Consider the following 70,050-nt stretch of genomic DNA (forward strand, 5'->3'; position numbering starts at 1 on the left):
TCACGGATGCTGTGTTAGCTAATTAAGAGTCAAGTGCGTTTCATATTTGCTTATATATAATATGAAAAATGACATAGTCAATATAAAATCATTAAAGATTGCCAACAGACCATTTAAGAGGGAATTATGAATATTGGAGTAATCAATGAAATAAACATTTTGATTATAAAAGAAATTAATCATTTAATCAAAATTTCTCGATATAATATTTTGGTTATAAAAGTATTTAAAGCTAAATGATTTATTTCAAATGTGTAATAAATATTATTATTAAATATAAAATATTATATTTAAATAAATCTGTGTGCTTTTTATTTTATTTCTGTTACGTAAGTTCTGCGTGAACAACTTTATTTAGGATATGACCTTAAGGGGGCGTTTGGTACTGAGATAATTTTTGCATCCCTGGGAAAGCAACATCCGGAACTTGAAATAGCAGTGTTTGGTACCAGAAAAATAGCAATTATCCCCGGCAAGAAGTTGTCCCGTATTTTGCATTTCACGTGTGATTTCATGTACGGCAATGGAAACATGTTGTCCATCTCAAATACGTCTTTCGTCGTTGCTCGGGGAAGTAAAATGTGAACTGCGAAGAGGATTACGAAAAAATACCTTTGCCATTCAACGAGGTCCTGTTCCACTTTTGCCACAGATACACCTTCCTTTTCACAGGTAATTCTGATGTTGTTAGATCTAAAACTGATATAGAACCTTGTGTCGAACTCCGGGCACCTTCTCCACTCAACTCCAACGGAGGACAAACTCTTGAATGCTTGTGTGCAGATCTCCGTCTCCGTCAACGAAGCCCACCACAATGTCTTCACAACGCCCATATATGCAGAACCAGTCTTTGAAAGGGTGTGAACACAGAGCTGTGTACTGTTGATTTGAGTAACTCTCAAATATGAATGAAGTACCTCACACGACACCCACACGCGGATGTTATTTAATTATTAAATTTGAACAAAAAACTAAAAGTGGGGTTATTTTTGTAAAATAACCCCACTTTCATATTACTATTTCACACTCAACCAAACATTAACTCAATAAATTTATCCAAATATTTCTGGAAAAATTTTGATCAGCCAAACATATTTTTAAAACTTATCTGGGATAAATTGTTTCCAACCACATTCCAGCAAAATCAGTTCTCCGGTAAAAAAAATATTTCTCTCGTACCAAACGCCCCCTAATAGTAAAAATACATTATAATGATACTAGAATATAATCGGTGTAGGTGTGACCAGCCAATAGAAGCGTGTCATGTTAGTTACCTTTAAACTGAAGAGAGAAAAAAAAATTTATAATCACATTCTATACTACTGATAATATATAGTGTAAATTACAAAAGTTGCATTCAATTAGGTACGACCGTAGTACTGAAAGTGCGCTCCGTAGACAAGGTTTAGTAGTTTTTTTTTTTAATATTCAACGTATATCACCAAATTACTTATAGTGTTAGATTTTTTAACACTGCTTTAAATTTTAAAAGATGCCTAAATATCACAATTCAAATAAATTCAAACTTTTGTTAATCCACTTGTTGTTTAAATAATTATTTGTATTATTATAGTCGAAATACATATAGAAAATAGTTCCAAAGGGAAAGGGAAAAAAGAAAGAGAGAAGAGCAATGAATTTTTATATCACACAATGATCGATGATGATGATGATTGTTAAATAACGAGAGAGAAGAGAGAACATTTGAAATAATACTGTGTGTATTGACTGATGAAGGCTGTACAATATATAAACAGACTAATGGGCGAAGCCCAAACCTAATGTAATCTGACCTAATACAATATAAGGAAACCCTAATTACAAAATAAGGAAACCCTAATTACAATATATTTCTAATACTCCCCCTCAAGCTAGAGCGTATAGGTCATATGCATCAAGCTTGTTACATATAAACTCTATTCGAGGGCCCCTCAAAAATTTTGTAAACACATCTGCTAATTGCTCATTAGAGGGTGCAAAGCTAGTTTTAATTTCACCAGCAAGAACCTTTTCTCGAACAAAGTGGCAATCTATTTCTATATGCTTGGTTCTTTCATGAAACACTGGATTTGATGAAATATGTAGAGCTACTTGATTATCACAAATGAGAGTTGCCTGTCCAGTGTCTCCAAACTTAAGTTCTCTGAGAAGCTGTTTAAGCCAGATGAGCTTCGCAAGTAGTAGTCGCCATGGAGCGGTATGCTGCTTCAGCACTTGATCTGGCAACTACGCTTTGTTTCTTACTTTTCCAAGAAATCAAGTTGCCTCCAACAAAGACACAATACCCAGAAGTAGATCTCCTATCAGTTGGACAACCAGCCCAATCAACATCACAATACCCAACCACTTTACCATGACCTTTATCTTCATATTCAAGGCCTTTTTCTGGAGATGCCTTGATATACTTAAGAATACGAATGACTGCATTCCAATGTTCTTGACATGGAGAATTGAGAAATTGACTGACAACACTAACTGCAAAGGAAATATCAGGCCGAGTGACTGTGAGGTAGTTCAATTTTCCAACCAATCTTCTATACTGCTCAGGATCTGAAAAGGGCTCCCCCTGATTTGGTAGAAGCTTGATACTTGGATCCATAGGAGTATCAACAGACTTTGAATTTAACAGAGCAGTTTCTTCAAGAATATCCAGAGCATATTTCCTCTGAGATATCACAACACCAGCTTTAGATTGGGCCACCTCGATTCCTAAGAAGTATCGAAGTTTCCCAAGATCCTTAGTCTGAAAATGATGACATAAGTGTTGTTTCAATCGAGTGATCCCATGCTGATCACTGCCTGTGATGACAATATCATCCACATATACCACCAGATAAATAGATCCAGAAGCAGAATGACGATAAAAGAGAGAATGATCAGCTACACTCTGAGTCATGCCAAATTGTTGAACAACACTTCTAAATTTACCAAACCAAGCTCTTGGAGATTGTTTGAGGCCATAGAGAGACTTACGAAGACGAAAAACAAGACCTGACTCCCCCTGAGCAACAAATCCAGGAGGTTGCTCCATATAAATTTCTTCCTCAAGATCACCATGAAGAAAAGCATTCTTGATATCCGGTTGGTAGAGAGGCCAATGGCTAATAGCAGCCATAGCAATAAAAAGGCGAACAGTAGACATTTTCGCCACAGGAGAAAAAATATAAATAAAATCCAAGCCAAAGACCTAAGTGAAACCCTTCGCCACCAAGCGAGCTTTAAGACGATCCACTTGACCATCAGGTCCAACCTTAACAGCATAAATCCATCTGCAACCAACCACAGATTTTCCAGAAGGAAGAGGCACCAGGTCCCATGTGCCATTATGATGAAGAGCACTCATTTCATCTTTCATAGCTTGTCTCCATCCCGAATGTGAAAGTGCATCACATGTGGTCTCAGGAACAGATACAGAGGACAAAGAGGAAAGACAAGCAAAATATGATGGAGAAAGACGATGATAACTAATATTGACTGTATACCTGGCCGGAGGGAGAGTATCACGAGTACCCTTACGAAGAGCAATGGGAAGGTCACTATCCGAAGGTGGGACCGAAGCCGTGGGAGGAGATGCAGTTGAATGTGAGTCCACAGATACATCTGACGAACTATGCTCGATCTCATCAGCATAAGAGGTGATAGAAGGAGAGTCAGAAACATGGACGGGTAAAGACGGAAGGTAAAGAAGGTCACCTGGGAAGGACGACTGTACATAATCAGTATCCACAGGAGTAGTAGAGGATCCAAAAAAGGGAACTGATTCAAAAAAGGAGACATCCGCCGAGATAAAGTATCGACATAAAGTGGAAAAGTAGCAACGGTAACCCTTCTGAGACCGAGGATAACCCAGAAAAACACATTTATGAGACTTGGGAGCTAATTTATCCAAACCTGGACCAAGATGATGAACAAAACACGTAGAACCAAACACATGTGGAGTTAAAGGATATAAAGCTTAATGGGGAAATAAAATAGAGTGAGGTACCTTGTGATTGAGAACAGATGATGGCATGCGATTAATGAGATAACATGCAGTAAGTATAGCATCACCCCAGAATGTGTATGGAACATTACCATCAATTAACAAGGCACGAGTGGTTTCAACCAGATGGCGATTCTTGCGCTCGGCTACACCATTTTGTTGAGGTGTATGAGGGCAAGATGTTTGATGAAGAATGCCATGAGATGAAAATAATTGTTGAAATTGATGAGATAAGTACTCACATGCATTATCACTACGAATAGGAATACCAAATTGAGTTTTTATTTCATTATAAAATAACTGAAAAATAGAAAACAACTCAGACCGCTTTTTCATTAAAAATAACCAAGTACATCTGGAATAATCATCAATAAAAGTAACAAAGTACTTAAAACCCAAAGTAGAAGAATGACGACTTGGTCCCCAAACATCAGAGTGGACCACAGAAAAAGGAGAAATAGCTTGACGACTAAGACGACTCGAAAACGTACTACGAGTATGTTTCCCAAACTGACAAGACTCACAATTTAAAGTAGAAAGAGACGATAAATGGGGAACCATCTTCTGAAGCTTTGCAAGACTAGGATGGCCCAGACGAGCATGGATAGTAAGAGGAGAATCCACAGTGGAGCAGGCTGAAGAAGAGGAAACTAGTTGATAGAGGCCCACAAACTCACATCCTTTGGTAATTTCCTTCCCCGAACTCCGATCCTGAAAAATGACAGAGGTTTTAGTAAAAGAAACAACACAGTCAATGTATTTGGTCAACCGACTAAAAGAAAGTAAGTTAAAAGGAGAATCGGGAACATATAGAACATGATCCAGAGATAAATTAGGTAAAAGAAGAATCGTGCCAATCCCCCTTGATTGGACCAGAGACCCATTGGCCATAATAATAGTGGAAAAAGAACCAGTAGTACAAAGGGAGGTAAATAAGAACTTATTACCAGAAATGTGATCAGAAGCCCCAGAATCTAGAGTCCAAGGGCCAATAGAGTGCAACTGAGATATGCCAGCAAAAGAATTACCAGAATTACCAGTGGGACAATGGATGCAGTAGGACCTGATGTTTGCTTCTCAGACCACCAAGTCACAAATTCGTTCAGAAGAGTAGTTGGAGGTTGTGCATTGGAAGGTAACTCTGGAGTAGTGGTACTAGAGAAAGCCTGAGCAACATGAGCATTCCGAGAAGGTGGAGGTGGCCTTCCATGAAGCTTCCAACATCGGTCAACAGTATGATTGGTCAGATGACAATGAGTGCATAACAGCTTTCCTTTAGAGAATCGACATCCACGTCCATACCCTTGAGCAGCAAGAGCAGAAAAGTCAATATAATCTTCTCTACGTCCACGACCATACCCTTGAGCAGCAAGAGCAGAAGAGTCAACAGAATCCACTGGAGTTATAGGCATCGTAGGAGGTGCTGATGACGTAGAGGGCTTAGAGGGAATTCTAAGCAAGGTAGACATTACGGAATCCAGTGTAGGAACTGTAGCAGATCCCAAAATTTGATCCCGATTGGCAGACAAATGGTCCGGCAAACCATATAAAATGAACAACATAAACAATGTATTACACTGTTCTTGTTCCTTAGTAACATCACCAGTGAGAGGCAGAAGTTCATTAAGATCATGAAGTAGACTCTGAGCTTTCCCCAAATATTCAGTTATAGGACAATTGAAGTCCCGAGGAGCAAAGGTAGTCATCAATTTCTGACACACACCATAGAGTCTCTGGGTATCATTGATGTACAGTGCTTTTGCCTGACTCCAAATAGCTTCACAAGTAACAACAGGTCGAAAAATCTGCTTGATAGACGGATGAAGAGTAGCTTTAATGAGACTACACAACTGAGCATCAATCATCTTCCACCGTGTGCGCTCTTTTTCTGCCACAGATTCAACCTTAGTGGTGAGATGGGATGTATAATTCTGCCCATCCAACCAAAGTCGCAGATCGGAAGACCAAGTGTCATAGTTGGACCCATCCAATTTATCCACACTCAACGGAGCAAAGATATAATTGGAAAAAATAGTAGACTCCGACTTTTGTCCAGCCGGAGTCCCAGAACCAGGAACATTGGAGACATGAGGGTCCATAATCAAAAAGAAATCAGAAAGAACAAATCACAGAACTAACCGGTAGAAGAGGGATCTGTGCGTCAACGCAAAAAGATGTTGAAACAGAAAAACAAGACCGGATCCAGAATCGTCTCAGCAAGACGAAAAAAAATCGCAACCAGTCGCGGCCGGAACGGAGGCTCCACGCGCCGCCGGTTGGAAGAGGGTGTTGAAACTTGCACGCGCGCGTGAGAGCGCGTGGGTGGTCTTCTGAGGGAGCGGCCGGTGCCGGTGTGACCGCGTTGTCAAGACGATCACGGTGGTAGGCTGCGTGCCTGAAAATTTCACTGGACGGTGGTGGTTGACGGTACAGAAGCGTGAAGCGGAAGAAAATCGTTCGGAAATTGACAACGAGACAGTTCCGGGAATTTTTTTTGTAAAATACGGTGAACAGTGGGTTCACTGGAAAAAAAAATTCAAAAGTTTCTTAGGCTCTTGATACCATGTTAAATAACGAGAAAGAAGAGAGAACATTTGAAATAATACTGTGTGTATTGACTGATGAAGGTTGTACAATATATAAACAGACTAATGGGCTAAGTCAAACCTAATGTAATCTGACCTAATACAAGAAAACCCTAATTACAAAATAAAGAAACCATAATTACAATATATTTCTAACAATGATGATGGAAACAGACACACAAAAAAAGAAAAGTTAAAGAATTGCTTTCTTTTTTGTCTCCTCATTCCTCAAATCTGGGTGTGCCGTGATAACTTCTTTACTTTTCCATTACCTAATCTAGGTGTGCCCTAGTATCATCTCAAATCTAATCCATATTTAGTCAAAGAACAGTTTTCATTTTTTTTTTTCTTTCTCAGTAGGAAATTAAAATAAATTGAACGAATGGGACAATAAAGTTGATAAAGAATTATTAAGTTTTTGGTCATTCACTCACATATTTCCATTTATACTTACGACTCATTTGGTGATTATGATAAAGATATTAGGATAAAATAGATTATTATATCAAATTCTTATGTGAGCCAAAATACTATATAAGTTTATATTAATTGTTCATTTTATTCTGGCCACGGTATATAAGCTATCGTAAGAGAAACTTAGATAGAAATTAGGATTCAACGGAATAGGTAGTATATATCACATCCTTTGGACCCAAATTTAGTCATATCCTTGTCTTAGAGCTTCGCTAGTAACATAAGAGTCAACCTCCCATGCATATCTTAGGTGCTACAAGAATAGAAATTCCTTTACTAAAAATAGGATTTAAAACTAGAAAAAAATATTTATCTTTTTAAAGAATATAACTTTGTGTCATTTTAAATTTTAATTATTGATTTTCGTCAATCAATAATTATAATTTATTGTGAATTATTAACTAATTAATAAGTTTGACCTAATAAATTATAATTGTTGCTGTGAATTTGCAAATTTTTAGTTATTTAGATCAGAGTGTGAGTTATTAATTGATAAAATGAATAAAAACTTTTTTGATGAAAATCAAATATTAAGATCTAAAATGACACAAAGTTATATCCTTTAAAAGGACAGATATTTTTCTCTTAAAACCATTAGGCATCATCATCATTGGCCACCACAACCCTCAACCATTAAACACCAATCATTGGCTAACCCTATCAACTATGATTAGACTGGTCATTCAGTCACTAGCTCGTTAAGAATTAATTTAAAATTTAATTTTTATTTGATATGAATATAATTTTTTATTTTAAATTTTTTTTGCTCTTTAATGTTTTTTATTTAAAATTAAGACTTTTATATTTTTTTATTAATTTAAAATAAGAAATTATACGTATATCAGTCAAAAGGATAAAAAGCAGTTTAAAATAAATTTAAAAAATTATATGAAATTATATTATAAATAATATTTTTTATTTATTTATATCATATTCTACTATTATTAGGATTCGCCTTAAACATCGATAAGGAAACATTATTCTCTTATATAGTGCATATTCAACGCATAATATGATATGAAATTATCGTACCGGTATCATTTCCTATTATGATTGTCCTCCTCTATTTATATTCATTCTTATTCAATCATGTTCATCAAATGATGAAATGAGTTCTTAGTGTATATATTTGATATGAATTTATAAATAAATCAATGTTAAAATAAATAGAGATATGATTGTAGCAATTCCTTTTCTTTTTTTAAAAAACTCTGTCTAATTTATAAAAAAAAACTTCTGTATCCTTTAACGAATCTATATAATTTTTTATCGTTTCATGATTCTTTTTTTTGTAATTTAACATATCAAGGCAATTTTGTGTATATAATTCAAACAAAACTCTTTAGAAATATAATTCATCTGATATATATATATATATATATATATATATATATATATATATATATATATATACTTACAATTTATTTTCGGTTATAAATTCTTACAATCATATATTACCTGTTGATTTTCATCAATCAACGATTATTATTATCATAAATCATGTTCATTAATTAATTATTAATTCACAATAAATGATAATTATTAATTGACTGAAATCAACAATTAAGATATGATTATAAAAAATTATAAATAAAATAAATTATAAATATAATCTTTATATATATATATTGCGTCACAGTAATCTAAACTTTATAACAATATAATTTAAATTTTGATAAAATTCGAGAATAATTATTTAATGCATTAAATTGATAATCATATTTTTCATCTAAGAATATCTTCTCGGAGCAGTGACCTAGCCAGACCAGCAGTATGTTTGATTAAACAGTACAGTCAAAGTGTCAACACAAGGACAAAATTGGCTGTTATCATTCAGCAACAGGGACCAAAATTCCAGGATCATCATTTTCTTTTAAAAAAATGCTAATTACACGTATAATAAAACATAATTTCTCACATTTGAATGAAATGTGACAGAATTAGAACACAGATATACATAGAGAGAATTAAAATTAATCATGATTAAATGATAAAAAATTATATAAATTGTAAAATAATATATGTATATACTCATTAAATAATTAAAGAGAAACTTTGGTCATGAAAAATGTTAGAATTGATGGTAATCACATGGGAGTTAGGTAAGGAACTAAAAACCAAAAGGGTCCAAATGGTTCACATGCACACACGTGAACCTGACTCGCACCACGTGGCCGGTTGTCATCTTCGGGCGCATCTTACTATTCTAAGTTCTCTTCCAAGTTCCAACTACGAACACCTCTCACCTATGCACCTATGCACCTATTCTATTTTGGAAAAGACCTCTATCATTATCATGTGTGCAACAAATGGGGAGACACAACATTCAATTATTTTAACCCCTTTTTTATTAAAAAAAAATTTTAGTTGGTGAAAAAATTTATTATATATAGATACAAGAATCAAAATGCTAAGTTTTGACATTGTAATTATCGAAATATTATGTTTTAGAAATAAAATATTAAAATGTCACATTTCATACCCTTATAATTTTTAGAGGTGTTCCGTAGTGATATACTGAACAGTATGCGTTCAGAGATATTTAATAGTCACGTATCTTGGATGGCTTATAGCAAATCTCCAAATCACTACGCACAAACAATATGTTTATGGCCAAGACGTGGAGTGTGTGCAGTAATAAGTAAATGAGTTCAGAATGTGTACCTGTGAGTTTAAGTCTTGTATTTATAAGGGTTACCTCTTGGGCTATGTAGATCTCCCAGTTGATGTAAGATTTAATTACTTATTATTAGGGATGAGGGTTCTATCATCTGTATCTTTACTGTTCCATGCTGTTAGGATAATTGAGTCGTTATCCATTCAGTGATTCTTGGGTAGGTAGTTAGAATATGAATATATTCCATAACAGATTGGAGAAAGAATTTGCTGTCAGAAATAACGGGTTCAGTAGATTCTTGTCGATAAACTGGATCCATTAAAACTGATAACAAATCTAAAACGTGACATTTTGGCATTTTATTTTTGAATTGTTGTATTTTTAAAATTAAAATGTCAAAAAGGTGATATTTTGGTTTTTTGTCCCTCATTCAATCTAAAATAACACGAGCTAGTTAGGTAAGTTCTAATGATGGTGACTACATACATGGTTATCCCATATGTTTAGCCCCACAATAATTGAACTCTGAATTCTGAAATGTATGCAAATCCAACGATAAGGAGATATTCTGACTTGGATTCGGTTTAAAGACTAACTTGGATTGGAAAGAATGAGATTGACAGCATCCCTAGGTCCCTACAGCTTTGACACGTGTAATAATTAGGTGGGGTCACCAATCACCAAAACATGTTTCAACAATCATTTTCATTAAACACTGTAAGCTATCATATTCTTTGCATATTCATTCATGATAAAAGTAGAGTAGTGGTAGCATTTATATGGGTTAAAGGTTACAGTTTGTTAGTTCAAGGAAGCATCTATAAATTAATGAGGTTATAAAAGAGAGATTTGATTTGAATGTCGTGTTAATTATTGCCAACATACAAGACAAGATTATGAATAAAACAGGTCTACTAATAAGGCATCACAGGCTGTTGTGTTGACCGAAAAGGGTACCAACTGTTTTTGCCACTCTGCTTAACATGAATGCTTGGGGTCATATGTGAAAAGGGGTCTGGCATTCTTGCCGGTGCTGCACGTGAGAACTAGTAGCAGCCTCAAATGCACACTCCTACATTATGGAAAACCAAATATGAATTTTAATGATTTTATTTTATTTTGTTTTTCTACCAGTTCATGCACAACTTGACTAATTCGATTCGATTTTTATTAGGAGTATATCTTTGAGTTTTTTTTAAGGTATTTTTCAACCGACAGCTGAAGACTAATTATTTCGAGATGTAGAGATTATTGAACTAAGTTTTGCTTAAGGGACTCAATCATCTACTAACTGTATCAGACTTTGTTGATTTGAGAATATATCTTTTTGTATTGGGAGAATACATACTCCTTTAATAAAAATAAGAAAAAACCCCAAATTCATAGATGAATCTACACTAAACTTTTGTGCTTTCTGAATCTACACTGATTGTTGCATGTTTCCAATATGCGCAGTTTTGAACATTGATTCAATTGGGCAACACTTTTGTACTGATGAATCTACACTAAACTTTTGTGCTTTTTGAATCGAGCAAACCTTTAGTACAACGGAAATAGGTACATTTTTATTATAAAAAAAATGAATACAAAAGAAAATAACCATAAAAATAAAAGTAGTGTAAATATAGGGGTTTATACTTCTCATGTAACATAAGAAGAGTCTTCTCATGCTACATTTACATCGTTTTACGTGCCATTATTTTTAATTTTTTTATTTACTTTTTTTCAGTGAAGCCCATCTAAGTATGTGTGTGCTGCAATAAATCTCATCTTTCTTTTTTTTTGATAACATATAAATAAATATCATCTTATGTTACCTAAGAAGTATAAATCCTTAAATATATTAGTGTTCTATACGTCCATAATACTGAAAATATTTTCTTATGAGCCATAAAGACAAATGACAATCACATCACAGCTGGTTAACATAACACCATGCTTCAATTGCATTTCTCATATGGATCTATCTGCCACACCCCCAGTAACGTTTGTCCTTGAAAATGAGAAACAATAAATGCAAAGGAAAGCAATCACAACCATATTCCTCAAACGTACAAAACTATTTAAGCTAAAATTTCATTCTTCATTTACTTTTTTGTGTAATTTGAGATCAAACACGTGCATTGTCTTCAATTACATATATGCCTATCTGCCTCTTTGATCACTCATTTCTATGTTCTCATATAGCTAAATAGTTTGCAACTGTATTCATTTTTGTCATGGTGTTCTCGGGAACTTCATAATTTTTCTTTCTGTTATACCTTATTACTCTATTCAGTCTTCTCTTGTCGATTCAAAGATGTTTTATTGAGGCAAAGGTATTCTTTATAAAGAAACCTAGCAGTAGCATCAATGTTCAAAACTGAAACTTTCGAATTCTTTTCAAATTAGAGTGACAAGTGGAACCCATTTTTTCTTCAATTTTAACTAGAGGATGGTAATAACCCAAACATCTAGAAGCAAATTCGAGATCTTTTATTTGATTGATAGTAGAGGTGTAAATGGGCTAGGATAGCCTACAGAGACTTACGGTATAGTCTATATTAGACCAAAGTTGGCCTGTTATAAACAGTAAAATAGAGCATGTCTAAGCTTTTAAGAAAATCTATTTAAAAAACAGGTCATAGACTTTTTTGTACATGTCGGGTCTATAAGTCTATAGGTCGGTCTATATCATATTATTTACTTTAAATAAAATAAATAAAATTATTATTTTAATAATTTTGAATAATAAAGTAATATTATTTTAGTTATTCTTTTAATGTTGAATGTTTAATAGGTTTAAACAGACTAACAGGCCAAGGACAAGACTTTTATTTCGTAAATATAGATAAGGCCAGACTTGTAATTTAGGGTCTACATAGACTAACAGGCCAGATCAGATCCAATATTTTTTTTACACAAGCCTAATCTATTTAAATCAAAACCTAACCTATTTACACTGCGAAACAATTTGGGATTAGTAGCAAAATGCTCTACTCCATTTGGATTAGCCTTATCTAAATGGATAGGACACCCAAGAAAAAAAAAACATCTAGAAGCAAATGCAAATGAAATTCGGAGCTCTCGTCTCTAACAAATGCCTTATTTTATTTAATCCAAGCCTTTTAAATTGTTAAAACTTACATTATCTAATTGAAATGCCCACATTCAAACACAAACTCTCCTTCTGGTATTCAATTAGCTTGATTTAAATTCTAGTTAAGATTAAAATCACTTCCCATTAAATTCGAATACCAGCTCACCCCCTTAAATTTTAATTGAGATTATTTTACTAAAAGAATTTATATTGAAAATTTTGATTTAAAAGAATTTTATTTCACCTGATAATATTCACCAGGCACCAAACATATTAACCACTGAAAAAGATTATAGCAAACATTCGTAGTTCTAGAAAAACGGTGAGTCTTGAGCATTATTAGGAACCAAGGTAATCGCTGCTAAACTTCTAAAAGATAAACGAGTTCATACTTACTTTGATAAAATAACATATCAGTTTGAAGGAGTCATTCATCAAATTAAATAAACAAAAAAGCAGAAGTAACAAACGTTACAACAAGTAATAACGAACAAGATTGAGAATACAACCATCTGCACAATTTGCAGCTCTTACATCATTCATAAAACAGACTTCAACAGGGGTCAAAAAAAAAGAAAAATTGTTTGGACTTCTAAAGCTGAAAAACGATGTTATGACAAATGAAAGTATCCTTAACAATTCTTTTTAAAAAAAATGAGAATATGTAACCTACTGAAGAAGCAAACACAAACTACAAACTTGCTTTGATGCTAGATATATCAGTCCTAGACTAAAAATGCTTGGTTTACAAGCTTCTATCTTCCATAAGGATGATATCGACCAGCAGCACCATATCCTCCTCTGCTGCCATAGAAGGAGCCTCCACTAGCCCCTCCATATCCACCCCCAAGACTGGCATCATAGCCACTTTGATAGGCACCAGCACCACCAGAAGAACCCCCACCACCAGCACCACCACTATATGCTCCATAACTCTCACTAGGTCCACCATACCCACCTAGATCATAGCCTCTGCTAAAGCTTCCACCATAACGACCTGCATACCCAAGGGAAGGATCTCCCCTATAGGGTCCCATTGCACCAGCATATCCTCCATACCCACCAAATTCACTTCCATAGCCACCATAAGCACCACCCCTACCATAGACACCAGCAGACCTGTAACCACCAGCACCAAAGCTGCCACCAAACCCATCATAAGCATCTCCGTATCCACCACCACTGTATGAAGACCTTGAGTCATTATAGCGCTTGGATGATGGAGGTGGTGGGTTTGGCTTCTTTGGTTCAGCTTTCTTGATTTCCACCTAGAAAGGAAAGATAAAGCAGTTCCTTTATTGATAAAAAAATTGCATTTAATGAAAATAGACTGAATAGACAAAACAATTCAAGAAGTTTTTTGCTCAGTCAAATCATAGAAATAAATTAAGTACAATGTCAACAATGTTTGTGATTCATAAAGCACCAATCCACAACTGTAGTTCAAACAATTAGACTTAGAACTAAGAAATACCTCTCCTCAAGGTTGATAGATCAGGCCAATGTACTACTCAAGGAAACAAACTCTTGCAGATGGGACAATGTATCAGGAAACACTAAACCTAATCCCCCACCCCGAAGATAAATAAACAAATAAACAAAAGGTGATTTCCCAATTCTAAGGAAGAAAGAAATATGTTTGAACTTCCTTGCCATACACTTTTTCATTCTACAGTAAAAGTTTCCCATCAAAGAAAAAGTGAAGCTCACTAATTCTATCCAAAAACCAATGCCCCCTTATTGGGCCCCAAAGAAAATCCACTCTACCACTGAAAGCAGTAATTACTAACAAAAAAATAAAGATGCATAAGATGTTACAGAACTATGCAATTCATATTTTTTGTGTGAAGTACATTGCAACTGGTATATTGAATTCAATAGGAAAATCGGAAATCATGGCTCCTTTATTATTGACAGTAAAGTATTGGTTAAAGTTAATAATGATTCATGGAAACTATTTTGTGGACATGAACACCAAAGCCATTAATGAGCCTCCACTTAAAAGCTTAAACTATTAGAAGAGTTGGGATTCCACAAAAACAAATACCAAAAAAAATCCAATCAGGGTACTGAGCAAACCAAGAAGCAGAAATTATACTGTTTTCTTGCCATTTTAACATAAACTCTCATCCAAGACAATTTCAAACTTAAAATTAACCCTCAAGATTTGGTAGTCAATGACTACAGTCAGAGCCCTTTACTACCTTGTATCCTATATCCCAAAGGTACAATGATGAAATGCAGGTACTAGTTTTGAACAAAAGATTCCTCACCTGAGTTCCAGCAAACTCAATCTTATTCCCCATAGATAGAAGATCATCAACAGCTTCCTCAGAGTCAAAGGTGACAAACCCAAAGCCACGAGATCGATTGGTGGAGTGGTCCCGCATTATTTGGTTATCTTTGACTTCTCCATAGCGTGTAAAGAAGTCTCTAAATTCATCTGCACAAGTGCATCTCTGAGTAAAAACAATATCAACTGAAGCAAGGTGCCATTTGCTGCAGGCTGCAGCTATTTCATAACTAACAAGTCACTTTCCAAATCAATAATCGCTATTTAGTGAATTATTTTTAACTGAGCTTTAAAGGGAGCAAGGGAAATCAAAATGAAAATAGTTAATTTACTTACACATCACCCACCATATACACATGACACATCATTCACATCTGCACAGATGTGACTTATGTGTGTGCAAGTGGGTTCATAAGAAGACTATCTAAATGAAGAAAGCTTGAACATATCTGGTACACTACAATATGGGATCTCTGTCTGCGTACAATATCAGAGCAAACCTCTGACAGATCCTAAACAGTACTCTCATATAAAAAAAAACATTGAATTATAGAATTTGAAACTTAAACAATTTTTTAAGTCCATACTGTCCAAATATTTTGGAGTTTACTCTCTCAAGGTGTTGTAATGTGTCCCCCTTGTTGATACCTCACGGTCAAGCAGCAAAAATCAGCTAACTAAAGAGACAACCTACCTTCAGTCACATTTGAAGGAATCCCACCTACAAAAATTTTCTTTGTCCTAAAATCCTTAGAGCCAACAGCTCCCCTTGGTATGGTCCGCTTAATTTCAACCTATATATGATCCCAAAACCGTAAGAGCCAGTAAAGTATCCATTCACTAATCACTATAATCAAAACAAAACATGTAAAATCCTAAGCAAAGACATTATCAAATGCAAGACATACTTGTTTGCCATTGATAATATGAGTATCCTCAATGACTTTATCAACCACAGAGGGATCAGCATACGTTATAAACCCGAATCCACGAGGCTGACCAGTTTTCCTGTCCTTCATGATGACAGAATCCGTAATCTCACCATAGTTACCAAAGTGCTTGATAAATTGAGCTGCAATATGAAGCACAACCCAAAGGTGTAAGAAACCAAAGCACAAAGCTCTAAAAATCTACATAACATAGAGAAGGGATTTACAACCCCAATAACTATAATTATAAATAAAGACAAAGCAAGCACTAACCAATGGTCGTTTCTCTCGCTAAACCACCTATAAATATCTTTCTGCAAATTATGGGGTCGAGTGAAATTAGAACCAAATCTAACAATATTGACATCTAATCTATAAAAACAAATGCAACAAAAATACCCTTTTGCAAGAAAATACGAAAAAAAGATTCTTTTTAAGTTGGGGTTTCTCAAGGTTCCAATTTTAAAATTTTCTCGGAAACCAGACATAATTGAGAAAGAAAAGAAAAGAAAAGGAGAGGGGAGAGAGAGAAAGTTACCCAGGACTGGCACCATCGCCGGTAAGAGGTTGGGAATTGTGGTGTTGTTCTTGTTCTTGTTCATGTTCTTGTCTGTGGGAAAAGGGTCTAACGACGTCGTTGGGTTCTCCACCACTCAGGACATGGTCGTTACCGGGCGATTCCATGGCTTACGAATTCAGAAGAGAAAACGAAAGAAAGAGAGTTTCTTTTGGTTTTGGGAGCAGAGAAGAGAAGAGAAGAGTAACCCTAGATGTTAGATATAATATCCTCTATATGTGTTTTATGCGTTTCTAAAACCCTCAAAAAAAAAAAAAAAAAAAAACCCTATTTTGTTTTGACTGCGATGTTTATGTTTATGTTTATGTAGATGTAGGTCAAGCTTAAGGTTAAGGTTAAGGTTGTGTATTAGATTAGAATTTAAAAAAAAAAAAAAATTTAGATAAAAAATGTAATAGATTTTAAAATATTATTTTGAATGGGAGGAATTTCAAAGACTTTTTCAAAAGATACTTTTTACCGTCAAGAATTCATAAGATTGAATTTTAAAGGATTTTAATAGAACTTATAAAATTTGAAAAGAAATATGGATTTATAAGATTTTAAAAAATTATATGAATTTTTAACAAACATTCAAAATTACAAGAGTCAATAAAAAAATAACAAAGAAATGCAATGATATTAATAAAAAAAGTAAAACCTAATATAATTTTATTAATTAGTAAAATTCATGATAAAATTTCATTTGAAATTTTTTGCAATTGATCTTGTAAACCTTGGAGTTTTTATTCTACGTAATGAGAGTTTTCTAATCATATATCATATGCATGTTTTCATTGCGTATTCCAAGAAAATTTTGAACTCTGAATTTATGAGTTTTATTACATGAAAGTTTAGAAAATTTCTCAAATTATTTTCAATTGATACATTGAAACCTTAATTGCGTTGGGACTTTTGAAAAATAGGTTTTTAGTGATCTATTGACACAAAAATTGTTTGAAATCGTTTCTTATAGCGGAGGAATTTTGTTCATGAATGTATTGTTATTAAACAAAAGGTTCATATTATACAAGTTTCAATATTTCTTTACATCGATATTGTTCCATTGATTTAAAACGAAAAATAGTTTGAGAGTTTTTGTTCCTTTATTGATTTCCCATTGTCTTATGTTATTTTTAATACAAAAATTATACATTTTTTTGACAAGAAAAATCGTGATCAATAGTTTGAAAAATTATTTTTTAAACTTTCAAAAATTGTTTTTGAGATGGATTAGATGAAAATCTTGTTGGGTTGTTGTTTTGTGATGAAAATCGCTCAAAAATCTACTGCTTTTGAGCTTTGATTAATCTTCTATGGCAAGCAAGTCGACTCGCCAAAGAAAGAATAAGACACTGCAATAGAGAAATCTCAAGAAATCTAATGGGTTAAGGTGAGATTGTGAAACTATTTATATTTCTCACTAGAAAGTCTCACGAAATCCACACTAATAGAAAATCCATTAAAATCATTAGATTTTTGAATACCAAATGATTGTTTTTCCTTTGTTTAAAATTCTCATTGAATACTAACGGATTTGGACAGATTCTAAAATAATCTTTTAAAATCCTAATCAGATACCACATGACTTTTTTTTAATCATTTAAAATCCTAATTAAATACCAATAGATTTTTGTTCAAAAATAATCTATTAAAATCCTTTAAAATATCAATTCAATATACTCTCTGATGTTAAGGTTAATGTTAATGGCTTAAGAGACAAGACAATGTGGTTTCATGGGCCACACATATTGGGATACACCATGGGCCTCTTAGTGCTCATCCATTCATTTCATTGGAGTTTGTATAACATTTACAAAAATAAAAATATAAAACTGTCTATGTATCATGACTTTGTAAAGTTATTTTGTTTTTGGATTTAAAATTATTTGAAGTAATGTTTAAACAAAAATATATTTTTATACATAATATTATTAAAAAGTCATGTAAATTTTTTTTCCCATATAGCGCTGAAATAAAAAAATACTTATAAATTTAATAATATCATAATCAAACTGATATTATAATTTTTTATTTGTTGATATCTTGAAATTATTTAGCTAAATATATTTTATAAAATTATTTATTTATTTATTTTATACAGTGATATTAATTAAAAAAAATAGAAAATAAACAATACCTAGAAATTAAAATTCATAATCACTAATAACCAATCATTTTAAAAAAAAAAAGGAAAAAGTAGACATTATTGTTAATAAACTAGTAATTATAATATTATTATAATGTTAAAATATAATAATACATTTTCAATTGGATAATAATATAATTTTTTTCATATATTTATAGGAATTAAAATTGAATTCTTTAATAATATAAAAATACATAATTACATTATATAATAATTTAAGAAGAATGAGAAAATTAAAGTCAAGAAAAATTTAAAATATCAGTTAATTGTGGGGCGATGGCACTTGAGTTGCATTTATAAATTTAAATCAAAAAATCATGTTTCCATGCCACACATGACTTCACTTTCACGCCAAACTCAATTTTTTTTTAAGATATAATTATGAATAATTAGATAATATAATAATTTTGATCATTTGGAGAGCGTAAACATGCAAAACGAATTAATACAATTTGTATAAGTATGTAGATTATTTCTACTTTTTTTCATTATCTTTAACCAACAAAATTAATATATTAGTGTAATCATCTCTCAAACTACTCAAAAGACAAAATATAAGACTCATTCTTAAGATTAATCAAACATGACTTATACATTAAATTTGAAAAAATAAATAAAAAATTGATATGAGTTATTATCTATATTTTAATAAGCTGAGCAAGGTTGGCCTTTCAATTCATTCTCATTATCAGCTGAGCCAGGAGTTTCTGAGAGAGACAAATTGATTCTTTGCCCCAGTTACACCTCCACATGTTTTGCACACTCCATTGCAAGTTGACTTGGTTTCCAAAATTTTATGGGACAAAAATGGGAGATCCAATGTTGGGAAACGTCTTCTTAGCTTCACATAGTGTTGGACTTTCTACTACTAAGCATAGTTTCACACTTTTGATGAATGATATTATAATGTAGAGTATCAAAAGGGTGTAAATATGATAGGATTAATTTCATTTGATCAATTTATGTGCGCAACCACTTGGAAATATTAAACTTCTGATTTACCATGGTCAATTTTTGGGCAAATTATTTAATGAGACTATGTTTTAATTATGACGTGTCAATCAGTAGGACATATGTCACTCAATATAAATAGCATGTAGCAATTGAACAGCATGGGCGTACACACTTGCATGTAGGAGTTGGTTGAAGTGCTTCCAACTCATCCCACAAAATCTTAAGTCGAGTGAAATAGTCAGATATTGAACTATCTCCCTGATGCAATCGATAAATGTCATCCTGTAGATCTGATATTCTGAAAATATCAGATTGTGAGAACCTCTCTCTGAGATCTCTCCACACATCATAGGCTTTATCCATCCACAAAATTGAGTAACATATGTCCTACTGATTGACACGTCATAATTAAAACATAGTCTCATTATTATTGTTGCAATTTCAACTTGTAGATCACAAGAAAGTAAACAAATAGGATGGCAAAACGGGTCGACACGAATACAAAACTGCTCAACTTGTACACGACATGTTTTCATTGACAGGTTAAAAACTCGAACCCTGACATAACCCGCTGCGGGTAGCGGGTCGACACGACATAATATGAAAAAAATTAAGAATTTATTTAATAAAAAATACCAATTCTTTTTTGAAATTGACATGCATACACATGGGTTGACGCGATACGACATGAATTGAATTTTTTAATGTGAATTATCAAACATATCTGCAATACAAGTTGACACACAGGTCACGCGCGTTAACCTGTGACACAACATTAATTCGTGTCAAAAACCCGAACCCATATATTATCCATTTGAACCTGCGGGTCGACACAACACACATTTTGGCTTGTCGAGTCACTGGTCGACCCTCGGGTCACGATGTATTTTGCCAACCCTAATGGATATGCAATAAGCTAGCAGTTTGTTACTATTGAGATTTTGTTACAAAGATGTTATTATTGGTTCTCAAATGCTTGCTTTTACATGCAGGCTGCAGCTGTATAGCTATGTTTCAAAGTCTTGTGCAAAAGAACGAGGAAAGGAATGAATTGTATAGTTTTCAGCTTTTGTAGAATTATTAATTATCGATCCTCCATGGCACTCCGCAAAATTCTAGTCATCTAACAAACATTTATCTCAGATCATTTTGTTTGCTTTAATGTACTGTTTGCATTTATTTTTCTAAGAGTAAAATTTGCAGTTTTAATTGAGCTTATTGTTTGTTTATGTGTGGTCTGCATTGCTTCATTTGGAGTAATGCATATGTTTCTCTTACAATGCTACAACCACAAGAACCTTTGCTGAGTTCAGTCTTTTAAGTTTTATCCCATCATATTCTTAGTCTTTGTTCTATTGTTCTCTTTTGTGTACACACTTGTGACCCCTTCGAGACTCTCGCTTTTTCTTTAGTTAAGGTTTTAAACTATGTGATAGTTTTATGGTAACCTAAACTCATTGATGTCTCTCCCCAAAAAACAAATAAAAAAAAAAAAAAGATTTTCATATTTTACTTGATTTCCATAGTTTTTATGTCCAATTACAACATTTGCAAATGCAATAAGCCCTGTTTCTGATAACAAAAGATATGCTGGAAACTTGACAGAACGTGTCATCGAAGATGTGGATTCCAATTTAAGTCAACGTTGATTTTTCTGATAGAATAAGAGGATTGAATCTGGAAAACCATATCACAACATTGCTAACCACAGTTAAAATACAACACAAAACCATAAGTGGCTTAAATAGTTTGGACGAGCATAGAAGTTCAAATATGTATGAAAAGCTATGAAACTAAATTTAAAGTATTGTTAAAATAAACTAAAATGACTGACTAGAATTGGAACATAAAAAAGTAGATTGTTTCAAATGTTATTGAGAGTAATAAGTCCCATAAAATCTCTTTGATTGCTTAGTTGATCAAAATGAAATTTTTTCTTTGCAAAACACAATCATGAGATCAGAATTAGACATTAAAGGGCCTGAAAAATAGTTTTTTGTTTTTAAAAACAAAAAAATAAAAAACTTGTTTGGTAACGGGTGTTCTGAAAAATGCTTCCCAAAACAATGACTCTTTTTAAGTTTTAAAAACCAGAAAACCAAAACATCCTTCTAATGTTCTCCGGCGCTATTTTTTGTTTTTTGCATTTAGGCAGTGGCAAAATCGTAAATACCAGAATTCATTAATGGCAATTTCGTAAAATTAGAACCAAAACAATTACTTTATGATGGCATTTTTGTAATTCTAAAAGTTCATTAATGGCATTTTTGTAAATAGTTACAACTTCTTTATAACTTTAATTTAACTACACTCAAACAAGTTTTTTTGTTTTTTTACTCTCAAAATCAATTTTTAAAATTCATATTTAAAACTGTTTTGAAAAACAAAAAAACTAAAACACTTTCAAACACACCCTAAGTTTTGCTGAACGCTAATAAGGAATTCCGCTTCATGTTTTACCTCACAAGTCACAATTATCCTAGTTTTTCCTATATTTTTTGTGTCATGCATTTTTTGCAAATTGTCTTTAAGGGCAGCCATCACATGATGATGATGAACAAAACCATCACAAACCAAACCTTGGTATCAAACTTTTCAAACAAACCCATAAAGATCACAACCTTAGAAAATCTTTTGCTGGTCTAGAAACAGCAAAGAGTAGAGGAAGACTATGAGGGAAATTCATCTGCTGCTATGTATGATCTATTCCCTAGCAATTGGAATTCTGACCCATCAACACCAACATTTGCCATCTTTGTTGAGTGTATAACCGAAAAAGAACATGTAGCCTCCCATACAAGTTTAGAGTAACTATAGCAATTGTCACATGTTTTACCTTATCATTTAGGAAATGTTCAACATATCTAAACCCAAAGTCTTTTACAGATCCAATTACCTTGGTGTGAAATAAGAAAAACATCAAACCTCAGAGAAATAAATAAATAAAAGGTAAAAGATTAAAACAAAAAATCAAACTAGCAACAATACAGTTCCAAAAACTAGGAGTAAATTCATATTCAATGTTTATATTTAGAAGTCTTGAGAAACTATCCTAGTGAGAATCTAAGAGTAAAATATAGTACTGCATTTGAGGATGGGTTCATGTCCATCATCTTTCAACTTCCGCCTTCAAGGTGATTCATCCTCTTGGCCTCACACTTCAAAGCAAATTAAACAACAAAACATTAATATTAGTACACCAAATAAATATAAAACTATAAGAAAAATACACAAAACATTGGTAGAGTACATGAAACAGCGACATTGCTTTCTTTGTCAAGTAAAACCAAGCTCTCTGAAAAGTCCCTCTGCTGCTGACATGTTGAACATCTTTCAACTTGCTGTTTGGCCCCCAACACTTGCACCTTGCAGACGATTCATTATCTCTCACTACAAGGGTTATATATATATTGTTAGAGTATAATATAAACCATTAAAAAGGTCATCACCCAACAGGTTTAAATTGATTCTTTACATATATAAACAACAAAACATTAATATCAGTTCCCCCAAATAAACATAAAACTATAGCACATAAAACATTAGTAAAAGTACCCGAATGAGCATCATAGCTATCTTTGTCTAGTAAAACCAAGCTTGCCTTGAAATCACTAGAACATACATTTGTTGCTTTAAATTTGATCCCAATATCCCTAATCTCTTGGCTCTTGAGATCAAAGGAACACAGTCCATATGTTTTTGATGGGAACACTAAAATCTCACTCCTTGTGCTCACTCCCCATAGCGTCTGAAACCTTTCCTTTAAGCAAAAAGTGTGAATCTTACTCCAAGACTCATGAGTCCTCATCCATATGTTAATGACATTGCTATTAGATAAAGGAAATGAGTACTGTATAAGAGAGAAACAACCATCAATAACAGTAATGTTGTACAATATTCTAGAAGGCATAGCATTCATAGTATTATTCAGCTGCTCCGGAAGCTCCATAGTGTTGAACTTCTCCTCCACCATATCAAACATCAATATGCAATCATTACGCGGAAGAGGATCAAGCGCAGGCCGGCGCGTGGCAAGCCAATGCACATTCCCATTGAGAAATGTGTGTTGATTAAATTCTTTGACAGTTAATTTGATGTGTGAGGCATTAATGTCCCTCCATGCACCTTCATTGAGGGAATATAACTCAACCTTAGGAGGATAAATGAATCTTCCTTTGGGATAATAGAGTCTCACAACCTTAAAATCATTGTTCTTGGAATCAAATCCAAATCCGTAAGAGAACATTAAACTATCATAATGTGGTGTTTCAGGTGGCTTTGGGAGTTGGAGGTGTTTACGTATGACAGGGTTCCATAGGATGATATTATAGTAAATGTTGGACAGACAAACGAGGCCGTTGGAGGAGCCTATGAAGGAAACATGTTTGTTACTATCAGGAACAAAGGATAAGATTACTCTATTGATTTTTGGGGAGTAAAGAGAATAATGCACCGTCCAAAGATCTGAGAGGGACAAATCAGAGACAAGGAAGAGAGGAAGGGAGGGTCTAGAGAGGTGTGAGAATATAAAGGAATGGCTTTTTATCATAATATTCCATGATTTGCACACTGACATGCATTTACCAATGCTTTTGAGTGGTAAACGATGGAGGATTTCCTCCACTAACTCTTGTGGAAGACACTCAAACATTGTTTAAGAATGATCAACAACTATGCATCCTCATGCTCATTAATACTGATAGAAAGCAGATAATCCTGAACAGCTTTGTTAGGATCATATGGGGGGTGTTAAAGTTACGAGTTTGAATTCAAAATTCTGTTTAATATATTCTTGTTGGAATGTTGAAGGATAACTCATGATTGTTGCAAATAGGATTTTTAGGAGATACTTTAATTAGTTGTTATTTTACTTCCACAGCTCTCGCTGATTTGTTGATTGAATTCTTTTATTATATTCTGCATGTCTCTAATTTATGACATGGCATTACAACCTTCTTAAAAGTCCCACATTGTATTTGCCCACTATTTTTTCATCCCACGCAATAACCCGATCGACCAATACCGTTTTCCGCTATTATCACTTTGTTCAAATCAATTCGTGCTCATCATTGAAAATTTTAATTTTTGAAATTCGTATAAATTCAAAAATATTAAATTTATTATTGATAATTATTGATTTGTTTTCCTTTTAACCAAAAAATTCAATTCCTTTGAAAAAAAAAAATCAAATAAGGAAAGACAAAGAAAAATCAATAATTATATTATTATTTTTAAATTAGCAGGAATTTTAAAATATGGTTTACACTTATTTCGTTATAAAGTGATATTTCAAATCCCTACAAATTTAAAAATATTAAATTCTTTATTATTTATGATAATTTAATAATTGGTTTTTTTTCCTGTTTGTTTAAAGAAATATTTCTTTTTAGTACATCAGAAGCTATTTTAACAAGAAGTCCTGATGTAGTTTCAAAGTATATGGTGAAATCTATTGATTTTGTTTCCTTGTTTCTCCAACAAATTTAATCCACTCGATTCTTTATTTTTCTGCAAATAAAAAGAAAACAAATGAATACTTGATTTTTTATTCCGGCAAATAAGAATTAATCCACTCAATACACGAATCTTGAAGCGCCCTCAGCACATCAGCTAACTGAGCCTCTACACAGTAGATTCCCTCTTCGGTTCCTCCCAATTCTTGCTTCCATCAATTCAACTGTGATCTATGTTTCTCGTCAACACCATTCAATGCGCCCACAAAAAGTGTTTTGATACCAATTTATAACAACCAAACCAAATTGTGTGTGCGCGTGTGTGTGTGATATGTGATAAAGATTGAATCAAATAGTTAGACAAAATGTTGCAAGTTGTGATGTATAAAATTGTTTTAAGTTATTTGGAGAAGTAATAAGGTAATGCAATTACAGACACAGGTGCATGGTAATTTAACTACTACACCAACCTAACAAGAAGACAAATACAACTACATGTACTTACAAAATTGTCAGTTTAAAAATTATACAACAGCAGGGAGTGCACGGGGGCACCTATATGTGTCATCCTCTGATGTGAGTAGTGGTAGGTATATCAATGTATGATCGATAGTCCACGAGTTTAAAACGTATTCTGTGGATTAACCCTTCTCCTCCCTTCCCGCTTGTAGTATGGAGTTTCGTCGATCGTTCTCCTTACATATTCTACGAATGGTTGAGGTGTCCGAGGAGACATTTCATTTGTAATAGCTGGGCTGCTTCTATCAGGAGTTGATGGTGCTGCAATGCTTGCAGTGACCCGAGCACTTGTTTGTTGATGAGATCTATCTGGTTTGTCCAAGAAACGTATGAAGATAGCAATTGACAAAATCAACAGCAGAAGACACCCCAGAATGCTTGCCCAGAGGGCTTTATTTATGGATGGTGCTGTTTCTTCAGGTTCATGGTTTATATCTATTTCCACTCTCTGGCCTGTAAAACAGATAAAAAAAAGATTAAACTTGTGGCCTCCAACATACACAATCCTCTCCATTTTTAATAAAATTTTCTAAACTGCTGATGAAAATCAAGTCATATTGAACTTCAGGAATAGGTAACCATTAGCTGGGAGTGTGATGATGATTTTATCTTTGAATCCCTTGGCTTTCAGCAGTTTGACCTGGAAACATGGACAAGAAAAATAAATACGGAAGTGTATATTTTAAATATAAAATCAGAAACATTTATTGGATGTTTCTAGTAATGGATCAGTTCTGGTTAGTTGCGAACTTTTCAGGTGACATTTTAGCATTGGGTTGCAGCACAAAGAAAAGAAACAAAAGGCTCATGGAGAATGCATCGTCTATCTAGGGGGAAAATTTTGGCTACCCTACAATAATTTCAAATTCAGATTTGAGCAATGATGAAATGCAGTAAGAGCCCTCACCTCAATTTATCAAAAAAAAAAAAAGCACTCACCTCATACCGTGCAAACCCTCCAACGCCAAAATCCTCTTTATGGATGGGACTGATCATAATCAAATCTCGGTGATGCCAGCGAATTTCAACATCTATAATCACACAGCCTAGTTTAACATTACATATGGTAGAAGACAGTGACTAAACATTTGTAGCACCTATAATCTCAACAATAAGTGAAGATGATAGCTATTGTCTTGAGGAAAATCTCCATGGGACCCGACAGAATGATTCATATCACCCATCAAATCACATCAAACTTTTTTTTCCTTATTTTTTCAGAAAGAAATAAAGGGGAACTTCTGACGAAAATATGGATAATAGGAAACAAAATGTGGTAATTCCAGAGAAAAAGATTCCTTCATAATGAAAAATTTGCAATAACACTCAGCTCATCTAATTAAAAGATGTACCGTGGTATGCCATCTTACCAGTATTTCCTAAGACGGTTATGCAAGTTTTGTTAGAGCCTGGTGTCAGATTCAGCTGCATTGAATTCTGAGGGGCAAACAAAAAAAGAAAAGTTTTAACATCATAAATCAAATTTTTGTACTTCGTTTCACAATCAGATTTCGAGGGGTTCTACTGAATTTTCAATTCAGCACATCACAGGCATAAAGGAGGGCAAATTGATCAAGACTAGATCAAGAGACCGTACCAACCAAATGGCAGGCATTCAACCTAATAAATCAAACATTTGTGTCATGCAGATATGCACTTTCAGGAGACGGAAATGAATCAAGGGATCCAATTTTGCTTTGTTACAACGACATACCTGACCCATCTCCAAGATAGAAAATCCTCCAATAAAAAGCGCTGATGCAGATCCTGAAACATGTTTACGTTCTTTAAGAGAAGCATATATTGATAGAGATATGTCTGGTCTCATGCCTTCTAACTTGGGTACTGAGTGAACCAAATGCTCCGGTGAGTAAGGGAAAAATAGGCAATATGAATTGTCAGTGTCCAAATCAAGCCATGGCTTCACGTACCTACAGTTAATGCATGTAGAAGATTTATCTAAGAATGAAATCATTATTTAAATGGTCATACCAGATAAATATGAGTAATGATAGAGATACCCCACATATGGCGGATCAACTCCACAATCGAATGAAATTCTCTTGTTTCCTCCAGGTGCACCAAGGCTTTCACCGTACGTATTGCTATTCATTCGTTAAGTCAAAAAAAGTAGTTAAAAGTGACGTTATTCAAACCATGTAAACGTCTGTAAATGTCTAGAGTTATAATTTGCAAACCTGAACTTCACGGAGAAGTTGTATCCTTTTGAAGGGTATGGAACATTAGTTAACATTTCTTTTGGAGCATCCACAAAAATATTATCTCCTTTCAATACTGTAACTGTTGTTTGCAGTTTTGATCTTGCATACTGGAAAGATACTGTTCATAATAACATATTTCAACTAGGGAGTGGTATAATTGTTTACTAAGAAAAAACACCAGACAATGACAACTACAAAGTGCATTTTCTGTACTCAAATATTACTATTCAGCACCTTGGGCTGAACCTTCCCCAATAGCTTCAGCCACCCCGGATAACTTGTCAACTGATATTACACTTCCATTTGAGGTAAACCACTGACCAGAAACATCATCACTCAGACCTAAAACATGAAGATAGAAAGACATTATCCTTCCTGAAGAAATAGTAAAAGGAAAAGAATATTAAAGTGCCAAACTCAAATTCATTCAAGCAATTGAAAATAACCGTCTGCCAGGTTTACTAAGCAAGCAAATATAAAAAGTATGTTTCCATCAGGATCCCCACAGGGTACAACATGACATGGATATGGGATGAGGAAAATTCTAAAAAATATAGGGTATATGTTTAAGTAAATATATTTTCAATAAATTATTTGTGTTAGTGCAATAAGTTTATGTGTGGTCTGATATAGTGATATGTAAGGAATGGTTTGTTGTAAGAGAGAGAGGATACTGTTACTACCAGTTTGTTTCACCGTTAGATCAATTATGTTGATCCAACGGTTATATTTATTTCCACCTTTGTATGATTATGACTTTCCATATTTAATGTGAAAATATTAAATATAGGGAGAAAAAAGAAGGCTTTTACAGAGTTAAATCAGAATCGTTGGATCAAAACATAATTGATCTAACGGTGAAACAAACTAGTAGTGACATTGGTAGTAACACTAATTGGTATTAACAATATCCTATCTCATATATATATATATATATATATAGGGTCAGGATCATTTTACACCAGTGTAAGTTACACTTTTAATCTTGCCCGTTAATCCCACTTATATCTAAGGGCTCAAATTTTTTAGTAATGTGAGCCATTGGTTACAAGTGGATCAATGGTCAAAATTGAGTGTACGATTTCTAACTCTTACACCGGTGTAAGAATATCCTGCCTCATATATATATATATATATATATATATATATATATATATATATAATAAGTAATTACCTAGAATTAAGTTAGTTATTCCCTTATTTTGGTGATATAACACAAATCCATTCCTCTGTCTTCATCTAACATTTAAGCTTTTAGAAGAGTTGTTTCGTGACATGATATCAGAACTTCTATGACTAAATGGTCTAAAGTTCGATCTTTGCTGCCTCCATTCTTCTAATAACAAAATTGAATTTTCGTGCACTGTCCACACTTCAAGCCCAAATGGCTCTTTTGGAGGGGATGTGTTAAAGATATAATATAAATCCATTTATGTGTTTTCACCTAACTGCTTAAGCTTTGGGAGAATTGATTCATGACACATTATACAACTCTACCTTCTCTTTCTTATTTGCTAGTTGCTACAATTTTCTTTTACAATTATATTCAATGAAAAATTACAGATAATATTACAAAGATCTGTCTTCTATTTTTTTCTCCCTATTTCATTGTAATTATTTAGAAATTGTTAAAAAAATTTAATGATTTTGTTTAATAGAGCTAAGTGAATGATAAATTTAGTAATTGCATTCCCAATGACAACCGATTAGTTCACAAAGGCCATTAACCCCAGCCTAAAAAGCATTTACACTGTCAGCTGCAACACGGACCCATAACTAAAAGCCATGCCAAGGTCACTGATGCATTTCTTATCCTTCTCATGAGTCCAACCCGTTGGCCAATGTTTCTAGTCTTTGATAAATCAACTTCATTCACCAGAACATGGGACTTGGTTGTTAAACCAAAAACTCCATCATCCACATGGTCTGCCTTGGACCCTGATTTTCCTCCTTTGCCTTTGATTCTAACCCTACCTCTTCCAAATTAATTCCTTGTTATACTTTCTGAGGATTGTGGAGACAGAACAGGAACATTTTCTGCTGTAGCCATGTCTAAGCTTCAAGCCGTATCTCCCATCACTAAGCCATGTCTCAGTTGTATGAGCCGAATTCAAAGTTGTAAAATAAAAAAATAAAAAATATTAATAAATAACAATAACAACAACACCTTTATCCCAAATTAATTGGGGTTAATGGTAGATGAACCCAAATGAAAGATACGAAAAGTTTGAGAAAAAGACAAAAATAAAATTTAAGTTTATATATAAAGCAGTAGACAATTAAAAGAAAAAAATAAATAAAAAAAAAAGATATTTGGGAGGACAAAAAAGAATAAGAAAGTAGGAAATAAAAAAATTAATAAAAAATAAAAGGAATATAGGGAAAAAAAGAAAAACACATAAATAAATAAATAAGAGAAAAAAGATTGAAAGGAAGAATGAAATAAAAGAAAAGAAGGAAAAAAAGAAAGAAAGAGTGGGAGATAAAGAGGAAAAGAATTTGAAAGGGACCATCTGGAACATAGGAATAAAAACGGATCTAATCCTCCACGATGCTTATTGCTTTTCTCCAGTCCATCTTAAGACACATCGTCCGTCAATCTATATCTCATTCAATTAAGTCTTGTTTTTATACCTTTCCTCAAGTATGTTTCGGTCTACCTCCACTTCTCTTTGTATCAAGCTCTTGATAACAAACTTTTGTTCTTACGGGAGCATCGAAGGGTCTTCTCATTACGTGCCAAAACCACCTCAATCTATGTTCTCTCATCTTTTCAGCCACCGGTACTACTCTTACCTTTCGCTGAATATCTTCATTTCTTATCTTATCCATCATCGTATAACTACACATCCACCTTAACATCCTCATTTCTGCTACTCCCATTTTACGTTCATGTTGCCTATGTGCTGGCCAACATTTAGCTCCATATAACATTGCAGGCCTTACTGCTGTTATCTAGAATTTTCCTTTTAGCCTAAGGGAAATTTTGCGATCACACAAGAACCCAGATGCACCACGCCATTTCATCCACTCTGCTCTGATTCTATGATTTACATCCTCATCAATCTCTCCACCTTCTTGCAAAATTGATCCCAGATATCTAAAAACATCTTTCTTAAGTACTCTTGTCCAAGCAGATGTACTGGATCTTGATCTCTATCTCTTGCTAGAGAAAACTCACACTGCATATATTCAGTCTTGCTCCGGCTTAACATAAATCCTTTAAACTCCAACATGCTTCTCCACAATTCTAGTTTTCTATTAACACCAGCCTTGGGCTCATTAATAAGCACAATATCATCTGCAAAAAGCATACACCATGGCACTTCCTCTTGAATATATTTTTTGAATATTAATAAATACAAGTTTAAAATATGCATCAACCCTGTATGCCCATCCAATACATATCTGACACCAATATGTTGCCTTTTCGATAATGTCATGAACTAACTATCCCAAAAGCTTATGCTATTAGGTAAAGACACGAGAATGGTTTTATATTACAATTCTAGCACACCTCCTCAAGCATGGGCAATGAATAGGTCCCCTACCTTAGGGCTGAAATTCAACTTTTTATTAAAGAATGGGGATGACAAGGATAGAACTCTAGACCACTTGGTCATAAAGGCTTTGATACCATGTCATAAACCAACTCTCCCCAAAGCTTAAGTTATTAGGTGAAGACACATGAATGATTTTATATCCCTAACAGATACCATGCAATAAACCAACACCCCCAAAAGCTTATGTTGTTAGGAGAAGACAATTGAATGGTTTTATTACATCACTAACAAATACAGTTTTTATAAAAATAGAAAAAAATTCATAAGAGAAGACATTATAATAATGTCGTAATCATAAATCCGATTCACTTCTTATTTGTTTCCCTAAACATGTGATAGATTGTACATCTTATTTGTTTCCATAGAAGTAATTGTTCACATTAGCCTATATATTGTAAACAGTTGTACACGAACATTCTGAATCTAAATATTATTTAGATTCAGAATTCCATCAACTAAGAATAAATTAACAGCAACCATTCACAATAGCCACACCTTTGATGCTTAAGTTAAGAGGACTTCCTATGTTAACGACTTGATTTTGAGGATATATATGGGCACCAACTCTAATCTGCAAAAAAAATTATAACAAAAGAAATTCCTGATTCAGATAGTGCAAGAGGGCAGAGGCAGAGGGGAGGCAAGATAAATACAAGGCAGAATAGTGAAGCAAAGGAGTATAACTTGCAGATAAGGATATTTTTCAAGTAGCAATGAGAAATAAAAAAAATGGTAATTGCTAGAGAAATTTAATATAGAATATAAAACCAGTAATGTGGCATTCACTGAATAGCTTAAGCTTTTGAGTTGAATTAGTACTTGATATGCTATCAGAACCTGTTTAACCAAGTGGTCTAGAGTTTGATCCTCACTGCCCTATTCTTTTAACAAATAATTAAATAATGTGAAGTTTCTTAGCATAAATAGGTGAGTCTATGCATTGTCCACACCCTTCAAACCCAATGGCTACTTGTCCAACACAGGCTTCCTTTCCCAATTAGGTCAAAAGTCAAATTGAAACTAGTTTTTCTATCATTCATTCTAATATAAGGGGCCCAAGTCGGGTCTCCATACCGTCAGTTTTAAGTATTTTGTTACCTTCGTTGATGACTATTCAAGTCTTTCTATACTGAAATTCAGAACCAGTTTGGTGGTAAGTTCATTAAGGTTTTACTTAGTGATATTGCCAAGGAATGTTTTTCCACTGTTTTTTCAACATTTTCATGGTATTTTACATCAATCTTCATGTCCACACACACCCAACAAAATGGAGTTACGCAAAGGAAAAATTGTCATCTCACTGAAACTGCTTGTACAGTGCAGAAGCCAAGTATAAAGCTATGACAATGGTCTCTTGTGAACTTAGGTGAAACAATTACTTTGGGAACATTGATCATATGATGCTATATTATGATTATCAATATGCTTTACACATTACGTCAAATCCAGTCTTTAATGAGAGGACCAAGCATATAGAAATTTATTGTCATTTCACCAGGGAGTAAGTTCTTTCCAAGTAAATCATAGCTAGCTGATATCCTCACAAAGTAATTGTTGGGTCCTCAAATACATTTCATTTTTGACAGCCTTCGTGCATATGATTTACATGCTCCAGCTCGAGGAAGTGTTGAATAGTATCTTTTAATTAAGGAAACAGATCTCATGTTTATTTGATTGTATATTTTGTAATTAATTACGTATTGATTTGATTTAATTAGATTAGATTTGGGGATGTGAGGAATTCTCAAGCCATTCACAAAAATCTTTTTGAACAACTCTAATATGCTGAAAACTAGGAATCTATATATGGTAAGAAAAATAAAATAAAATAACACCAGAAAATACTCCAGCTGAACATTTCCTATATACATATTATCAACATATGCCTAATAATTAACAATAATATAGCTATAAACTAATAAATGTGATAGAAATAAACATTAGCAGTCACAGCCGGTCCTAGACTTTAGCTGGCATAGCTGGCATTAATATAGGTCATAAGAGATCAAGGTATGTATGTAGAGCAGTAATCTACTTTTCTGAAGTGCAGGTTTTGGGCAAAAAGCAAATACTTACCAGAATGTAGTCTGATTTTTGCAGAGCTTCAGTAATTGCTATACGCACAAGAGCCTTACCATGCCGAATTGCCTTCAACATGAGTCAGTCAGAACAAGAATTCCATTAATTTACAAAATTGAGCAAAGCAATCCAGCAGATAGTAAATCGAAGTACCAGACATCACAAAATATATCTAGACTCTAAACAAATATATTTTGTTCTAATGCCATGCACTCAGGTATAGGCTCTCTGAGTTGAATCACAAGGATGATTAAAGTGAGCTAAGCCTGATCTATATAACACTACGTAGGCTTGACTTCATTTGAGACAAAAATCACATGATACACTTTACAAACAAACAAACAAAAAGATGCAAAAACAATTGTTCCAAAAATCTATGAATGTGTAAGCTGCAGGTTCTTGTGCTGCTTTATGCTCAAAATTCAAAGAACATAAACAAGCAAGAAAAATGATTTCTAGTAAAAACCCTCATCAAACCTTGATATGGACATTCCCTTTTCCATCAGCTGTTTTGTTTATGTAGAGAACATCAGGGTAGTTAGTTTCAGCATAAAAAGGCACTGCATTGTATGCTTCATAGAAAGGATTTCCTGTTGAACCACAGTAAGACACATTGAAAGATGAGTACTTTCAGTCTGAAAGATTCTTAATGTGATTTATCATCAAGGGGCCATTGATACCTAGAGCATCATAAAAGCTTGTAGGAAGATCAAGTTCTGCACCAACAGCAAGGTCAACTACATTGAGCAGAACCTCCTTACTGGCTATTCTAATTTGACTCACCTGATCATAATATAGAAATTTATGATGTGAATTACAATTTCCAAACAAATAAACATATGCCCGGAATGCAAATTACATGTTCGATAAAATAGATGTACTTATTCTGATGATACAGAAGGGCACGCAGATGTAGAAGTGGCAAATGGATGGACTGGGTGGATTTTGAATTGTACCATACCGGATGGATAAGAAACAACTATTAATCCATCTGTGATCCGTTAAAAAAACCAATCCATCCATGATCCATTTAATAAATAAAAATCCAACCCATCCATTTCAAATTACATTATATTAAAAGTTTATTTTGATATTTTTCTCTCATTGAATACTTACCTCTCTCTCTCTCTCTCTCTCTCTCTCTGATTCACACACACACTAAAATTCCTCAAAACCAATGTCTTTTTACTTTGGAGTATATATATAACCAAAACCTGAGCATATAAATACTCACATTTCATCTTCAATTGGATTTTTGTAAGTCTAATCGATTGGTTAAAAATTAAATATCCAATGGAAATCATCTACGAAAAAAATCAACGCATATCATTGTATATTTGGTTGGTTCATTAACCATCCAGTAACTTAAAATGATCCAATCCGTCCAATCCATTACATTTTCTTATTTTAATTTAATGGATTTAGATATGGATGGACCATATGGATGATGTATTAATGGACCTCTTTGCCACCCTTACCCAGAAGTGAAACACAAAGGATATGAACAACAATTCTCACCACAATAAGGCTATGGCCCACTAGCATGTAAAAAATTAAATGTAACATAGAGCAGCCCTTTCTTATCTCAATGAAAACTATGTACAAATTGGGGAATACAGGTTTAATAATCTAAATATCCATTGTGCAAAGTTAAAAGTTAACACCTATAAAAGACAGCTTGCTCTAGCAGAAACCAACCTGCCCCAAGGCTGGAAAGATGTACTCTCATAGGATTGCCAACAAGTGGCCCAAATAAACAGTAAGTGACAGATAAAATTACATACCTCAGCAACCCTGACACAAGAAGCAATCTCTGTTCTTCTGGTGGTACAATCTTTAGCTTGAATGCATGCAACACTATTACTAGCTGTTGTTTTAATTCTATCCCCATCAATGAATATGGCATCTTTCTGCAGTGCTTCATTTTTCTCCAAACTTCTCAATAAAGAATAGTTGATGGTTCCTTTGCGATTCTGACTATCAAATTGTGTACAAGACTCTGAGAATGAAGGCAAAAGGTTTGTAGTTGTATAATAGGGAGGAAGAATCCAGGTAATTGGGACTCCCAAAGCCAGGGGAAGATCAGGAACCACTGTTACTGATAAAGACGAACTGTAAAACCTTGACTGTGTCTTTGACCCAGAAGTTGAAAGCTCACAGGAGAACGACAGAGCAACATTGGTCTTGCCTGCAGATCTGGAAAAAAATAGTATTTTATTATATGATCCTCTATTCTATGTTTCAAATTGTTTATGTTGAGATATATAGTCCCACATTGGTTGTATGAGCAACTAATGTGGAGTTTATAAGGCCTTGGGCACTCCCACCCTTCGAGCTAGCTTTTGGGGTAGTGTATCCCAAGGTTCTTTACATGGTATCAGAGCCTCGTGTCCCGGGTTCAAACCTCGCCGTCTCCCACTTTCTCTTGTGGAATTTCTTAGCACAAGTAGGCTGGGCATGTTGCATCATCCACTCTTCAAGCCCAATGGGCTCTCGTGTGAGGGGGCGTGTTGAGATATATAGTCTCACATTGGTTATATGAGCAACTAATGTGGAGTTTATAAGGCCTTGGGCACTCCCACCCTTCGAGCTAGCTTTTGGGGTGGTGTATCCCAAGGTTCTTTACAGTTTATAATAATTTATAAATTGGTCATGCACACTTCTATGTTGCCTCTTACAAGGAATTTATTTCAGCAACATCAAGAAAAAAATGAAACTACAGAAAACTAACATAAAGATTGAAAAGACTCTGTGCCAATTACATGTGACTACTGAAAGCATAATAGGCAGTTGAACGGAAAAAATACTAAATATTATTCCTAGAATATTCATGAACAAATGTTTACAATATTTAGACTAATGTGAATAATTGTTTTCCTAATAAAAAGCTGATTTTAGGGAAATAAATACAAAGCAAATCATACCTATAATCAGTCACATATCTTTCCTATGATCTGTTTAATAAAAGGGAAAAATGAATATATAATTTGTACTGGGAGGTCGGAGCAATTATTGAAATTCAAAAGACGTAAGTGTGATTACGCATATTACATATTTATCCCATGCTATTATTCTTAATAAAAATGTTGCATAAATTCATACCTTCCATACAAGACGTTAATAAAGCCAAGGTCATTCTCATCCAAATAACCACTAACGTGACTTTCTTCTGAATCAGTAAAGTGGATCCCATATTTTTCAACATGGAAGCTCTCAGCCACCTTAAAACTCAATACCTAAAGAAACAAAGCAAAGCCAAAATTCTTTAGACTATCTTACACCTTTGAGCATGATTTTTTTATGGAAAAAATCGATTGGCTGAAAATATATGGAGCAAGGAGAGATAGATTATCTCTTGTTTTAAGCTCGGGGGAGGGGATGGTAGGAGCTTGGAAGCTCATGCTCATGCTCATGCAGTTTATTTTCTTAAGGTTACGAAAAGGTTCATAGTATCTTTTTGGCATGATTTCTGGTGTGTCGAAGTTAAAGTTTCTGCAAAGTTTGTTAACTATGGTAGCAGGTATACCATCTTTGGTAGGTGTTTTACTCAAGGTTGCGAATGGAACTGTGCATTGGAAGGATCTGTTGATAACTGTTGAAATAAGGAATTAATTGTGGTGCCTTGGCGTTATATGCAAGGGATGGTGAGACAGATGATAATTAGCAGTTCCAATACTAGCACCACAAAAAGGGTGTGGCATTTGAGAACTATTATGTTGCTGGAGATGCAATTCAAGTGCTACAAAGGGTCAGTGCCCATAGAGAACACTTCCCGCCTTTGTTGTGTGGTCTATACATAATTTGATGGGAAAACTCAGATCTAACAGAAAAGACAAGCTTCAGGAGGAGTTTTAAGAGCTTTATTTTCAATTAGTTGTTTATTTAGACCATAACACACTTTCCTTCTGATTCCAGTGTGTCTTAATTGTTTTACTTAAATTGTTAAACTTTTGTGCAGTGTGTACTTGAGTTGCACACAGGTTGTGCTTCTTAATGCATTTATTACCTATATAGAAAGGGCAAAACCTGGTATGGATATGAAAAGATAGATTTGAAGATAAAGCCAAACCTTTTCATCTTCAATAGTCCACTGGTAATTTTTACACAGCTCATAGAAAGAAAATAAGTTTCCCTGACAATACCGAAAAGATTGTCAATATTAAGATTGAAATACACAAATGAATGGAAACATTTCTTTTTTTTATTTAATTTATCACCTCAGGAAATAACGGATAAATTGGCAATTTACGGCCAACCCCAAGTTGTTCACTCTGCACATACAATGTGACAGTAGATGGAACTCCCACCCTTAAAATGCTCCGTGCTTTACAAATCACAATATTTCCATGGGCAAAGATGCTGGCAAGAATTGTCTGTCAATAGTAATGATGTCTTGGATTAGAATAATATCTTCCACAAACCAGATATTTTTTAATGTAAAATGAATAATGCACTAACTGTTAAAGAAATAAATATGACATGGTTTATTGAAGCAAACAATTGGACTAATTAGCATGTGTTGCATCTTTTATTTTTATTTTTCTTTTTTTTGAAAAAAGAAAAATTTAATAAAAGAAGGAAAGGAAAGAGTACATGTGCAGAAGATATGATATACACTCGCAAATCAGAAAAAAGGCTATGGATGGCAATGCTCAACTCTAATGTTAGAACAACTTTAAATCGACAGTTGATACTAAAAAAAGGGGTTTAGATATGGCAAAAATGAGGTTGGACAAAAACAGGTCAACCCAACAGACATGAATCATAAACATGCTGAGTAAAAGGTTGAACCATGCAACCGGAAATTGACCCTTTTGTTTAAATTGGTATGGCAAAAGGCCAAATCTCCTAAAAGCTTAAGTTATTAGGTGAAGACCTAAGAATGGTTTATACATCTCCATCACATGAGCCTTGGGCTTGAAGTACGGATAGATATCTTATAATATTATGATTATATCTTAAAATAGTTTAGAGTATCCTAGATGGTCTCTTAGGATTGATTTCCATATTTCCTTATATTTCATGATTTCTTTCCTTATTAATTTTATTATTCTAATTATTTGTTTTCCTCCCTTTATACATAAATCTCTATAATTTCAAATGAGACGAACCAATTTAAGGATTCTGGAGAAGATAGAGATAATGAGAAAAGCCCACTAACTAAAGAGTGAAACAGCACTGACAATAGTGAGGTGGACAGATAGAGAACCGGTGCCTAATCTGAAGGAAGATATTTTGGATGTATAAAAGCAGGTAGTTTGTGCCAGACAATCAGCTAAACTATGCATAAAAATTGAATGGCTACGTTACATAACAAATTATAAATAAACATAGGTAAACAAAATAAGGAACAATAATAAGTCTGAGCAGGATTTCACATCTTACAGTGTTCCCAACAGAAATTGCTGAGAGCCGTCCAGAATATCTATCAATACTTGCAATTTTATCATTTTCAATTGAATATTCCACATGAACACCGAGAGTTGGGCCTCCTTTCATGGTAAGCTAAGAAAATAAAAAAATAAAAATGGTGTCATCATAAAACCAAAAAAATGAGAGAAAACAATAGTGTAAACTAAGTCACACTAGCCCAAGATCACACGACCAAAGTGTGAAGATAAACATCAAAAAAGAAAGCACTAAAAGATGTAGACAAGAGAAAAGTGTAGAAAAAGGACTTATTAACAAAAAACTGAATTACTTCACTCGGCTTGACTTGCTCAAGAACAAGGTATATATTTATAGGCTCCTAAGATAATTCTAGACCTGACACAACAAAGCTAACCTTGAAACTAAAGACAAATAAATTCTAGGTGACTTATTGGAGGTACAAAGGTATGATGAACTTATTAGATATGTGAACCATAAAGCTAGAAGTAAACAAATGAACCTTGAAATATTAAATTAATTTTGGAGAACTTATTTGTCCAAAAAAAAAAAATCAACTTTTCCATTTCCAACGGAAAAATAAAACACAAATCAAAGAGAAGAATGTTAGTGTATGTATTTCTTTCGAAGTTCACATTAGCAGTCAAACTTGTACTAAAGAAACAACACTTGCGCAGTGGAACATACCATATACGACGCACCAGGAAGCAGGAAAATATCAAGAGGGTTTATTCTTGGGGCTGCATAAACTTCCACTTTAATAGCTTGACTTTGTATTACATGTCCCAAATGTTGCGTAGCACTGACCTGGTTTCAATAAAAAAATATTAAGCTATGAGTTTTCGAAAGTCTATAAAAAACTTTGAAAGAAATTAAGGTCAAGATTATAGAGGTTGACAATTGACTTACATAAAGGGTTGTAAATCCAAGATGTCTCCCCTTAATTTTAAAACTTGGTGCATTAACATGTCCACCAACAAGACTTGAGAAGTTGTCGGTATCCACCAGCTCAATTATACTATCCTCAACATGTACATGAAGATTCATGTAAAGAAACTGCATTAAAGTTTCCAATCATTAAATTGCAACTCAAAATAAAAAACCTCACTATGACACGTTCCTATAGGTGAATATTGGGAAGATAATATCCAGAAAGACATAAAAAAATGTATAAGATAAAAGTCTTATTGACCATATTCAAGGCAGTATGGTTACATCTATGTCTCACAAGATCAAATTAAAGCAGGCCAAGCACAAGAAACTGGAGTGCAGCTCCTAAAATTAAATAGCGAAAACAATGCAAACCTGAGAAGCGTGAAAAGTGCTTCCGTCATTAGTACCAGCCAATAAGTCAATAGTTTGCAAACTTCCTTCCTGTAAAGATCAGAATAGCATATCATGAAGAAAAAATACTAGGTTGGACATATATCCACTTATCACATTTAAAAAAGACAAAAAAAGATCAAAAAGCAGCATGCCAGCTCATTAAATACACACTGGAGCAGCTAAAAAAACTTTGGGGTTTAAAGCATGGCTTATTCAGCTACAATTAGTGCCCAAACTCAACCGTTTTGTAACACCAATCGGCACAACCATCTTCCTCTTTGTTACAGACTAGTTATTTATATATGTACTTAATAGGTTATTCTGTATTATTGGGCTGAGATTGTCTTTCTTGTACTGATCTTTGATAAACCTTTGGTTTACCATGTTTTTAGGCTAAATTATATGAGAAATATATCATAGATTGCATGGAATTCAAGGTTTTAAGACATTTAAGTCATAAGATAGGAAATTGAGCTGACCTTTGGATAATATTAGCATTTTGAAGGTAAAACCACAAGAATTGGTGCTAAAAGTGCTAAAGAAATCATGACAAGGAAGTATATGGACCAAGGAAAGCAAAAATGATACAAGTCAAGGGCCAGAAGAGCACGCTCAAGCGCGCTAAGGCAGGAAGAACAACCAAACTGGACAAGTTAGGGCGCTCAAGCGCCCTAAGATGACAAGATTTCACTCTCGAGGAGCACGCTCGAGCGCTCCAAGACAGACAGCAATATCAAATTGCAGTAGATTGGCACGCTCAAGCGCCCTGTAGCGCGCTTGAGCGCCCAAGCACGTTCCAGACAGCAAAGATTCATCAAGATTTGCTAAGATTTAATGAAGATTTGTCCAAGTAGGATATGGAACTAAAGCGGAAACATATCAAAGTTGATTCCTGAGAAGATTGAAGGAAGATTATAACAAGATTCAAAGCTCAAATCTCTCAACCAATCCACAAGATATTAATTGCAAAAAGGAAACAATTGGATAATCAATTACAAATCTAATATGGATACGGCAAGAGATGCAATGAAGGATACAACCTCCAATGGCTATAAATAAAGAGCTTGGGGTCAGAACCAAAACACCAATTCAGAAACCAATTAACAAGTTCAGAGCATTACACCAAGACCTGAAGGAGGAATCCTGTTGCGGAGCGCTGGAACACTGAGGAACCAAGTCAACATCACCAATGGAGGCTTGGGGTTCTCTTTTCTTTATTATTTCTTTTCAATTCAGTATGCTAGAGTAGTCTTTTATGTAGTTAAGGGTAGATGGAACCCAATTGAATCTTTATGTTTATGAATTAAATTGTCTCTGAATCCTGTTCTTTTTATAATTGAATAAATTATCTGTTTTTAATGCTTTCTATGAGTTTGTTCCTTATAGAATGATTTTGGGGAATTGTATGACAATAGGGATGTTGGTGCATGAACCCTGACTTGATAATTTATCATAATCCTTGTGATCTAGGAATAGGAATAGGAATAGACATAGGGTAATTATGCAATCTTGTGATTCTTGATCTTAATGCATGTTTTCTTGGGGAATAATCGGGGAACTAGAGTTCTTTCAAGATTACATAGATTTATGGTAACAAAGAATTGAGCCGTAATTAACTCAGATAGAATTGATTGGCAATATATTAAGAAACGGATTCTTGACTGCTTAATTCATAACATATTGAAGATATTGGGGAAAGTCGAAACCTTAACTACGCTTGTTTTAAATTCTTTAATCAATCATTATCTTTTCATTCATTCTTTTTAATTCTAAATTTTCATATTGCACGCCCTTACTTGTTTTTAATTTTAAGTTCTTTGAACCACAACTCTTTTCATCTAAATTCTCTCAAACCAAACCTTTGATTGTCCAACTAAAACGCAATTAGCGAACTAGTGCTTGAAATTCTGATCCTCGTGGGAACGATCTCGTACTCCAGTACGCTTTTATTACTTAACGATCGGTGCACTTGCCGAGTCGCTATCAATCTTTAATAACAACAATTAGTCATTCCTATTCGTATTCTCTTGATTTTCTCTAACACTCTTCAAATGGGCTGTAATTTATTTTTATTTTTTTTTGCTTTGTTGCACCATTAGCAGAAGACAAACCAATCTATCTCAAGAGAAAAATAAAGAGTATTTGTGGTCCCATTCATCTCGGCAAGTAGTAAGGGTCATTCTGCTACCATTGAAATTGACATGATTTTTATCCAACTTTGTGCTCTGGAGAAGATCCAGTTGCAAAAAAAAACAATTATATGATGGTACAGAATCACATCATTAAAATTATATCAACAATTTAAAACTTTTATGTCATGTATGGATTAATTAAGTTTATGAATTCAATTATCCTTCCCCTCCCAACCCAACCCCACCCCCAAAAAAAAAAAAGATTTAGATGAAGTTTGACCCTGACTTATATCCATAACAGTAAGCATTTTTCATCTGGGAACTATTGAAAAAATATTCCTTCCTCATCACCAGTTAAAGGGAATTTATGTAGAATGCAATAAAGAAGACTTCCCATTCATACAAGTGGCAGCGTTTATCCTTATTTTAACTAATGTTTTCATCTCTTCCTTACCTTAAAAGTCAGAAGATCCAATTTCTTCCACACCCAAGCCTTATATTTTCACTCTCCCAGGTAGAATGCAAGACAGGTTGAGTTCTCAGTCCTCATCAGTCAAGGAAATAAAGAAATTGTTATGTTTAGTAAGTTGATTCCATGTGGTTTCATAAGAAAGAAAAAATCCCCAAAAGTTTGTTAATAGTGTTAAGGAGTAGAGATGTATGATCAATGAGCTCGATGGTAGATTAAATTTTTCTTATTTTTTTCTTATAAAATTTTAATATAAGCCAGGTTTGAGCAGGCTACAAAGGTGATATTCAGCTTTCTTTTGGTCTTTTCATTTCTAATTGTTTTTAGTAAAGACAATTTTGTGTTGGATATGTGTCCATCCAATAAAATCTCAAGTTTAAGCCATTTTAGACCAAAACACAAGAATATTTTCGAAAAGACATACCATTAAGCTAATCTCTTCTCCAGATATGATCTTAATCCACTCTATATCTGCAACTTGGACCTGTAACAATTAACCATTATAAGCATCACACATTAAACAACAACACTTAATTATCATACATACACCAAGACCCAGTTGTGTTGCATTACAGAAAATTAAAACATGCAAATTTCAAATCCTATTGACACTGGTGGGCAATAACTTTTTGAACTCTTACTACAAGTCAATAAATTTTCCTTCCAAGATCGCAAGCTTTAGTCTCAAAATTGAGGTCAAAATTAGATATGTCCATATAGCCTGCATTTTGTTATTTTTGTCCAAAGAGCAGCTTCTTACAAAAAAGTAAAGGGTATGAACCAATTTGCAATTATAACTTTTTCCTATACTAAACTAATAATCAGCAGACAAGGGAAATGATATTTCCAGTATGCGGGAAATGTGTTACACTAAAATCAATGAAGAGATTTGGTATTGATATTTAGGTCTGGATAACAAGACACAGAAGTTTATGGCTTGCCAGACAAAAAGAGTCAAAAGCATGCAGGAAGAAATGTGAGTTGTTTGGCATTAATCATGCTAACAGACAAGAAACATTAACAATATGTATTTGAAAAATCATCTTATTGATCATCAAACTGAGGTTGGGACATCAAAACCAAGCATTTTCCTTAAATTTCAAGCAATTCAAAATTGAGAGAGAAAGGAAGCTTACAAGTGCAGATGCTCTTAGTGGAGGAGTTAGCCCAATGTCATATAAAGTCAGATTAGCTGTCCCTAATCCTTTAGGGGACAAAATTAGTTGTAGGCATTCTAATCCTGATGGTGGTTGAATAACTTCTACAACTTGAGAATTATTTGTAGCAGCTTCCAATAAACAGCTCCCACCAGTAATTGACAAATTTACCTGGAGGCAGACATACAAAATAGTCAAAAGCCCTTAAGTTCTAATTAAAAAGCATTAAACTTTAATTTTATGAACAAATAGCATTAAGACATATCTGCATCACAAAGATGTTCAATAAAATAAAGTTTGTCTAAAATGTATGACAAAGCCCTTCCTTGGGAGGGTGTAATAAAAAAAAATAAGTTGCTCCAACTCAAATACACGCCATAAAACTAATAATCAATTGTCTTGGTGAAAACTAAAAAGGGTTTTGACTCAACCATTTCTGGTGATTTAGCACATTTTAAATTGATGGCTATAATTTTATAATCTAAGAGTTACCCATGCTCTTCTACTTCCAAAGAGTAACGTATTCACTTCTCTTGGTTTCATGTAACAGTATTATATATAGGCTCATGAAGGGTTCAGACGTAGTTATATTAATTACATTGCCCATCAATTGTAAGTGTTAATGTTCAAATCTAAGACAAATCTATTTTTAACATGGTAATTTCACTTAAGATGAACAACAAAAGTAGCTGAGCTAATTCACTAATATACATCCTTGAAGGTAAAATAATTCTATCAAAATATGCAATCATATATCTTTTTTACAGGACTACTAATATATAGTGCAAAGACCTATGCCAAAACTCCAAAAGTTCTGTTTTCATTAAATTTATAATTAGATTGCAGCCAACCAGAAAATAATCTGGCAAAATATTGCTCCAACAGGATTGAGCATCATGAAGCCTTCAACAGATTATCAATGAATAAATATTGATAAAATACAGCCATGATCTGGGTAAATCATACTTATCAATAGCTCTATTGCAGAGAAGCACCGTGGAGTGGCCTCAGGCTGCTATCCATTCATCTCCGCAGAGCATTTTCAAGCAATTTGTTGGTTATTTATGTGATTTCCCCTTAATTCACATCAGAAACCCTATGTGTTTCCGATTTGGGACTAAACAAACCCTTCTTTCATGCTCGTATTTGAAGTTGAGACCCAAAAACACAATTAAGGCTGACCTCCATTTCCGGCCACTGATCACAGTTCTCCAGCAGCATTTCCAGCCAAGCCTCCTTTCATGCATCACAGCACAACCCTACTTTGGTCTGCCCTTTGATTCTTTCTGTGTTCTGTTCAGACAGGTAGTCTCGTGTTGTGTTCTTTTAATTTTCAAAGAGGTCTCTATTTTAATTTTCAATTTCAGAGAGGTTTGCCCCATTTTTTCCTTTATGTTCCTTTTTTTTTAATTTCTCTATCGGTTCATCAATTAATCAACTAATCCGGTCGAGCAGAGCAGGATCACAAGAACGGAAAAACTCTCTCTACCAAATTTTTAACACAACTGCATACCCAGGACTCGAACTAAAGACCACTAGTTAAGCTAGAACAACCCCTTACCAATTTATCCACGTGCTTGGTGGTATTATGTTCCTTGACTCAAGTTGTTATTGGCTTGAATGCTTTGCTTAAGACTAACTTTTGATTATTAATTATGAATATGTGTTTAATTTAGGTAACTTTTTTTTTAGCATTTATATATTGTAGTATAAAATATTTAACTTGTGCTAATAATCTTCAGTATATATGGCGGCCATCCTGCTATAGCAATTTTGGTGTCAGCTGCTACGTGCTACTACCCAGGATTGATAACTATTGAGGTAAATAAGGGAAAACCTATCCATCTTTTCTTAAAAAGTAAAAAAGCAAACCAAGAGTGCAGCCAATGAAAGTTTGATGTTCATACAAAGAATTAATAATTCTGGGCCCCTCTAAGGTTGCCCCTCAGGTACGGTCAAGAAGCATTGAAAATCTCTAAAAATACTGGTGTTACCTTAGCATTAGGATTGAAATATATCAAGTTGAACTCTGGATCAACTCTTAGGGTAGAAACAAGCTGCATTGTTGCACCAATAAAAAGATAAGACAGCTTCTCAAGATAGAATAACAACAATGAGAACATATAGATGCTACAAAATTCCATCATAAAGAGCAGAGCTGAAGGGAGAAGAAGCAGAACTTGACCATCACACTAATAAACTAACCGATTTTAAACGTGAAAAGTAAAATAATCAATTTCATATTGAAGAAAAACTATTTCCAAGATATAGTACCTGTAAGCGAATTGCATCTGTCAGTACATTTTCAGTTTCATGAAACCGATGATAAGTATCATCTACCAAGCTCTCAGGAAAGCCAGTAACAGTAGCACGAACAATGCACTAAGAGAAAGAGCGTTGAAGGTCACTTTAGTCATCCATACATTAAAACAAGATAAGTAAAATAATGTCATCATTTTCTGACAAAAGAACTAGCAATTAGGGGAAAAATTACATCAATGTTAGACAGCAAGATACATCACAAAGGACCCATTAAAACTTATTCAAAGTACTACACTGTTATTGCAACAACTATCTATAAGCATAACTTTGATAATAAAAAGACAACAGTCCTATAACATGCCTGTTAGAATATCTAGGAAACATCTTATAATAACATTATTGCATCTTAGAATATCTTAAAGTATCTCAGATGGTCTCTTATGATTAGTTTCCATATCTCCTTGTATGTCATGATTTGTTCCCTTATTTAATTAGGATCAAGATTCTAGTATTAGTACAAAAAGGGGTGAGTGCTTATCTTTTGTAACACATCCTACACACCAATATCAATACAACGTTTTGTCTACATCTCTCTTTCCTCTCTATACTTCCTTCCCTACCTACACCCCTACAATTTCAACATGGGATCCACCTTGAGCATAGTTTCTACTTTCAACTGTGTTGAGTTCATGAAACCCAATTATCATCAAACCCATATTTTGTGTTTTTGTTTGCTTCTAATCTCTCTTTTGCAACTTTTGCCATATTGACTTTTTAGTTTTTGTTAGAGATATATAAAACCATTAATGTAGCCTCATCCAAAAGCTTAAGCTTTTGGGTGGAATTGGTTCTGTACATGGTATTAGAGCCTCTATGACCAAGTGGTCACGGATTTGATCCTCACCCCCCCCCCCCCCCAAAATTTTCTCTTGTGGAATTTCTTAGCACAAGTAGGTGGTCCTATGCATTATCTACCCTTCATGCCCAGTGACCTCTCGTGTAAGACGGCGTGTTAGAGAAGTATATAAATTATTGATTGACCTTCACTTAACAACTTAAACTTTTGGATTGAATTAGTTATTTACATGGTATCAGAGCCTCGATGTCACGGGTTCGATCCTCAACGCCCCCATTTAATTAATAATTAATTAAGTCTTGTGGAGTTTCTTAGCACGGGTAGGCTGGGCCTAATGTATCATCCACCCTTCAAGCCCAATGGGCTCTCTCTCGTGTGAGGGGCATGTTAGAGATATATAAAATCATTAATGTAGTCTCACCCAAAAGCTTAAACTTTTGTATTGAATTGATTCTTTACAGTTTTCAGCTCTTATTCAGTTGCATCTCCTTTCTTCCATCTGACTTCTTTTCGCAGATTGGTTCTGTTTTAGCCTATCTTTCCATTGACTAGCTCAGTTTTATCTTGTCTTGCCGTAGACTAGCTCATTTTCATCCCGTTGCTACAAACAGGCTGCATTCATCCTGTCTTGCCGCAATCAGGCACCATTCCAGCCTGTCCTTCCAAAGATTAACTCTCGTCTCCAGTTCCATATGCAGTCTGGCCCAGTGTTGTAAAAACGTAGTGTCGAAACGTAGAAACGTATCGATTCTACGTTTTTATGACACAAAACGTGTTGAACCGGTAGTAGAAACGGATTTTGGGCCGAAACGGTTGAAACGTAGTGTCAACTCGTAAACTCGGTTGAAACGTAGTGTCAACTCGGCATTCATTTAACCATTTTTTTTTAAATTTGAAACTAATGACTGAATGTCTGGGGATTAGGTTTTTATCTTGGGCCTGAGCTATCGCATAATTTGTGTTGTTGTAATCTGCAATGGCAACTTGAAGTCTAAATCATTTTTTTAATTTGGCTTTAAACACACTTTAACTTAATTAATCGAAGCATTGCAGATTTTCTTTTTTTTCATAATATCTGTTAATTGCAATTGCTGTAATAATTAACAGATTAGATTTAAATTATCCTACTTCCACCTTTTTTTATTTTATTTTCTTTAGTGTTTAAACTTAAATTTGTGATGACTTATGTATTGGTGTATTTTGGATATATATATATGGGTTTTATAATTCTCATTTAACATGAGAATTCAAATTTTCCTACACACCCTTCGATTTCCGTGCTGACATGGGTCCTACATATAATTTTTTCTAACACATGGGTCCCACATGTTTTTTATTTCTACAACATGAGAATTGAATTCTCATTTAACATGAGAAAATCAAACCCCTATATATATATATATATATATGTGTGTGTGTGTGTGTGTGTGTGTTGGATATATTTTTTTAGTAAGTAATAAACTCTTACGTTTCACGATTTTACGTTTTTGCTCACCCCTACCGTTTCTACGTAGACTCTACGTTTTAACAACATTGGTCTGGCCTCCATCTCAAGTCCTTTATGCAGTTTAGCCTGTATCTCCAATCCCAAATGCAGTCTCGCCTCGTTTCCAATCCCAGATGCAATCCATCCCCATCCCTTAGTAGTCTGCCCTCAACTGTTTTATTATAAATACACTTCTGCCAAACAAGTAAACTCATTTTGAACTAATGTAAACCCTTACTTAGATTGTGGGGGAATTTGCAAACTTTAAAACAATGACTACTTTTATGTAAGCTAATTTCAAAAGCTTATATCTAATAAAATCACTCCACATTAAACCCCAACTAGCGAGTGTAGGGGTCGGTCGGGGTTTAATGGGGAGTAACTTTATTAGATATAAGCATTTGAATTAGCAAACATAAAATATCAACGAAGCTTATAGAAAAACATAAAAGCATTATAAAACATAATTTATAGAAGAAATCCTTGTCAGAAGCAATCTCTATAAAGTTAACAATAAAAATCTTTAAGCCAATTAAAAGTAAATAATCACTAACCGGATAACAAAAATACTATCCAATGCATGTCTCTATACTTAAAAAACCAAAAAAAACCACTCCCCGTTAAACTCGACTAGCGAGTGTGGGGTGGAGGAAATCCTTGTACGCAACCTTACCTTTACATAATTGCAAAGAGGCTGTTTCCTGGATTCGAACCCATGACCTTTCAGTCATAAAGGAACAGTTTTACCACTGCTCCGGTTCGCCCCCTTTTAATACCTGTCTCTATACTAAAAAACAAAAATCAAACTATGAAGTATTGATTTACAGATCACAAGTTATAAAAATTTAAATACTAATACAGTAACATTATTAGTACTAAGTACAAGTAGGGCATATATAAAAAAAATAATGTTCAAAGGCAAGCCAAAACAAATTAGTTTCTGGGACAAGTTTTCACATGCAACACCAGTTATTAAATTACTGGTTGTCAAAAGTTGTAATAAGGCCAAACAGTAAATAAAACGACAAATTGTTAGAAATCTTTCAGTACCAATCCTGATTCATTTTGCAAGACCAAAAATCTCTCCCAATTGTCTGACTTCGCAATATCAAATGCATAATGCCAATATGCTAGTCCATCGCAACTGCTAAGTTCCCACCTCAAACTGAGAGAAGATGAGTTTGCAAAAGCTTCTCCAGAATCACTTATACCAGCTGCAGAAATCCGAATAGCACGCCCATTTGCCACAGTAACTGGGGCATCGCGAAGTCGGCCTGAACTACGTTCAGCTTGAGCCGCCGCTCTAATAATTTCGCGTTCATTCACTGGAAAGCACAATTCACTTTAGAGATAGAAGATCTGAAAAATTATGATGTCAATGACTAAAACTGTGCGAAATGATGATTACCCGGTTCATCAGCTATGAGTACAATAGAAGAAGGAATGCTACACATAACTGACAGCCAAGCTTCATCTACTGAAGGCAGAGGATGGTCATCCCCAACTAAGTTTCCACGTCTGAAAAGAAGTTTCTGAGTCATTTGAAACAAGAAAAGATTGTTATTTTCCAATTTCTATGTCATCATAAATATAATAGGAAACATTCTACCAAGAAACAAATACTTAAACTTACAAAGGTTCCCAGTGTTTGACATAAAACTCCATACAAACTCCCGTAGCTTCCAGATACCTGATGCACAAGAACTCCATCTTTAGCCAGGGCATTCTCTTCATCCAAGACTTCCACAGTTTCAATGAAATCAACACCTTTGTCCCACTTTTCAGGTCCACCAGCAAGTAATATGTCTAAATTTGTCCCAGGGACAAGATATAACTCCTTTAAGCTATGTGATTGCTTATTACTTTCTGCTTGAGCCAAGTCAAGCCAGTAACCACCAAATTGGTTTCCTTCACCTGCCTGATATACTATAAGGGGCAGATATGCCGCAACACGTAAAGATGCTTTTAAGACAACAGGACCATGACTGTTTGGGTGATATTCTTTAGAAAGTATGGCATGGATCACAGCTTGACCAGGATTAGAAGCATGTATATATGTCCAAGAACAGGGAAAGACATCAGCTAATGAAGGGAGCTGAGTATTTGGCACTGTTTCCGAGTATGACAACTCCTGACTTGCATTGACAATTACAAAAGATTCACTTCCAGCTTTCCACTTTATCAAAGAATTAAAGGCATCGCATCTATAGAAAAAGGCACCTGCACATGACACATCAACATAAGAAAAAAAGTCGAGCAGTAAAATGGAAAAGAAACTTTCAATATCGTCGAATATGGTGTCACCATTTACTGCTTTCAGTGTCACAGCAGCTTGAAGATGTGATCCAACAACAGCTTCTACAGGAAAATAGTGAAGCATAACCATAGAAGATGGGATGGAGACTTCAACAAGGACCTATAAGAAAATACAAATTACAAATAAGAACAATGTACAAAGTGTATAGACATCCAAAACAATTTGAAATAAAATTAATGTACATGCTATGCATGGATAGAAAACAGACAAATGGCACAAAGAGTGTAGTCAGAAAACACCTCTCAGAACATTTTATAATAAGAAAACATCCCACTATCATCTGAAATTAAACCAGTCTCTTTGCATTCTGATTCCTCCTTTCCCTTCTTTTACAGAAAAAACTCACTAGTGTCTTCGTGATAGCACAATCAAACCTCTATGATATTATTCAATGAAGAGGATAAAAAACAGATGTATCATAAATCATTGTCACGAACCAACTATTTTAAAAGCTTAATCTTTAGATGAAGACACATAAATGGTTTAAATTTATATCTTTAACACGCCCCTCCATCCCTTTTTTCAACCCCACCACACTACACAAGAGTCCATTGGGCTCAAAACGTGGATATTATATAGGCCCACCTACCTTATGCACAAATTCCCGATTTTTTATTTGAAGAATGGGAGCAACAAGAATTGAACTCTAGACCACTTGGTCATAGAAGCTCTGATATCATATCATGAACCCACTATCCCAAAAGTCTAAGCTGTCAGGTGATAAAACGAGAGTGATTTTATATTACATCTCTAACAATCATGACGTCTCATTGTTGTCTGAAATCAGATCAGCATCCAAGAACTTGTTGAAGTCAATAAAGTGGCAACAAGGTACAAACAGGACATTTGGGACATAATAGCAGAACAAATACCGACTGCATGATTGAGGAACGACCGTTTTAATAGTGGATCCCATCAAACTACATCAGAAACCCTCAGAAGTATAAACGACTTCAAAAACAATCATTGGCTTATAACCCATCTCTGGCTTGCCCAATCTCACCTTGGTTGACTCCAAGTTGATTCTTGACCTGTTCATTTGCCATACTTCAAAGTTGAAACAATGGATGAAACAAACCCTCCAAAGAGATGAATTCAAGTTTCAAGTCTACACAGAAACCCTATGGTCAACAACAAAGGAAAACTTTGGACAACCTGGAAGGACCACTGAAATAACAACCCAGCTCCCTAAACACAAGATAACAAGCCAACCAAAAACAGCCAAAATCACCCCCCTCCCCTACCTGACATGTGAATGCCTAGGCCACCGGCAATCCTTTCTGCAACTCTCCAGATTGCAACCTGAAGCATGTGTGTGACTAGCAATCAAACATCAGTCTCCACAAAGCAGAACTAACAATGCCTCAAAAGAACAAGGGAAGGGATCAACCACTGAGAGAGATGGGATCAACCGAAATGAGACAGAAAATTTAGCTAATCGATTTTATTTAATTGTTTTTTTGGAAAGATAAGCAATATTCAGGCTGCTAACCTGGGTTAGAATCTACCTATAGATACCATTTAGAAAGGAATAAAGAGAGAGACAAGGAAGAAATGAAGTGTAATGTGATGCACACGCGAATAAAGAAGATTTAATACAAGTGAAGTACAATTTAAGTACAGTATGTATTACAGGCCCAGCCAACATGCTAAACACGTACATATTACCACTCACAAAAAATTGTTCTTGCATTCAAACACCATACCATATATCATAGGAATAGATGCAAAGCAATGATGCAAAGCAATGATTTGGGCTTAAGGAACCAAACATGATCAAATTTACAATAGATATTTGGTGTGAACAAATAAAAGTATAAATTTTCCTTAACATTACCTCATCATAATTAAGAGAATCATATACAGATAACACTTTAATAGTAGCTTTACCAGGCTTTTTTGCCTGGACAATACCAAAAGCTGACACAGATACAGTAGATGTGTCTGAAGACAACCATTTGTAGTCACTCGCTGCTTTTGCACAACCTACAGCACATAGTGGGATCCAAAGTACAAGAAAAAATATCAGAAATAAACTAGTTACTTCAGATTGGAGCGGATAGAAAAGGCCTCCAACCTCCTATAGCCTTTAATTCCACCTCCTGATAAACGCCAGGAGCCCAGGGCAGTAAGATGATTCCACTATCATTGCCCAAGGTGAACTTTATTTGATCACAAACCATGACTTCTTGCACAACTTTGATAATCTGCAAGGTTCAACAAAGAAAGTGACATCTGATAAAAGTACTAGAATGTTCCTGAGACTACAAAAAAACACAGCTTCTCTCCACCCCAAACAAAGAAGAAATATGAAATAACCACAAAGCAACATGAGGTGAATCAAGTAAAAGAGACTACAAATAATTGAGGAGAGAGGAATCAAAGAAAAAGATGCTTTCTATCAGAAAACATCGAAGAAACAATGATCACCTCCTTTTTGTCATCTTCCCCAACAGGATAGCTCAAAGAAGCTGTCAATTTTCCGATTCCTGGTGAATAAGCTTTCAAGATTTTAGAATTCCTCCAGCCATGTTTAACAGCAATATCATTTGAAACCCAAAATGTTTTCCAGTAATCAGACTGGTTATCATAAACCTTAACATCATCCTTCTGCAATGCAATGACAAATGTTGTAAGTGGAAAACTATCAAAAGAGAAACACAACCAATTCATATAAGAGAGGAAAGAGATTGATTACAAACACAATTCCCACTACTGATGTATACTTGAGAAATAAAACAGAAATAAGGCTAACAATGTAAAATGAAAATATCAAAAAATGCCATTACCACATTTCATTACGTGGATACATAAATATGAAGATATGTCCTAACATTTGAATATGGAAGACTTAACTTGCCGAATTTGAGTCATGATCTTGATAGTGAAGTTATTTCACTAGCAATGCTAGACCTATTATGGTGTAAGGATTAGAAAACAAGTCCTGGATAATATTGAAAGAGAAGGACAGGGCAATTTCTTTGAAAATAAAAAGACAGCATTGTCCCCCTTAAAATATATTGTCTAAGCCAATTAGGGTTGACTCAACTAGTATGATAAAAAACATTGACAAAAAGGACTTAGGTTCTCTTCCGACTAGCCGTCTTTGTTGGATTGTCATCTGTAAGTATCGTCACAAGCCCTTGTTAAGGCTTGTGGCATACCCTGACCTTGGAATGGGGCTTCCTTCCACCCCTAAACTTTTCATACAACAAATAATAAAAAGAGCAGTTTTAGAACTCATTGGTTCAGGTAGTAACCGAGTGGTATATTAGGCCAAAAAGGTGGGATTACTTGCATGCATGGTTATGACTGAATTCTTAAGTGTTTCAGGAGACTTTAGGGCTGACTAGTCACATCAGTACATAATGGATAATTAATTAATAAAGAAGCAGAGAAAATTTGATTTTTCTTTTTTTTTTGAGTTATTCTGTTATCCTTGGATGTCTATGCAATGGCCATTGACTATGTTATTTGGCAAACATTAAGTCAATCATTTCTTTTGGTTCCTTTGTGTCCATTTATGTCCATGGTTTGCACTGCCAGATGCACCAATTGCATCATATTTGCTTGGTCCATTTGTTTGATGTGAAGCAATCGGCTGAAGAGAAGCATAAAAGTTTCTAAGATGAGGAGATCATGTTGAAAAATAGAGGATAAAAATTTGTTGGAATTTCAATAAGTAGGATTTCAGTACATCCAAAGGAGTTCCTTCAAGGAATTTTCACACACCATTAGAGATGGAGCACTTTATCTGGTTCCTGCATGGTGGATTACCATTTACCACAAGCTGATAGGAAAAGATCCTAAATGCATATCATGCATGATACACAATAGTTCCTCTCATCTGCACTTGTTAACTGTCATAGAGATCATTAGGTTGCCTGATGCATGAAGCTCCCACCACTGTGGGATCTGGAGAGGACCCATTGCCATATAGATCATTAACAGAAGAACAATACAAATCCAAGGAAAAGCATACCACCGAAGTATTCTAGATAATCTGTTTCTAGCATCCTTTTTCATTTTGCAAGTGAATTGTCTTTTATTTTCAAAAAAAAAAGGGCAAACTTTAGGAGGCAAAACTAAAGATAGTATAATTCATTATGCAGACAAATGCTATCTGAAACATTAAGAAAAAAATTTCCTTGGAATTGGAACATTTAGATAGGATAGATCCAGATAAGAGAAGGCAATTTAAGCAGTCAATAAAAGCATGCTTTGCCATTGTTGTCACTAAAATAGTCAAAGTGGAATAATGCAAGCTACCTCTGTAATATAAATCTCTTGTGTATCATGATCATGTGCAAAAACTTTTATCTGGATAAGATATTGATGGCCAGATACAACATACCAACGCGCCATTAGAGGAATAGATTTTGTTGCTTCCACAGGATCACCAGAATTAGATAAAGGTGCTATGTATAAACATAAAGAAGCTGGTAGGACCACATTAAGTGAAGACACTTGTACATGGCCAGCAACCCTTGTATCTTCAACAATGATAGCTGTCATCCCCAAGTTCCATGCATTTGCTAACCCCGTCTTTGAGTCAACCTGACCAACCGAAGCATTTGAGACAGACCAGTGATGATGTGGTGAAGGTAAAGTGACCACTACAAATGCCAAAGAAAAATATTGGTAAGATTGTTGATAATATGCTGACCTCCAGCATAATAGGAACAAATATATAAAAGTCATTGGTATGAAGGAATAGATCACAAATACTTGTCTAAACTTTCAAAAACAAGAAAACAATACGCAATCAGAAATTTTCGCAGTACAGCTAGCTTCAACCATTGATCGGTACAGAGAGAAAAGACAAGTAATGGGCTTACTGATTGCCATATGGTACTAGCTAGTTGTAACATTAATTTTTTTCATATAAGAGAAGAAAACAAAAAATGCAAAGATGGAGGATCAGGAATGAGGATCAGGAATCCTCCTAAAATGGAGAAGACAACATCAGTGAAAGAAGAGAATAAGCCCAAACAAGCAAATCAGTCCCTCTGCATAACAGACAAAGTTCTCACATTTTGCTCATTGCTCCATTCAAATACACCAAGAAACAGCCAAAAGTGCAAATTTCTTAAGCCCCTTATTCCCTTTTACACCCAAAAAAAAAAAATAACCTCAACAGCAGGTAGGAAAAAAGATCTCCAAATTAGAAGGACATATATCCAAGGAGGCCCTTCAAAAGATCCCAAATTGTGACAGTATTTGATAAAACCAAAGCAGAAAAGAATAAATTTGTATATCATAAAAGTAGTTTAGTGGAAATTCATTGTGATTCTTCTGTTCTTTGGGCATTTGTGTAGAATGTTGGGTAAGATACTTGACTGGCCTCCCAAAGTTAATAAAGTAATATAAATATCCCATAAAATAAATGGGTTTTATAATTCTCCTTCAACATGAGAATTGAAATTTTCCTACACACCCTTTGATTTCCGTGCTGACATAAGTCCTACATATAATTTTTTCTAACATATGGGTCCCACATGCTTTTTGTCTCTACAACATAAGATTTCAATTCTCATTCAACATGAGAATTATAAAACCCAAAATAAATATACTTTCATATTTTCTTTTCCATATTACCAGAAAATGAATGTCATTACAGTATTCTGTTTTAGACAGAAAAGAACTCAGGGGGCGTTTGGTTCAGGAAATTTTTTTGGAATAGTACGGAAATGAGATAGATAGAGAAATGATTGGAAAGATAGATAAAGTGAGATAGGTAGAAAAATGTAAAAAAAAGTTGTTTGGTGGGGAAAAACTTTACTGGGAAAATTAGGTAACTTTATGAAATCAACAATGCATTAAAAGTCAGATAACCGGTTTTCCAAAAAATCCCACCTTCAAATTGGGTTTCTAAACAGTGCGGATATCTATGTTTCTCATAAATCCAGACAAATTGGATAGATGGGTTTTTGGTGAAAAACGTTGAAACAAACATGGTGTTTCTAAAAGCCATACTTGAGAAACATAGATATCCGCTGAAAAGCCTCCCAACCAAACACCACCTCATAGTGAAAAGGAATGCAGTGCAGGAGGATTAAGAAACCTCATAAAACAGAGAATCAACAAAGAAATAAAAACAACAGCTAAAAGAAGAAAACAATTTTCTATTTGCAAAACAGACAAGAAACCCTGTTTGGAAACTCAAGAGCTGAATCCAAGAATAAAGCTAAGGAAGCAAGGCTATCCCCAAAAGATGAGGAAGAAATCTCCAGCTAATTCCAAAGTTATGACCCAGCTAAATCAACTACACTCCAGAAAAAGAGCACAATTCCAAAGCACCTTACTCTCCTTTCTACGCCCAAAACCTCTAAACCCAATAGGAAAAAACAACTTCCAAGCTGCCTATAAATGAAGCAACAGATTATGATTTGATTCAAAACTCTTGGGGCCCAGAACACAAATGTCAGAATTGTGGGCCTTATCAGGCCAACACACCTATAACCACTCATTGGTATTAAACAAATTGTGAAATGCAGTCCAAGCAAAAGCCTTAACCTCAAGCAGAGACTTAGCCATCCAAAAGATGTTGGAGCAAAATTTCAAGGAAAAGGGTTGCAAATTAGAAGAATTCATTAAAAGAAGAGTGCAAATAAGGAGGACGAGAATTCTTCTAAAATATAAAAAAAAACAAAGGGTCCACATCTATAAAAAGTCAAATGTATTCCTGCCAGCCAGTTATACAATTCGATGGCATAATCAATAAAATAAAGGATTTACAACTTTAAAAGACCACCACAGGGATTTAAATGTAAAGGAAGCAACTTAAGAAAACCTTGAGGAACATTTCCACGGATGACTTTAAGGGTATAGGGAATGACTGCACCAACAAGGACAAAGACTGGTGAGGGTGGATCAAGTGACATAGCTTCAGCTACAGTGAGAACAATCTCATCAGCCAAATTCTTAAAATGCGGCTCCAGCAAATGCACTGACACAATCTCATGGCCAATCTCAATTCCCTTTACTACATACAGATCTGAAAATACACCCTGCAAAATAGGACCAGGAAAAAAGGTTAGATATAATATAATAGGCATTATAAGTTATAACACAGTGGCTTAACTCATTTAAACCAGCTAGTAGCAGACTTACATTGTCTTCAAGTTTTATTTGTGTATCTAAATCACCGCAGAGTCCTCCACAATCACTAAGGGGAGAATCCTTTATAGGAACATTTACAAGGTGATGAGGCAAACCATTGGCTTCAGGCATAAGGTTCCACATAAACTGTAAGCCAACTATTGAGGAAAATACGTTTTCTGCAGCACAACAGAGAAGTTTAATAAATATTTCCAATCTGATCAAAACTCAATTAAGGAGGAAAAAAGGATAAAATGGAAAATTAGTAGAAAACTTTAAGCTAGAAATAATTATATCTAATACATAAATAAACAAATGATGAATAGTCGACTGCTATGTCTAGCAGGATCAAAAGACAATCAGAGCAAAATAAGCCCCACAGCATTTCTCATGCCAATCCTGTTAATGAGATGCCTTCTTTTGTTTACAAAAGGTAATGTTTAAGTTTTCAATAGAAAAGAAAAGATGGTAAAGAAAGCATATTTGCAGGGGAAAGAAATAGGATACAACAAAATAGCAAAATTCAACCACATTGAAAATTTCCATGATGGTGCATGAGTTTCAAGATCTAAAGTACAAGAATCCCAAGATAAGTACAAAATCAGTAAGATTTCATGAACACCTTACCTTCACTGTCAAAGGCGCGGACACGGAGTGTAGCAAGCCCATCTAAATCAAGCTTAATAGAATTATGAAATATCTGGATTCTGGATATGTTGTCAATGAAGACTTTGCAGCGAATAACAATTCCGGTTTGCACATCAGCGGCATAAACCGCGGTCTCCTTCCGACCACTATAAGGGGCAATCGATCGCACCCTTGCACTAGTGGAGCACTTGCTACTTGAATTATACTCAGGCAAAACAGACAGAATATCATGATGATCCCATGACCTAACAAACGCGTTATTTAAAAAAAAAAAAAAATCACAAAAACATCACGATCAACTCAATAACAAGAAACTACAACCAAAATGAATCAAGGAACTCAGGAAATCACTTGTTAAGAAGAATAAACAATTCAAACTTCATCATGCTTTTGATTTTATTAATAACTATTTAAAAACAAATATCATGTATGCAGCTAAATTGAAATGAGATTCAGTTAACTTGAAGCAACTTAAGCAAGATCAGAAAATAGAAGGTGATAACCATTTGAAGCAACCGTCGCTTCCTTGAAGCCTATACTCTACAGGGAAGGTCATTTTTGGTGGCAATAGTAAGTTAACATCTGCAATGTGAGGACCAGAAGCTGCATGCGACGATGGAGTCTGATCCACCCATGCTCCTCCAGCCACAACCACCAACACCACCAGAAAACTCAGCAACAAGTTCACGTTCGCCATCTCTAGTTCCTTCAGACAAAGAGATTTTGCATTGCGTTGAGTTGAGCACAGAGTTGAAGTTTGTTGAGTTTCAGGGTTTAGGGTTTTGGGGAACTGCGTAAGAGACAAAGAGTGAGAAGCAGTGGAACACACTCGCACACTGACTCATGGAAAGAAATATCTTTTCTCACCACAAAGTAACGTTCAAAAAAGAAAGTAGTGTCTTAATAAATAAAAAAATTAGAAAGTAATGTCTTTTAACACCTCGAGATTCTACTCTTATTATATTATTTAAGAATGATTATACATACTTATTGTGAAAAAAAAAAACTATTATCCTAATCTTCTTAACAGTCTCCCTATGTACACAATGCAAAAAGTATTAAATAATTTTTAGTTTTCCAAAATTTTAAAGAATAGTATTAATTTTTTTATGAAAAAAATGGGATAGGATATTGTGACACCCAAGTTATGTTACACCTATGTGACACCCAGTCAATCTCACCGTTAGATCGTTTATGTTGATTCAACGGTTATATTTATTTCCATCTTTGTATGGTCATGATTTCCCAAATTTAAAGTGAAAGCATTAAATATGGGAAATCATAATCATACAAAGGTAGAAATAAATATAAAATATTAAATTTAGGAAATCATGACCATACAAAGATGGAAATAAATATAAACGTTTGATCAACATAAGCGATCTAACGGTGAGATTGACTGGGTGTCACGTGAGTGTAACATAACTTGGGTGTCATAATATCCTATCCCGAAAAAAATATGATGGTTACAGGATTTGGTTTGGTCCAAAAACCTATTTGAAGCCACATTTGAGCATGAAATTGGATGTAGTTTGTAGTTTTGGTCAGCAAGAAGTGGAAAGACTTCAATACTCAATCGGTGTAAAAATGGAGTGGAATTTGTGCATAAAAAGGGAGGTTTACCTTGACATGAAATGGCAAAACGGGTTTGATACGTCATGTCAACTGTATCTAGGAGATGTCAAAATATGACTTTTTATTACACAACGTTTACTACAGGATAAATTTTTTTTATCCCAATAATCACGATTTTCACAAATATGATGAAAAGATGAGTTTTCTGAAAATGTTAATAAAAAGTTGTTTGGTAGACTAAAATATTTCCGAAAATACTGGGTTAATTTTCTTTATTCTATATTTAGTTGTATTAAATTTTTCCTTGCCATAGAAATCTTAGAATACCACCCTTTAGATAGTATTCCTCGATGATATTTTCAAAAAAAATTACACACAAAATAAAATCCCGGAAAAATCATGTTCCAAACGTGGATAAATATGATTACCACTTTCAGTTTTTCGAGAATTCTAAAAAATACCTTGTACCAAACGGCCCCTTAGTCTCCTCAACTCGTCTAACCTATTAATAGGTTGGGTTATAAGTCTTAACCTACCAACTCATTTCAATCACAACCGTTAGATTCACAAAAATCAACGGATAAGATTTAATGTAAAATTTATTATTCTTACACTGATATAAGTTGATCACCCCCTTCTAAATTACTTGTCAATATTTATATATGTAATATGATGAAAAGCAATTTAAATAACATTAACATGAAAAAAGTAATTTGACAGAAATTTAAAAGATTTATTTTACCAAAAAAAAAAATATTTACAATCAATATTTGGAAAGATTGAATTTTAAAAGATTTTAATGTAATTTGTAAGATTAGAAATGATAATATGGATTTGCAAAAATTTTAAAAAAATATATGATTTTTTAACAAAAATTCAAAGTTATAAAAGTTAATAAAAAATCAATAAAAAGCAGCAATATTAATAAAAAAATTAATATAATTTCCTCAAACTCGTAGTAATTATCTTTACATTTTGACTGTGTAAACTATCAAGTTATGAGGCTTTTGTTTTAAATTTGCTTTACCAGTTTTCCCTTAGTCCCGTTTGGTACGCGGGATTTTTTGGAATTTCTGGAAAATTGAATTTTTTTAAATTTTTAATTTTAAGATATAATCGTAAATTGAATGTAAAAATCATATTTTTGAAAATTGAGATTCCCGGATAAAAAAAAATTTCTCCTCTACCAAACGTCCATTTAAATATTATTAGAGGAGCAGGTTAAATCTTTATTTATTTCTCCCAATATCTTAGGACAAAGTTTTTAACTAGATCATTGGGTGTCCTTCATAAACATAAAAAATACATAAAGTAAATTACGTAACACAGGGTTTACTTGTATTGTCTATGATATCAGAGAACACCAAGGTGACAACTCCATAAGGAACATCAAAGTTTGGAAGGCCACCGTTGTCCAAAACAACTTCTGGAGTTTTTTAACTCCTAGTGGTTAGGCCATGTTAAGAATGGGGTTCGATACATTGACATGACAAGTGCAAAATATTGAAAAGATGGTTGGTAAGGAGTTACTAGTATTTCAAGGTAGCATATTCTCTAACTTTGATATAGAAAGATCAGTTAGAAATCAAACTAAAGAAACTCAAGAACAACGAGTCTACCTTAAAGAAAAGAAAGAGAGAATCCCCTGAAGAAGAGGATGAACATGTGGATATTGGGAAATCAATCAAAGACTTGCTGGATCTAACAAACAGTTTGGAGGAGGATCAAGAGAGTACGAAGAAAGAAATGCTCGAGATGAAGGAAAAAGAATTTCAACTTCTGAGATACATCATTCCTTGTTAATTTTTAAATTATTTTTATTAGATTGAATACCTGAATGTCTAGGTAGAGCAGGAAGTCTCCGGTGTACCAGGGATTCCCACCCTGATTTCTTTTCAAAACCTTTTTTAAATTTTGTGTTGTTACTAATTTTTGTTGTTAAGTGTTATGAATGTGTTGATGATGTTATGAGAAATGAATACAATTTTGTTACCCCTCTATGACTTGCATGATGCCAAATGATGTATAGTTAAGTTTTGTGATTGCTCCCTATTTTCTTTGAAAATTATGCCATTGAAAATAAAGAATTGCAGTGTTGTATTCTACTAGGAGCATGAGTAGGATAATCCTCTTTTTGTGGATGTAACTTGGTTGAGCTTAAATTTTCATGGTATAATCTAGGAAATTAATTGATTTCTCTTGAACCATGCTTGGGAATTAATTGATGAAATGGATGTCTATTCATAATAAGTTTGTTGTGCTTAATTAATATCATGAATGGAAAAGCCTGATAAATTATCTTATATCTCTCTTAATATATATATATATATATATATATATATAGGTAGGATCCTTTGACACCAGTGTCAAATTTCAATTTTGACACCTCATCTGAGAGCCATTAGATCAAAAAAGATCAATGGTGTCACACGCTTGCAAATCAGAGTCGTTGATCTTTTTTGATCTAACGGCTCTCAGATAAGGTGTCAAAATTGAAATTTGACACCGGTGTCAAAGGATCCTACCTCATATATATATATGAGTACATATCTTTTTTTGTCCTCAGCAAATTTCACGATGTCTGCTTTAGTCCCTAGCAAATAAAAAAGCTATTCATGGTGCTTAAGAAATTCAAAATGGACCCATTTTAGTCCTTTTGAGGGACTAATGTGGGTCTTTTTTGAATTGATGAGGGATCACGATTTCAACTAAATGGGTCCATTTTGGATTTCTTAGGAACCACAAATAGCCTTTTTATTTGCTAGGGACTAAAGCGGACATCGTGGAATTTACTGAGGACCAAAAAAGATATTTACTCTATCTCTATCTGTCCGTCTGTGTGTGTGTGTGTGTGTGTGTCTGCCTCTCTGTGTGTGTGTGTCTCTGTGTGTATGTGTGTGTGTGTGTTTGAAGGTCTGCTCCTCTGCTCCCACATTGCTCCCAAAGGGCCTAAGTTATCAAAAATTGGAGCAAAAACCACTCAAATAGCACACCGTCAGTCATATGCAATGATAAAGGTAGTTGACTTCCATGCCAAAGACCAAGAATAAAAAAGGGTAGTTGTAGTACAAAAGCAATGCAACTTATTTTGGATTTAATTCCTTCATTAATTGGATTTCCAAGTTGTGTTTCAGGAACAACCATGAGAATTCCTAATCACACACACACCAAGCTTGATTTGTGAACTTCATAAATCAGGGGGAAGTCTGAAAATGTAATTAGTGGAAAATATTTGGTTCCTGTTTGAATGGTTCTGAAATTCTTAAGGAGCAATTATTAAATTTTGAGGGCTAAAGGTTAGAAGAATTGCTTAAGGACGAGCAATGTTTAGTTTTGGGGTGTTTGACAGCTCCTAAAAATAAAGATCCTTCCATTGCATTTTATCAAAAATCCCCCCTGTTTTATATGATGTTTTATTGTATATTGTCAACTTCAGGAGCACTTTAATGATAAATTGGGCTGGAACAATTGTTAAGTCTGGAATAGAGGAGTACTGGAGCATTTTAGCTTGACTCTGCTAGTTATGGTCTTCGTGGGCTGATTTACTCTTTGTAGGAAAGCCAAGGCCCATGTGAAGAAAACTCAATTCATCAAGGAAGGAAAACTTGGAAGATAAGAAAGCAAAAACAAAAACAAAAAAGAGATAATAAAGCATAAACAACATCCTTTGTAGCAAAAAGTAACCAACCGAGAGCTGCCACATCAACAATGACAGGGAAAAATGTGTGCAACGCCTCAACAATGGGAATTTCAAAAAAAGTGCAAAAGAAAGGGACCACAAAAGTAAATAAGGCTGACATGGCAAGGAGCAAGGCTCTAATTGGAGAGCACTTGGAGAATTATGAACCTTTGATCAATCGAATTGAGGATATCAGTTAGAGAGGAGTCAACGCCTATGAATAAGAAAGAGAAACCTCCACCGGATCATCTTCAAGATAGAGAATATCCATTATCGCTTTTTAGCTTAATTTTCGAGATTTCTATTTTTAGGATTTTACCATGCTCCTTAGCATGAGCTAAGTTATTTTAGTAGGCTAAGGGTGAGGTAGAAGTAACCTCTTTGTCTTAGGTTGAGATTGTAATTGAATCATGTTTTCTTTAATGAAATGTGAGATGTTTCTTGGTTTAACGTTTCAATATTGTGAAACCTCTTGGTTTGCAACCTCATCCTGGAACCACTTGGTCGATGAAACCCTCACAAGGCAGTGTGGAGCAACATTAGTAGCTTTAGGGTATTTGGCTCTGAGCTAGAGGAATATCAAAAAAGAGGAGTACTGTTATGGGTAGACTGATTTTGCTAGCGATCTCTTTAGTCATACTTCTTTGAAGGAGGCAAACATAATCTCCCTTGAGTTTTAAATCGAGACTCCTCAAGTGATTTGGAGCACACAAGGCCTATTTGCTTCAGTTTACTTAAGGAGCAAAAAACGTGTGGATAAAGGAATATGTCTTCAAACCCATAATTGTTGTGGGAGAACATTTTATTTCTAAATTCCTATGTCATTGTAGGAACGACCAAAAGGTGAAAATACCAATCCCAAAGCCTACGTTTCTTTACTCTTGAACTAAGACTTTTATAAATTTTCTTTTGTTAATCACTCGAAACTAAAAATATTTCACAACCAGCTTCGTTTATTTTCTGTTTCTGTATTGCTCCTAAAGATCTTAATGTCAACTACTCTCTGAACCTCTTTAGTCAACAACTAGTAGTTTCATTTTCAGGGTTCTTTGATTTTTTCGAGGCATGTTCAAATAAGTTTAAAAAGGGAAAACTCAGTGCTTAGTCATTGCAGAATTGTTTGACTTTGTTCAAATAGCTGGTGACAAGTTCTCTTTGGAGAAGCCTTAAACTTAGAACAATTTGGCTCCTCAACATAAATGTCTTTTTACCTTATAATTGTTATTAATCTATGTTTTATCACTTACATTTCTTTTAAACGTCACTTTTACAATTGTTCCTTGAGGACGGTAATATGGGGCTCATATGAAATCCGATATTACTTTATGTGTACGCTTGCACAACTTGGGTGGATCTGCTCTCTAAGTGGTTAATTGTTCTTTAGTTGCTGCACACTTGCTCCTTAATATTTTGCTAGTGTTATCCCTTGAGCACATCTTGGCCCAAACAGTCAAATACCAAGCAATGAAGATTGATATTTTATAATTTCAAAGTTGAATAACATATTCAAAAGGTAATAGAGAGAAATAGATATCATCACATACAAGGAAAAGAGAGACTTGAAGAGCGATGAGGTTTTTTTTACAGCTAAATAGTAGACTCTATACAATTACAAGGCCAACAATTTAGGTCCTATAAACTTTAATTTTAGTCTTTTAACAATTGGTTAGCAATTATGACAACATATAAAAAGTGAAGTTGTACGATAAAATGAAGGGTTCGCTTTTTCTTCAGTTACGATAGATAATGCCCAATATGACGTCGTTTTGGAACAGAAATCATGGTGTTTTTATAATTTTAATTTATTTCAGGGTTATAATAGTCTTTATAATTTTTTAAGATTTCAATATCAAAACGACGTCATTTTGGGAATAAATGCAGATAACTTATCTGCATTAACTGCAAAAATATTTTTCCCTAAAATGAATTAAGTTGTCTTGAATAAAAATATGAAAGTTGCAAGTATATAACTACGAGGAAGGATATTCTTACTACCAAAATTTTTTACTACTAACTTACTACTTTGATCCATTTGGGACACAAGAGTGGGCTCTTTGATCCATTTGGGTTTATCCCTTTAATTTTGCTATCTGGTATTTCATTTTCAATATTTATCAATGGGGTTATTTAATGCCATGGGGGCCAGCAGCACTGAGTGTTGCAACTCGCCCACTGCTTGGTCGAACCGAAAGCTGCTCGGGAATATCTTTTCAGAGAGCAAGAGTGCAGAGTAATAATCATGATTGCCAACAGGAGCAATCTACTCTGACTAAGAGCAACTCTCTTCAACTATACGCAAGCGTACGTGTCAAGCAATATAGGGTATTGTAGCCCCAGATTTATCGTCCTCAGGGAGCAGTTGTGAAGTAAGAAGCGCTAAAGGAAACTTAATTTGTAAAATGGAGCAAATAAAGAAAGTACTATTCTCAGCTAAGCTTCACAAAGAACAATCTCTGGGCAGCTAGTTAAACAATGTTAACCATTCTGAACCAGATGAGAGCAGTGAATGACTTAGCAGGGTCATCGAATAAAAATGCATCAATTTAAGTAACTTCAAGAGCAGTCAACGAAATGAAAGTAAGAACATCAGCTGGTAAAACACAGTTCAGTTATCGTGAGGAAAAGGTTGTGATAGAAGTTTGAGTTAAGATTAATTTCAAAAAAAGTCAAGTAGGTGTTACGGGTTCCATGTTTTCACACCTTTGGTTAACCTTGCTTGGTAGCATAGTTTACAAGTGGATTTTGCTCCTTCCCTTGCTTTGCTATAGGTAAGCAGAGGGTAAGGCCTTACTCTCCACGTTACTCCATAGTACTTGGTGTTATATGCAAGGAAACCATGTTGCCTTCTCAAAAGAGCATGGATTCACATGACAGTGCTCCCCATTCCAGGTGTTTCTCCCTCCTTTCTTCAGGCTAAACTACCCCAGGATCTTGATAATGCTCCACACGCCTTTGTCAGTGTTTCATCAACCGAGTGGTCCCGGGATGAGGTTGCCAGCCAAAAGGGTTTCACAAAATCAATAAATTAAACCAAAGAGCAACTCAAAATTCATTTATAAAATATGTGTTCCTTACAAAGTTATCCTAAGACAAAATGGATTACTTCTATGGAACCCTCACCTACTTAGAGGAAGTTAGCTCCTAGTGAGCATTTTTACAAAAAGAAAAACAAAGAGATAACGAGTCCTAGGATGGGCGCTGATCCCTTTTTTTATGAGGATTGCTTGTTCCTTTTATAGGGTTCTTCATTTGATCTCCATTGTTCCTTTCATCAAGGGTCGTGCTTTGTTTAAATCCTCTCCAATGGTAGCTTTGCTTCTTGCCAGCTCAGCTCCGAATAGAGATCCTCTCCAATGGTAGCCTTGCTTTTTGCCAGTTTGGCCTTAAATGGAGATGGTCCCCCTTGCTTTTGGCTCCCTTTGTGAGTAGGAGTATCGGATTCAGGGAGGCACCTCCACTCCTTCTGCTGCAGCTGACGTGGCTGCTTTTGATTGCTCAGCTCCTTTGCTTGCGTACTGTAGCAGAGGTAGCACCTCCACCTTCTCTGTTGTGGCTGACGTGGCGGCTTCCCATTGCTTCCTTTGACTGCTGTTGTACTCCAGCAGGCTTTTTTTTCTTTCTGCGCAACACTCCTTCTTCTCTCTTCATTTTGTGGTTCCTTCTGATGGGCCTTAGGTGTCCTGAACAAAGCAAACTAACCCAATAGTCATATGTGAAAAAGATAATGTTAAATTTGCTCTAGGTCTACCTTATTTCCCATTTTCGGTATTGCTCTAGTCCACTATTCAAAATAGTTGCTCTATATGGAAAGAAGAAGGTTGAAGGGAGTGATTTATAACCAAACATGGGTTTTGTGGAACAATTTACACTTAATGGGCCTCAACTTTTGAGGACCATCATCACCCCAAAACTAGATATTACTCATCACGAGTAATCCTTCACAACCAACAGTCTTCTTGTGGCAGGCTAATGCTCCTTGAGATTATCGATGAAGAGTTAACTTAACTCCTTCCATTGCTTCATTAGAGCACTCATCTGACTTGTGAGTTTCACCAGCTTCATTGTGTGTGTGACCTCTTCCACTCTTTCAGTCAGTTTCCCACAGAGTTGCTTCCGGATTGAACTTTTTGGCTTGATTTCTTCTCTTACTTCTTAGCTCCCTTCTCTATTTCTTTTTTTTCAGGTCTTTTAATTGGAAGTCAATACCCTTGTCTTTGCATAAGGCTGACCTTCAACAGAATGCTCTTTGAGCGGCTCTTGCTCTCAACTTGATGACTTGAGCTCTTTGAGCGAAATTTTTGGAGCAGAGGAGCTGACCCTTTTTTTTTAAAAAAAAAAACAGGGGCAGAGTAATTTACTTAAACAGTCTGAAGTTCTTTCCTTGGTAACTCAATAAGTCCACTGAATAACAGAGTGTCCGATTTTTGGAGTGCTGCTTTTTGTGCATGGTGTTGCTCCAAATCAGAGTGATGCCTTATGTTGCTTTGTTAGAAACTGTAAACTCTTTAGGGCATCTCAAGGAGAAAAATCCTGGGCAAAAAGAATCATTGAGTAGATCAGGACACTTAGGACGGTAAACTTAACGAAAATTAAAAACGATATTTTTAAAAAAATAAAACATGGTGGCGAATCCCTGGTACACCACAGAAGTCATTTATCTAGGAGCAAAGTCAGTAAGATTCCACCACAAAACTTTCAGGCATTCATTCTAACAGATTTAAACAAGTTAAAAAGGATAGGGAACGAATGAACCTGGGGTCACCGTAGCGACCCTTAATGCTCTCCAATTTCTTGTCTTGCTCCGCTAAACGGAGCATTTGTTATTGCTTCTGGAGGGAAGACATTTGGAAACGGTGGATATGGAGTTTGTCCCTTGAATTTTTCTCCCCAGTTACTGGCGAAGATTTGATCCCGAGCTCTGTAGTACAATCAGAGTTGAATTTCCTCCTCCTTGTTCTTCACCAATTCATCTTTCAAGAGCCTGATCTCCTCCTTCCAGTCTTTTCTGTTTTTTTCGTGGGCTTGCTCCCTTTCTTCCATTTTCTTGTTCATCATCTCTACTGCTTTCACCAGGTCTTTCACCGTGTTTTGCAAGGTTGAGGATCCTTCTCATTCCTCAATCTTCCTTTTCAGAGGCAGTGGTCCAGCATTTTTTATCTGGTCAAGTTCATTCTGCAGGGCCACCTTTTCTTTGTTGATGAGCAAGCTGGCTTCTTTCAGAGATTGCAGCTCCCTTCCAACTGTGTCTTCTAAGGCTTGCACTTGAGTGGCGAGAAGGTCTGCTCCGAGACCGAACATAGTTTGACATTGGGTCATGTCAGTTGTCTCGACTAGGAACTGCCTTCGTCCACTCTTTGCAGGAGCTCTCTTAAAGGGAAGTTTTTCCCTTCTTGGAGTTTTCTAAGGTTCTTCCTTCACATTGCCCGAAACTTCAGCTTCTTCTTCTTCCTCCTTTCTTTCTTTTTCTTCTTTCTCTTCTTTTTCTTCTTCCTCCTCACTTTTCAATCCTTCATTGTCTCTGATTCTTTTTATCGTGGACTGATCAATGTCTGACCCTTCTGGAATGATTTCATCTGAAATTGGGATATTGGCCTTTAGACCAGACCTCTTGCACATTTCAGTGACCAGACAAGGGAAAAAGAAGGGGGAGTTTCTTGGTGCATTTGCCACCAGTTGTTTGTAAACAATCCTCCCAACATCAAACTTCTTCTTAGTCAAGATGCAGAAGACCAGCACTGCTCTTTCCCAGTTTACTCTAGAGTCATTGCTCACGGGAATAAGACGGGAGTTAATAAAATGCATCCATACCTTTGCTTTGAATTTGAGTTGCTTCCTAGGGATGGATTCCTTGGTTCCCCATTTCTTCAAGGGAGAAGTCTACTTTCACGCCTCTGATGAGGAGCTTTGGAAGATCTTCTTTCTTCATCCCCTCCAAGAATGCAGTCACGAACTCGGTGTCAGCTCTTGAGGGAGGCTCAACGAAGAGTTCCCAATCCAGTTCTGCTATATCCTCGGTCAGCCATCGGTCGAGATCTCCGTGTTTGGAGCTACTGAGGACTATGTCTCGTTGTGGTATGATTGTGCGGTCGACTGTGGTTTGCTCAGGTTTGAGCTTTTTCCCTGTTCGGGTTCTCTTCTTGGAGATAGAAGCAACAGGTATAATGGCCTTTGGACGCGTCATGGTGTAAGGTTCTGAGTAG

The 70,050-nt window shown here is 34.7% G+C and overlaps 3 protein-coding genes across 6 annotated transcripts; all 3 read right to left on the reverse strand.

Annotated features, from left to right (window-relative positions):
- Positions 1 to 13,213: 13,213 nt before the first annotated feature.
- LOC133301842 (heterogeneous nuclear ribonucleoprotein 1-like) lies at positions 13,214 to 16,718 on the reverse strand. Its single transcript, XM_061501548.1, has 6 exons — positions 16,498 to 16,718; positions 16,233 to 16,273; positions 15,939 to 16,102; positions 15,725 to 15,824; positions 15,011 to 15,180; positions 13,214 to 14,005 (listed from the first exon to the last, which is right to left on the reverse strand). The coding sequence occupies exons 1-6, from the start codon at positions 16,641 to 16,643 to the stop codon at positions 13,493 to 13,495; spliced, it is 1,134 nt and encodes a 377-aa protein (XP_061357532.1). The 5' UTR covers positions 16,644 to 16,718; the 3' UTR covers positions 13,214 to 13,492.
- A 6,016-nt stretch (positions 16,719 to 22,734) lies between these two features.
- Positions 22,735 to 24,269, reverse strand: LOC133301834 (F-box protein CPR1-like). The gene is made up of 3 exons (XM_061501531.1): positions 23,174 to 24,269; positions 22,869 to 23,008; positions 22,735 to 22,776 (listed from the first exon to the last, which is right to left on the reverse strand). Exons 1-3 carry the CDS (start codon positions 24,267 to 24,269, stop codon positions 22,735 to 22,737), a joined length of 1,278 nt encoding a protein of 425 aa, XP_061357515.1.
- Positions 24,270 to 25,481: 1,212 nt separating this feature from the next.
- Positions 25,482 to 59,448, reverse strand: LOC133301841 (nuclear pore complex protein GP210). Of its 4 annotated transcripts, XM_061501546.1 has the most exons (37): positions 59,100 to 59,448; positions 58,576 to 58,841; positions 57,961 to 58,127; positions 57,641 to 57,857; positions 55,117 to 55,463; positions 53,278 to 53,457; positions 52,925 to 53,054; positions 52,685 to 52,833; positions 50,835 to 50,946; positions 50,164 to 50,750; positions 49,939 to 50,062; positions 49,581 to 49,855; positions 46,201 to 46,308; positions 45,921 to 45,983; positions 43,906 to 44,097; positions 43,194 to 43,253; positions 40,148 to 40,216; positions 39,752 to 39,898; positions 39,530 to 39,649; positions 38,840 to 38,959; positions 37,672 to 37,827; positions 37,524 to 37,586; positions 37,461 to 37,480; positions 36,557 to 36,607; positions 35,239 to 35,650; positions 34,135 to 34,237; positions 33,932 to 34,044; positions 33,452 to 33,523; positions 31,871 to 31,946; positions 28,047 to 28,154; positions 27,756 to 27,930; positions 27,612 to 27,650; positions 27,305 to 27,521; positions 26,961 to 27,015; positions 26,530 to 26,621; positions 26,170 to 26,230; positions 25,482 to 26,043 (listed from the first exon to the last, which is right to left on the reverse strand). In XM_061501546.1, the coding sequence occupies exons 1-37, from the start codon at positions 59,291 to 59,293 to the stop codon at positions 25,694 to 25,696; spliced, it is 5,790 nt and encodes a 1,929-aa protein (XP_061357530.1). In that variant the 5' UTR covers positions 59,294 to 59,448; the 3' UTR covers positions 25,482 to 25,693. The 4 variants fall into 4 exon arrangements, 3 of the variants coding, with proteins under 3 accessions (XP_061357530.1, XP_061357529.1, XP_061357531.1); XM_061501545.1 differs by lacking the exon at positions 37,461 to 37,480 and having other exon boundaries at positions 26,961 to 27,027; positions 27,612 to 27,695; positions 27,789 to 27,930; positions 36,557 to 36,690; XM_061501547.1 differs by lacking the exons at positions 25,482 to 26,043; positions 26,170 to 26,230; positions 26,530 to 26,621; positions 26,961 to 27,015; positions 37,461 to 37,480 and having other exon boundaries at positions 27,363 to 27,521; positions 27,617 to 27,695; positions 27,789 to 27,930; positions 36,557 to 36,690.
- Between the last annotated feature and the right edge of the window lie 10,602 nt (positions 59,449 to 70,050).

Source organism: Gastrolobium bilobum, unplaced genomic scaffold, assembly GCF_033153095.1.
Source record: "Gastrolobium bilobum isolate Gb01-03AN ecotype WA unplaced genomic scaffold, APGP_CSIRO_Gbil_v1 utg18793, whole genome shotgun sequence".
NCBI classification, from domain to species: Eukaryota; Viridiplantae; Streptophyta; class Magnoliopsida; order Fabales; family Fabaceae; genus Gastrolobium; species Gastrolobium bilobum.

Bases quoted from the DNA above. Each gene is read 5' to 3' on its own strand.
- LOC133301842 (XM_061501548.1), bottom strand. From the start codon at position 16,643: ATGGAATCGCCCGGTAACGACCATGTCCTGAGTGGTGGAGAACCCAAC. The intron at 16,274-16,497 runs GTAACTTTCTCT...CATAATTTGCAG, and splicing joins GGCGATGGTGCCAGTCCTGG to AAAGATATTTATAGGTGGTT. The intron at 14,006-15,010 runs GTGAGGAATCTT...TTTCCTTTCTAG, and splicing joins TTGAGTTTGCTGGAACTCAG to GTGGAAATCAAGAAAGCTGA.
- LOC133301834 (XM_061501531.1), bottom strand. From the start codon at position 24,269: ATGTTTGAGTGTCTTCCACAAGAGTTAGTGGAGGAAATCCTCCATCGT. The intron at 23,009-23,173 runs GTACTTTTACTA...TAACCCTTGTAG, and splicing joins TAGCTATGATGCTCATTCGG to TGAGAGATAATGAATCGTCT. The intron at 22,777-22,868 runs GTACTCTACCAA...TTTGCTTTGAAG, and splicing joins AAGCAATGTCGCTGTTTCAT to TGTGAGGCCAAGAGGATGAA.
- LOC133301841 (XM_061501545.1), bottom strand. From the start codon at position 59,293: ATGGCGAACGTGAACTTGTTGCTGAGTTTTCTGGTGGTGTTGGTGGTT. The intron at 57,858-57,960 runs GTAAGTCTGCTA...CCTATTTTGCAG, and splicing joins AAATAAAACTTGAAGACAAT to GGTGTATTTTCAGATCTGTA. The intron at 55,464-57,640 runs GTTTTCTTAAGT...TGGCATTTGTAG, and splicing joins CCGTGGAAATGTTCCTCAAG to TGGTCACTTTACCTTCACCA.